The sequence below is a fragment of the Pungitius pungitius genome, chromosome 21 (genome assembly GCF_949316345.1).
Source record: "Pungitius pungitius chromosome 21, fPunPun2.1, whole genome shotgun sequence".
Taxonomy (NCBI): domain Eukaryota; kingdom Metazoa; phylum Chordata; class Actinopteri; order Perciformes; family Gasterosteidae; genus Pungitius; species Pungitius pungitius.
In genome coordinates, this window is record NC_084920.1 from 14,659,358 (window position 1) to 14,730,397 (window position 71,040).

Genomic DNA, 71,040 nt, shown 5'->3' on the forward strand with positions numbered 1-71,040 from the left:
ATATTCCACAACAATTTGGCGTCACGAACAGGATGCACTGACTGTCCGTCAGGCTCCGGGGGACCGTCCGGAGAAAAGGCCTTTTCCAGGATCACCAGCTGATGATCCTGCCTCATACCTCCTTAGACAAGAGAGAAAGGACGGGCGGAAACCGAAGGAGTCCTGATTGACGTCACGTGTATCCTGCGAAAAAGAATTAATTTCTACAGACTCGGGTAAGAAGTTGAAATTCCAATTATAAAGTAACAGTAAGAGTTGAACATAGCGGAAAAGGATGACTGATCAAGTGGTTGTTGTAGTCTGGGGAATATAGGCCTACATTTATTTTTTAACATTTGGGTGTTTTTATTATTTTCATTTTTATTTTTTATTTTATTTTGAGTACATGATTCCGGGATATTTCTGATGCATTATTTTATGCGAAGGTAGATAGGACTGTGTACGATGGCGATTTCACTCGGAACAAATTCTCCGAGATCGTAACACTCGCTAGACTACAAGTAGAAGAAGTAGGACTGTGCACGATAGAGATTTCACTCGGAACAAATTCTCCGAGATCGTAACACTCGCTATTGACTACCCGGGTAAAACAAGACCGTTGTTATAGACAACCAAACGTGAATTCTACCTGTAGAATAAGACCGTGGCTGTAGCACACGTGAGTTTTATGCTGAAGCAGGTAAAACGATATCACTGGTATTGACAACCATACGTGAGTTCTACTGAATTACCTTTAGAACAAGACCGTGGCAATATCGTAGCGTGAGTTTTACGCTGGAAACAGGCAGAACGATATCACTGGTATTGACAACCAAACGTGAGTTTTACTGAATTACCTTTAGAACAAGATCGTGGCAATATCGTAGCGTGAGTTTTGACTGGGGTTTTTGCAAAAGTTTTTCCTTGTATAAAGAAACTAAGCCTTACGGTGACGACTGTATTGTAATAAGTAAACCGGTAGGGTCCACACCAGTAAAAGATGGGTGGCCAGTCCGCAAAACACACGGAACCGTGGGGTCCGATTGTGGCAATGATGCAGCAGAAATACGGGAAAACATGTACAGAGTGTCTCCCATACTGGACAAAGGAGTTTGGGTTTCCAGAAAACGGCTCGTTGAGTGCCGCTAAACTTAAAATGTTAAGAGGGGATTTGGAAGCAAGGTTGAAAGAATTGAAAAGTGGTAAAAAAATCAAAGTGAAAGACTTAGAAATAATAGAGAAAAACCAGACATGTCTGGCACAATGGGAAATGGAATGTGAATGTAGGGAGAGAAAACAAATGATGAAGAAAATGACGTGTTTAAAAACTGAAAAACCTGACATAGAAACACAGAATAATCCATGTGTGTCTTCTCCATTGTATCCATCCCTGACAGGGGCAGGCGGTCTTCTCCTGAACACGTGTTATCAAATTCCTGCACCACCTCCAGTCCAACAACAATCATCACCACCACCGTACAACCCCAATCCAACGGTTGGCAGACCTGTAACACGCAGTCAAACCCGGCTGGGAGACCAGGGAGGTGCAGACGTCAAATCATGCTCACCCCTCAACCCATTCAAAGCTGACCCCACAGCCCAGTCCACCCCGGACTCTGCATGGTCAATCCACGACCCATCCTCCTGGAGGGGCACAGCCGGAAGAATTGTGGATTTTCTTAGTCCTAACACCACCATGGACAGTAAACTGGATGGGTCTTATATTCAAGCCCCCATGATTCAAGTTCTACGGCCACAGGATGGACTACCTGGGCTCGTATTCAGGCCCTGGACCTCCGCGGACATTCAACAAGCTGCCTCCCATCTGCCCAACATAAAAAATGGCGTGGCTTTTGGAAAAGAGTTCCTGACGTTTTGCAAAGAATTCATGCCCACCGGAGCTGAGGTCCACCGCCTGCTGGTCAAACATGTGGGCCCAAGTGACTTCAGCAAAATCAGAGCAGTGGTCACTGGTGCCGGCTGCGACTCCCACCAAGTGCACCGCGACTGGAGCAATGAGGCAAACCTCAACTACAGAACATTCATAACAGCCATCTGTGATGCTGTGGTTGCGGCCTTCCCAGCGGCTGTCAACATGGCACTCATCAACAGCACAAAACAAGGTAAAGCCGAAGATGTGACATTTTACTATCAGCGTCTTGTGGCTGCATTTCAGATTCACAGCGGCCTCGAGGAGCCCACGGACCTAACCAACATGACCGTGTGGGAAACACATCTCAAGAACGCCTTCATGAACGGGCTTCTGCCCGACGTCAAAACTGCCACAGAACACTCTGTCGTGGGTCTGGAAGATGCAAGGCTCACAGAAGTGGTAAAACATGCACGGCACAATTATAAAATGTATGTGGAAAATCAAATGTGTCAAGACAAACGCAGCAAGCAGACTGGGGAGAGAGCCCAACTCGCGATGCTCCAAGCCGTAAAACAGATGACACTGGGTGCAGAAGGAGGACGAGACACCCACCCATCCGGAAATTCTTATGGGAGGGGCCAACAGAGAGGACGAGGCTGGGGAATGGATCGTGGAAGAAGAGGGCGTTTCCAAGGAGGAGCACCACGAGATATGCAGCCTGACGAATGCTTCCTCTGTGGACAAACAGACCATTGGTACAAAGACTGCCCCTACCGTTCTAACCAGGCACGTCAGCCACGTGGGCGACAGCGCCACCCCGGGACTGACAGAGGTGGTCAACAATTCGGCACTTCAGACTGACGGTGTGTGTGTGAGGGAGATTGCACGTGTGAAGGGATGACGACTGCTGCCTCTCCAAAACAGGAAAGTAGAAGACAACACACACAAACACAATGCTGCAATGAAGATCTGCTTCCTCGCACGCACACCCACATAAACGCACACACACAATGCTGCAATGAAGATCTGCTTCCTCGCACGCACACTGCAGAACAACATGCTGTTTTGCTCAGCATCATTTCTCACTTAGAGCAACAGCAACGGAATACATCCACACCACCACCACTCACGTATGCTATGTTTTCATCAGATGCATACAAAGATATGCCAACTACAAGAGTAATTGTGGAAGGGAAAGAATTGACGTTTTTAGTAGACTCCGGGGCTACTCATTCAGTAATTAAAAAAAAAACATTTTCCAAATCAAAAAATGAGTGGGCGGTATGTATATTCTCAAGGGGCTTCAGGTTTGACTGTGACAGAAAAATTTACTACACCTATGACGAGTGTACACTCTGACGAGACTGACCTAAAACCTGACATAAAAGTAAAACATTCTTTTTTACTCTCTTCACTTTGTCCCGTAAATCTGATGGGCAGAGACTTGATGTGTACCTATGGTATTTGTTTGACGTCATCTCCAGACGGCCTTAAAGTGGTTAGGCGTAGAGCCGCACTCCAAATGATGCAAAAGGCTCCCTCTAATCCTCTTTTTGTGTATCAGTGGTGGATCCCGATCGATGACGCTCGGAGGCTAAGCCAGGCTGGTGAAGCACGGGTTTCTCCTCATGCAGACCGTATGAACCCTGAACACCTGCATTGCACAACATATGTGTCAGAGGGTCCAGACGACTCTTTTGAAGAGACATTTTTTGAGACCCTCAGTGATGCAATTGCCTGTTCTACTTTGTACTGGTCAACTTGTAAATCTGCTGTGTCTATTTCTCTGTCTTCCACGCAGAAAGAGCTGTTTCAAGTTCCCGGCTCCTATCCCCATGTCTCACTGTCTAAAGGACGCCTTGACCAATGGAGGGATTTGGGACCATTTGTGGCTCAGTGTGAATCTCTCACTGACTGGGAGGAGACAATCGATCCGCTTGTTCTGCGCTCCGCATCTACAGGGTTTCACAGAACTCACTGTGTACTTCTCACACCAGCTTGTCGATCTGTCTATGTGTTTTATGAGCACAACGATAAAGTTGAAACATTTTTAACAAATCCCACATCGATTTCTCCCGCTCTTGCTTCTGTTCCACAGACACTCTGGGCGGCACACAAATATGACGTAGGCTTGATCAACAACTGCCAACCGGTCGTCATCACTCCACGTTCTGACTTCCGCCCCCACAAACACCAGTACCCCCTGCGACAAGAGGCCATAGATGGTATCACGCCTGTATTCAATTCGCTCCTGGAGGCAGGAGTGATAGTTCCATGTCCAGACTCACCGGTCAGGACGCCAATATTTCCAGTAAAAAAAATCAGAGATGCTGGCAAGCCTACAGAATGGCGTTTCGTGCAGGACCTAAAAGCAGTAAATGCGGCTGTTCATGCACGGGCACCAAATGTTCCTAATCCTTACACAATCCTAGCTCAGATTCCTCCTGAAGCTAAATGGTTTTCTGTTGTTGACCTGTCAAATGCCTTTTTCAGCGTGCCAGTCGACAAAGACAGTCAATTTTGGTTTGCATTCAACTTCAACGGTAAGCCATACACCTTCACTCGTTTGTGTCAAGGCTATACCGAATCACCCACAATCTACAATGATGCGCTCAGAGAAAGCTTGGAGAGCTTAACGCTCTCTCCCGGCTCTGCACTTCTGCAGTATGTTGACGACTGTTTAATTGCAGCTCCTACTCAGACGCAGTGTCAGACAGACACGCTTAAACTACTCAAACATTTAGCAAAGGAAGGCCACAAGGCCAGCCTTTCTAAATTACAATTTGTGTCTCAAAATGTGCATTTCCTAGGTCATGACATATCTGGAGAAGGAAAAACCCTCTCCCCAAAAAGAATCGCCGCGATCGCATCAATACCGAAACCCAACACCAAAAAACAAATGATGTCCTTTTTGGGCATGTGCTCATACTGTCGATCATTTATTCCAAACTACTCACAAATGGAACAACCGTTATCAAACCTAATCCATGGAAAAAATCTTACAGCACACGACAAAATAATCTGGACTGAAGAGGGTCATGCGGCCTTCACACAAATGAAATATGCTTTGCAAACTCCTCCGACTCTTGGACTGCCGAATCCGAATAAGCCATTTACTCAGACAGTAGATGAAAGACAGGGCTGCATGACTTCTGTGCTGCTACAACCACATGGTGATAAACTCCGCCCGGTTGCGTATTTCTCCGCAAAACTCGACCCTGTCGCTGCAGGACTGCCACAATGTTTGCGCGCTGTGGCCGCGGCTGAAAGAGCGCTCACTGCCTCACGTGACATAGTGGGTTACGCACCACTCACTCTGCTCGTTCCGCACGCGGTTTCTTTGATTCTCCTCGAACAGAAATCCTCTCACCTTTCTGCGGCTCGCTATTTACGGTACCACACATGTCTCCTCGACATGCCGAATGTCACAATAAAACGTTGTACTAACCTTAACCCTGCATCCTTACTTCCTATTCCTGGGGATGGGGAGGACCACAACTGTTTGGCTGAGCTCCAAGCTCAGTGCACTCCTCGTCCTGACCTAGTGGACACTCCACTAACTAACAGCGACATGGTAATGTATGTGGATGGATCCGCCTCTCGCGATCCTCAGTCTGGTGAAAATTGTGTTGGTTTTGCTGTTGTTTCTGACTCTGGTGTGCTGTGTTCAGGTCCTCTGCCATGTCACCTCTCAGCCCAGGCAGCTGAGCTCATCGCTCTGACCGAAGCCTGTAAACTGGCTAAGGGTAAAACAGTCACAGTTCACACTGACTCTCGCTATGCGTTTGGTGTAGTACATGATTTTGGGGCACTGTGGAGACACAGGAATTTCCTTAAATCGGACGGTAAGCCCATCCTACATCACACTCTCATTGCTGAACTGTTGGAATCCATCTTGCTACCCACGGCAATTGCTGTCTGTAAATGTGCAGCCCACACGTCTAATACAGATGATGTATCACGGGGAAATGCTCGAGCAGACTCGGCTGCAAAAGCTGCTGCTCTGCGCTCGCTCCCAGCTTCCTCTGTTTTCATGTGCTCTCAGGTGTCAGTTCCCTCCTCTCTTACAGCGATGCAGTCCCTCTCCACCCCTGATGAAAGACGGCTTTGGTCCATATCTGGCTGTATTTACACCAACGGCCTCTGGACTGGACCCGAGGGCAAGCCGTGTTTACCTAAACATTATTTTGCCCATTATGCTAAGTTGACTCATGGGTTAGACCATGTGTCAAAAGGTGGAATGTTACGTGCACTTAATGAGACGTGGTTTACAAAAGGGTTCACAGCATATGCACAAAAATTTTGTTCTGCATGTGTCACCTGTTCTACTCACAATGTAGGCAGGCCCGTGGGCGTGTCCAGCCAGGCTGCACACCCACCACCAACCCGCCCTTTTGAGCACATTATGATGGATTTTGTGGAGTTATCTCCATCTGAAGGTAAGAAACACTGTCTGGTGATGGTAGACATGTTTTCCAAGTGGGTTGAGGTTTTTCCATCAAGCAAACAAACCGCTGCAACAGTGGCCAAGGCCCTGATTTCTGAAATCATTCCTCGATGGGGCATTCCGGCTAAAATATCAAGCGACAATGGTTCTCATTTTGTCAACGAGGCCATTACAGAATTAAGTGCATACCTAGGTATTGATTTAAAAACACACTGCGCATACCATCCAGCCAGTGGAGGGGCTGTGGAACGAGAAAATGGCACACTCAAAACCAAATTGGCAAAGTGCTGTGCAGACACAGGTCTGCCCTGGACAAAAGCCCTGCCTCTAGTGTTGATGTACATGCGTATGAGAAAACGAACACGAAGCAACCTGAGTCCCTTCGAGATATTGTTTGGTTTTCCTCCTCACGTAGGAACCGAGGCACCGACGGCACCACTCCCTTCAACCGCGCTATGTGAACATGAAATGTTAACATATTGTGCACAACTCTCTTCTGCTCTGTCTAACATACGACAACAGGTTGCAGCCGCCCTCCCGAAACCAGCTGAAGGACCACTCCACAAACTGAAACCTGGTGACTTTGTGGTGGTGAAAGACTTCAGAAGAAAGAACTGGAAAGCACGACGCTGGCAGGGACCGTTCCAGATTCTCCTTGTCACCCAAACAGCTGTCAAAGTAGCTGAAAGGGCAACTTGGATCCACGCATCCCATTGCAAGAAGGTTCCAGATCCAGTACCAGCAGTGGGCTCAAGCGACCCTACCCCCACAACAAGTGTCAATCAACCGACACCACCGTTGCAGTGACCACGGACGGGTTCACAACGGGCAGTTGACCGACAGACACACAGTGCATTGTGATCTGTGTTGACTGTCTACAACGCGGATGCCTCACAAGAAAGAAGGTTGGCAGACTCCACATACCAACGTGTACCTACGGACCAACACAAGAAGAAGAACACGACCAGGACCCCTCCACATAGACACAGTAGTCGTTTGTGTCATTACGGTTTCATTCATATTATTGCTTGCTTCAGTTTCATTGTATCTTAGCATCTTTTTGTGATTTGTAATCAGCTATCTAAAGAGTGGTTCTCCCTTATCATGGAACGGCAACGGCCATGGAGCCCCCTTAGACGACTGGGGGGAACTCGTGTAACCATGTGTTTATTTGCAAGTGTCACTTTGTTTGTGTTAATTCCATATTCTGGACATGACTCTGACAATGACCCCAACAGTGACTCTGACTCCCTGGTCGACCTCAACACTTACGACCTCGATACATACGCATAGTGACATTTTTATATTCTCATGTTTCTGTGTTCATTCCTTTTGTTTCATATTTGCTTGCTAAACGACCTGAGACTTGGTCTCACAAAAACATATTTTTGCAATATTATGTGTGATTAAAGAATAATCAAAAGAGTGGAATGTAATGGTAAAATATGTTATAACATAATCTTATGCCAAAAGATTAATTATTGTCTGTAATGAAGCAATGTGAGAAGAAAAGGGAGACCCAAAAGTTGCCTTTTGCAGCTATGTGAAGGAGGATAGTCAAACTGGCCTTCACCCGAATGCTCGAACAAAGGAACCCTGTTACTCCCATCTTTGCCTTGATTCTTTTCCTGCTTGATTTGTAACTTTTCATTTGTGTTATCTCACAGGTGGTTTAGAGTTTCAGGCTTCAGTAGCTCTCGTGTCTGCATACCACTAGAAATGACCTTCATGTGTGTGTATAAGAACTCAGCATTTTCACTGCTCGGAGACGCCATCTCCACAGAGCACCGTGATACGTGCCTGTGTAGTTGACCTCCTGCTTGCAAGCAATAAATGGACTTTCTGCAACTTTGATCATTCATCAAGACTCCGTTTTATTAGACAAATCATTCTCTTCTACCGAGCTTATTGAAATATTCCACAACACCTCGCAGCGTCGATAATCAACGAGCTAATAGAGAGATTGAAGGTTGATTTGTTTCACGAATGTTATTTGAGGGAAAACATTTCTTCACCGTTGGAGGGGTTTAAGGTGGGAATCCGTTTAGTGTTGTTACATGCAGCTGTAAATACATCCAGATGCGAAGCCACTTACAACGTAGATATGATACGATCTCCATTTCGAAGGCACAAACGCCGATAAATATCTGTGTGTCATACACAGCGATAACAGATTTTCCACCATGGTCTGCTTTGTAACTTCATCTGTGCTCTTAGTGTAGATTTGTCCCGACAGAAGAGATCTTGTTCTTTTGAAGGCTGATTTGTGCGTAGTAATTGGTCCGGATTGTTCTTATGTAAACAGTGTGAGACGGCTTTTCAAATGGAACAAACCACACTGAAGCATCAGGACATTGGTAACTGATCCACATCTGAGAACAACATACCAGCAAATATTCAAAATATGCATTTATTTAACAAGTTTTTACCCATTTTTCGACTTCAGAGTGGATAAATATACAATGCGTGGTTTTCATCCAGATTTTGCTGCCCTCAGCTTCGGGTAGATCCTGTAATGAGCAACACATGCTGCGGAGGAATTATCTTTTATGGACTTATATTGAGTCAAAATATTGCAAAAAAACCTCCGACGGTTTGCTGAGGTGGAAGCTGGTTAGTCGGTGAAAGTGAAATGTGACAAAGTGCGAAGAGAAAAGGACTTGAATAAATCATGATGCACACGAAGCAACTTAATAGTCCACCGGGGAGACCAAAAAAAATGAGGGCAGACAAAAAAGAGCCGCATTAGCAACGACGAGGCGTCACGCATCAGTGATTAACGTTCTAGAAGCATTTAGAAAAGCACAGAAACATTTCTCACAACGCCACGGAAAATGTTCCCAACTAAAAAAGTGATGCACACAGAAATGTTGCGGTCGGCCCTTTTTTTTTAACTTTATTTTTGACACTACTGTGATGGACAGGTCTCTGTGGCCAAAGAACCCCGGGGCAAAATGGACAAACTCAAGGCGTCACAACCGTCGGTCCACAAACCAACGGGTCCCGTCACCATGGCGACGCTCACGGCCTGATGTCACCGCGTTGACGTTTTCATCCGTCGTGAAGCTCTCTGCGCTGCAGCTGCTCTTTGTGAGAGATGCTGCATGCGGCATGCGGTGCGCATTTCACCGGGACGTACTGCTCTGTCTGTCAATGTTGCACCTTGAACTTTGACCCTCTATCTGTCCACGGTGCAAAGGCTTGTGGGTCACAAATGAACGTTGGCTTGAATATTTTAGCATGCAGCTGGGTGCACAACGTGGTGTGCACATCATGTCCAGTGTTCTGGCTCTCATGCGAAATGTGGATTCTTCACATTTCAGCTTTAACATTGTTTGCAATGTTTGAGCAATGCTTGCGCCTTGTCATAGTTTTGTTGATATAAAAAGAACTTTTAGGAATATGAATTAGTTTTTCAACAAAAGCTTTTTTTTTCATTTAATCAACAGCAGTAGCCAAAGGTTGAATTGGGATGTACCTGTATCTGTAAATGAGAGGAAACCAGACCATACTCTAATGAGTTAAGGACCCTATCAGTCTTTGTCACACTGTGTGGTGGTACCGAAAAAGTCTCAACTACTCAGTCTTCTACTCAGCCCTGCGTGAATGGAATGTGAATCGAACTTTTAAATACGAGGCGGGGTCACATTCGACATGTGGCCATTTGCTCCACTGCGTCCATGAAGCGGCCACTGTTCTCCCCCGTCCGCGGCTCCATGCGGGAGGGGGGGGGGGCGGGGGAGGGGCCTCCCCACTCTGCATGATTGCGGTGGACACACAATGAATAATTCACTCTCTCGAACCCTCGGGGTTCGAACACGGCACAGTTTCAAACAACAATATCTCCTTCATTAGGATCTTGCTAACCTGTGTGATCGAGCCCTTTCCCCAAAAAGCACACACACGCACACACGCACACACACACACACACACACACACACAGAGAGCCGAGGACAGTTTGTTTATGAACTGAAAACACGCTGCAGGCTCACTCGCAATCCGGGGAGCATCTGATTGTTATTTGGGCCTCGCTGTGCTGTTATCAAGATAAAAAAAAAAACACTGCGCTGGGGGGGGGGGGGGGGGGGCCCAGGGGCTCCACAAAGAAACCCGGAGAGAGAGAGAGAGAGAGGCCTAAATGGAGACCGGCGCTGACAACGGTCGGGACGCCGGCGAGGACGGGGGGGAGGGGGGCGGGGGGGGGGGGGGGGGGGGGGCTGCAATCAGAGGCGGCTTCGTGCAGACAGTCGGATCAGCCCAAAAACAAAGATGTTCTGGCTCCGGGCCTTGAACTCCGTAGGAGGACCTGACCGTCAGCCGCGGTTACCATGGGACACATCGGCCCGTGGGTTACCATGACGACGGCGTCGCACATCAACATGAAGAAACACTTCATGAGAGCCGGATGGGGTCGAGAGTTGAAGGTGTTTTAACATTCATGCAACGGGAATGTTAACCGTGGAAACGGTTGTGTTGTATTTTGGCTTTTTTACATAAACCCAGCCTTCTTCCCAGGGAAGAACCCAGTGAGGTTTAAGCAAAACAAAAACACGGCGTGACCAAAAAAAACACAAGCCTCCTATGCAACATGTGTTTGTGATTGAAAATGAATATGTTTGAACTCTCCCAATGAAGTGATATGACATGAAAATGTGTCAAAGCCGTGACGTCTCCACGTGACTTTGAAGCACACAGCTCACCTCTGACCTCCCTCGCTGCACAAGGCACGAGGTCCATTCTCCCTGCAGGGGGCAGTGTTTGAGTGAGAGTCACCCGGCACCGCGTCAGTGGTCCACGTTGAGCTGCTCCAACCCGAAATGTGTCAAATCATCACATGAACTCACACCTTATCGCCGGGGGGGGGGGGGGGGGGGGGGGGGAGGAGGGAAGGAGGTGATGGAGGTGTGAAGAGATGGATGAACTGAGACGGCAGCGTTGGATCACATGAGGCATTAATAACTCACATGACTCGGAGGAGCAGGATAAGGAGGCGCAGAAGGAGCGAGATTGTAGCCCAAAATAAATAAAGCGCCTTGACAAATGAAAGACTGGCTTTTCATACATGGAATGCTGCAGGAATTATTCATGGGGAGGTGGAGGAGGAGGTGGAGGAGGAGATGCAGTTGTACACCTAAGTCCAACCACTACACTGTGAGATGAGCAGACAGACGTTAGCTCCTTTTCTCTGTTTTCTCTGTTCCTCTCCTCATCCCCTATTGTTTCATCATTTCCTCTCACTTTCCTTCTTCCACTCTCTCCATTTCCTCATGTTTCCATCCTGCTTCTACCTTTCCGATAGTGACTCCACCTTTTCCTTATTTTTTGCATCTCCCCTCTCACCTTTCCTCCTCTCCTCACTTGCCCCACCCATCTCTACTTTCTCCCCTCTATTGTCTATTTCCTCCTCCTCCTCTCATTTATTTACATTTCTGCATCTCCTTTCATGTCCTTCTCCTCTCCATAACTTCCTCATACTGCTTTACCACTGTCCTTTCCTCCATCTCCCTCTTCTCTCACTTTCCATCCATCTACCCCCCCCCCCCCTCCTCCCTTCCCAGCTTCTCAATGAATCTCTCTCCGGGTTCGACCCCGCCCACTGCGCGTCATCGCTTTAATTGTCCGCTTTGAGGAGAGCGCGCTTAAATACGGGCAGCGCCTCTTTCTTGCACCGAGGGTGGATGTGACAACTCGTCTCTCTCTCTCTGTGTCTCTCTCTCTGTCTCTGTCTCTCTTTGTCTCTCTTTGTCTCTCTGTCCCTGTCCCGCTCCTCACTCGCTGGTGGCCTCGGAGCGAGCAGCATGCAGGTGTCTCTGGTCCTCGTCGTGCTGCTGCAGGGATGCTGCGCCGCCGCGAGAGGATGGAAGCTACTAAAGAACGACGCCACGGAGATTTTACCGGAGTACACGGGAAACACTCGGACTCCTCAGGAGGCCACGCTACAGGCATCCGACAGCAACAGCAACAACAACAACAACAACAACAACAACAACAACGGCAGTATAAATAACCGGGCGAAAGCCGGCGGAAGGGCAGCGAACACAGTCTCCTACAGTAAGTTATTTTTGAATAAATAAATAAATAATTATAGTATCCAGACTAACCGAAACACTTTGTTGATTAAAAAGTGAGGAAACTTAACCGATGAAAAGATATGTGTAAACGGATGCATTTACACGTGAGTGGGTGCGCGCTCACATGTATCGTCTCTATTATTATCTTGATGAAGGATTTCAAATGCATCATTATCAATGTAGAGTCAACAATGTTATACTTAAGTGGATGTTGATTTCGATGATTTGTTTTACACGTATAAATATATACATACGCGCGTGTGTGTGTGTGTGTGTGTGTGTGTACACAAATAATAATACTAATCATAATTAAATAATTATTTATTTTATGCCTGAAAAGTTCCTTTTGACAATTTATCTGCTAATTAAATGATTATTATTTGGTGTGTTTTTCTGAATGGACATAATCCACTTTTACTGAATTTTATCTCGAGACATAATCATCGGATAAGTGAGGTAAACTGTCTAAACACCCGTCACCTGCCTCTTTGACCTGGTGCCTCCCAGAGGAGCAGGACCTTGTGGGGAGGTTTTTTTTTTTTTTTTTTACTCTTGTTGTGCTTCTTCGATGTGGAACGTTCACAGATACATCGAGGCTTTTTTCACCTTGTCTTCCTGCTTATTTCCGTCTCTCTTTATACCATTAATCAAGCTGTACTTACATCACCATGATTGCAACAACATGTCTCCAAAGAAAAAAAACAAAAACCTACAGTCGGTTCCTCAGGGGGATGTCAGGAGGAGGAGAGGGAGAGGGAGGGAGGAGGCGGGGAGGAGGGGGGGGGGGGGGGAGGTTAAATGCAACACTGCCTCTGACAATGATTCCCACCTGTGGCAAGTAAAGGTTTCATGTTCTGATTCCAGAGGTGATTGTAGAGCGATCTGTAGAGCGATCTCTGGTGGACTCAAGATGGGTGGTGAGACGTTTTCACACATTTGTCTTTATTCAATCACTATGGGGGGAGAGGGGGGGGTTGGATACATGAGCAGCTCAGTAAGAGTGACTGATGAGGACATTCCAACAAGCCCAAATTATATTATTATATTTCTTATCAGCCTGTTCTTCAGGAAGAGCACCGTGTTGAGGCTCACACAGAGGGGGGGGGGTGTGGGATTCTCCTGGATTATATTCTTCAACCGACTGTGGGACGTCCTGCTTTTGGTTCCTGTGGGGTCACAGCGGAGCCCCCCCTCCCGCCCCTCCTGCTCACGCAAACTGTGCAGGCCGCCACCATTACGGTGAGGCCGAAGGGCACATATAGGTCAGGGAACGGGACAAACTGGGCCTCGGGGCGGTTACGGGTTCAAACCAAGTCAGGGAACGGGACCAACTGGGCCTCGGGGCGGTTACGGGTTCAAACCGAGTCAGGGAACGGGACCAACTGGGCCTCGGGGCGGTTACGGGTTCAAACCAAGTCAGGGAACGGGACCAACTGGGCCTCTGGACTCCTCCCCTGTCTGAACCAACAGTTTTTGTTAAAAAGAAGAAAAAGACAATAACTCTGGTTTAAAAAAAGGCTAAACATGTGAGTGTGTCGACTCTTGTGGCAGATGTGCAGTTCGTTCAGAATCTTTTCTTGTTTCTTTGAAATAACCGGACAGCTATTGGCTCCTTGGGGCCGGCGCCGTGTGCCAGCTTCTCCTTCCAGCCCCCGAAACCTCCATTACGTGTGATTGAGCTGTTTAATGGCCCCGTGGTCTGGGTTTGCTATCAGCTGATTGCTGCCAGCTGGATCTCTGTCAACCGCTAATGATCGGACCATCAATCAAACTCTGACGCTCTGATATGATCTTTGCTTCAATTCGCATTAAGTCGGACTTATGAAAAAAGTGCATTTTTCGGCTGCACATTCCGCGTGACGCGTTGAGTCGATCTATTCTTAATACAATTAACCGGTGTGTCCTTGTGGCTCTTTTCCTTCTCTTCTTTTCGACCCAGGCGCCGCGGAGCTGAGCTGCAGGGAGCTGCGCTCCACCCGCTTCATCGCCGACGGGTCGTGCCGCAGCGCCAAGCCGGTGAAGGAGCTGCTGTGCTCGGGCCAGTGCCTGCCGGCGCACCTCATGCCCAACTCCATCGCCCGCGGCAAGTGGTGGAGGGGCAGCGCTTCGGACTACCGCTGCATCCCGGCCCACTCTCGGACGAGGAGGGTCCAGCTGCACTGTCCCAGCGGCAGCACCCGGACTTACAAGATCCGCGTGGTCACCTCCTGCAAGTGCAAGCGCTTCAGGCCCCACCACAACCAATCGGAGGCCAAGGAGGTCCCGAAGACGCAGCGCAGCAAGAAGCGCGCCCGCTTGCCCCAGGACCGGAGCAAGAACAACACGCCGACGCTGACGGGCAACTCGTACTGATGCAACCCCTTCAGCACGCCGAGACACACGCACGCGCACACACACACGCACACACACATTACACACACAACTGATCTCCTTTGAATGGGAGGAGAGGCTAAAGAAAGAGGGAATCGATAAGCTAATTTCTGGCCTGGTATTTAAATCATTGGTCTCTATTTTCTTTCAGCGTATTTGTGAATCCTGCTGCTTATTTGCATGAGGAAAGGAGTCAGGGTGAGGAATCAGGGCCAGGAGTCAGGGCCAGGAGTCAGTGCTAGGAGTCAGGGCCAGGAGTCAGGGCTAGGAATCAGGGCTAGGAGTCAGGGTTAAGAGTCAGGGTTAGGAGTCAGGGCTAGGAGTCAGGGCTAGGAGTCAGGACTAGGAGTCAGGGCTAGGAGCCTTCGCCACGGCTGCGACCAGTCCAGAGACGTTGGATGGCTTCAGATAACCCCAACAGCCCCCCTTATTTTTTTTCTTTCCTCTTCGTCCTCATATCAAAACAGCTTTCTTTTTAATGCGGCGTCCTCCCACGAGGCCCGCGAGCCCATCTGTGCAAACATCCAGCGGATGCTGGAGCCACTCAGCTCGCCTTTTTTTTTTTAAAAGGCCCCCAAAAAAAAGGTGCATCCTCGCTCCAGAGTGGTTGTAACCCATCTCCGTTTGGCACGTGTGCACATGTCAGTGTCCGTATGTATGTGTGTGTGTGTTTGTGTGGAGGAGATGGTACCGGGTTGCGGGCCGGGGGGCGGGGGGCGGGGGGGGGGCTCAGCTACTAGCAGGCCAGCCGGCCTGTTCCGGTGGCGCCTTCGACGGCGACGACTAGACGCACGCAGTCGGGGGAGAAGTCCTGGGACTCCTCCTAATTGCTAAATGAGCTCATTCCTGTGCTATTTCGGTCATTAAAAATGAACAAATAGAAAAGCCATTTCCTCCAGACGAGGCCAGTTCCTGTTTGCTGGAATCACACGCGGACCCAAAATACACAGCAAAAACGTCAGTGTTAATTCAACTCCCATAGAGTCAAATTTAACACTTTCCCTGAGTTTATATAATCCTCACCAGTTCAGAGTTAAATTTACACTTTGGACGGTGTTAATATTTTAACTCCATAATAGTGTTAAAAATGTAACACTTAGAGTGTTGTTTCTTAACACATTTAAGAGTAATTTTTACACTAAACTGGGGTTATTCCTTTTCACTGAGGGTGTTAATTTCTAACATTCACAGTGTTATGTGATGACACTTTAAAGTGTATTTTTACATCTAAATCGTGTTACTCCCTTACTCTTAAAAGTGTTAATTTATATCATTCAGTGTTATTTTACACTAAAGTGTATTCATCACATTTGATGTTCTGAACATGCTTTTTCATTACCAGAAAAAACAAGCATTTGATGAATTAATCTTTTTTAATTACAAATATCCAAGCACCACACAACTGCACTCTATGCACACTTACAGAGAACATAATGGTACAATATAAAGGCACTGACTGGTAGCATGCACTGCTTGACATACAAAACATTTAAACATATTCATATGTCATTCAAAAGTTTTGCCCGCAACTCACAAACTCTTGGAGACTCATCTGTTGTGGTAGCATCAATGTTGTAGACCGTTGTCTGCAGAAAAGTGTAGAAATGGACCAGGGACTCATCATAAGACAAGTTGAACACGTAGTGGGATTTAAACAGTTCATCAAAAGCACCCAACGAGCTGGTGGCTTGGCAGAGGATGAGCTGTTTGTCAACGACGATGTAGAAGGTATCAATCGCCTTCTGGGTTCGGCCAACGGCAAGGATGTATGGTTGTTTAGTCTCCCTTTCCTGCAGATATTCATTGATGCTGCAGCATGACTAAAAAGAAAAAAACATATTATGTGTACACCTTCAGATGAATCTGGTACTTGCTGGTCTATGTAAATGTAATAGACATTTTGTAAACTGCCCCTGTGAATGAAATAATTTGCTTCACTGGAAAAACAGTCCTCAAATAATTGGGACATACTGGCCTGCAATACCATTTATTTGGAAGGAACACAATTTAAAGGCAACAAATGGCTAGCAGGTGCATATAACTAAAAAAACTGTCTCGTGGAATTTTAACAAATGAGGCATATAATGTACCTTATGAAAGTGCACCATTTTCTCCACTGCAGCACTTGGACTTATTTTGGTCCTCTTCCGTCCCGCTGTGGGTGGCAAGAGATAGAGAAGAAGCAGCATGGAAGCGATGTCACTGTCCCAGTCTATCAGGAGGAAAAACAAGGCATTAATGTCTAATAGGAAAAGATGAAAATAGCTAGAAAATTCATAATATGAACAATGCATGCTGTGTAGTTTACCCGTTTCATCGTTCTCTGCAAGTTTCTCAGCAGCTTTTAGAAGTCGGCACAGCTCAGTTGTCGGAGTCAGTTGTTTGGCCTCTTTGATGACCTTGAGCTTGAATGAGGTGTCCCACTTCTCAAGCATCTTGGAGGCTGTTTCAGCACCAAACAGCAGGAGGAAGTCTTGATTCACCTGTTGATCACACACACACAGAAGCGATTTGATATCAGTGTGTGGTATATTAAATGAGTGTAAATCAGAATAAAGATTTTGGAAAAAGACAATCAATAAGCGAGGAAGAAGAATGATTAGGTGTTTTCATGGCTAACATCCAGCAAAACACTGGATATTTTCAAGACTTCGGTTTAAATAAAAGAAATATCAACAACTCACAAGTCCTTTGACATCTAAAAAGCGTGGAAATGTTTTGAAGACATCTGTGCTTCTTTGTGGGTCATGCACTAGGTCCTGACGATGTTGAAACGTCATCTTCATCTTCTGAAATACACTTGCTTCATCAGGGGAGTGAACAAGAAATGAAATGGCCTCCCTGCAGGCATCTCCATCAAGCTGCTGAGGCAGTGTGGTTGCTGATCTTTGGCGCTTTGGTCCTTGTGCTTGATGCACTGAGACTTCTTTGACTGGCCGTTTTGCTGAAGTCCTGGAAATGGTTTTGAGGCGCCACGCTAAATATCCAGTTCCTCTTTCCCCATCATAGAAATGCTCCTGTTACATTTAAATGAATAAACACAAATAATCACAAAACAATCTTACATAAAGTGAAAATACAGCATTGTGAAACATAAGAACAATTACTTATTTAACAGATGTTGTTTTTAATATCCTTATTACCCAAGTAGTTTCAAGTCAGAGCACCATCATGATTGTTAAATTCTGAAATATTTCTGAAATATTTTCAATTTTATAAACAACAGTAGTTATTTTAGAATGAAAACTACAACGCCAAAGCCCTTTACTGTAAATCTGCTGCTGTGTTTTCTTAAGGTTGAATAACTTACATAGCCCTTTGGAGAAAAAGGATCCTTCAGTGAGGGAAAGAGAGTAATAATTCCCAGAGCATACTTCTCCTTCTGCTGACGGGAAGGAATCCTGCTATGGAGAGAAGTCCATCTTTAATCATTTCATTAGTACAAGAAACATTAGTTATATCATTACATTAATTATATCATTACAAGATTACAGTCTTATTACATTTCTTTGTAATTCCTTTTTAAATCTTACCCATGTCTCTCAGTCATATCACTCGCCAATATGTTGACAAGCTGTCTCCGAGTGCGGTGCATTAGTGAATTTTCTGACTTGTACTCCTCAAGAATATCCTCTCCTCCAGGCTTCTTAAGCAAGGCATTTTCTACAATCTACTCACATAACAGGAAAAGGGAAAATAAGGTTCAGTGTTCAATTCAGTCTATTAGAAAAAACATACCACAACATGTCTATATAGACTACGAGTGTTCAGAGGAATGACAAAAAACAGAAGTGTTGTGAAAGTTAAACATCTATGAAGGGAGCAAATAACATTTTCATTGATAAAAAGTGAGTTTGGAACCAAATGCTTAAACGTGACACCTTATAATTGATAGTAAATCAAAATAAGACGTTTCCAGCTCTCAATTACCTCCTTTGCCGCCTCTGACACGGAAGCCTTTGTTGCAGAACTGCTCATGTCTTCTTTGCTGGATCTATTTCTGCCTGTGGTCATACCCAGTTCTCTAAGGTCACTGTCACTTGAAGGAAGTGATATGGTGTCCGTGAGGGAAGATGATGTTGAATGATCTAGAGGAGAAAAGTCTTTAAAAAGAGAGAATTTTATTAACTTAATGTGGCTTTATCCATTTAAGTATAAACATTTTAAGTAACCTTAACGAATTCAGATTATATTTTTATTAATCTGTAACAAATTTCATCTAACCTTGACCACTGCCATGTTCCTTCCATAAAGAAAGGTCAATGTTAGGTGCACCAAATAGCCCTATCCATTAACATTGGTTTTCTTAATGACACCTACCTTCATTGGACATGCTGTCACATACTGTCAGGCACATGTCTGGATTGGCCTCCAACAGCTCTAGAAGAATGTCTTCCTCTACTGCTGTGTCAGTATCATCAAAAATGTCAAGTTGAGCTACATCAGGAAGCCCAAACTTGTTTTTGACTGTAAAAAGGAGGGAATGTAAGCAGATTAAGTCACCTGGAGCAAATTTGAAATCATCCTGCTTAACTCTGTTAAACTAAAAAGAATCATGTACAACCATGTTCTAACTAATGTTGATGATTCCACTGTCATTAATGTAATATAAACTGTTAAATACAAAAGTATTTAAATAGTTCTGCCACAGATCATATTGTGCTGTGATTTGTTGTTAAATTGGCTTCATATTTCATTTTGCCTTCAAATGATTTACCTTCCCTGATGAATTCTGAATAGGTGAAGCCTGAGGGCAATTTGATGTACTTCTTGATACCATTGCATTTCACCTTCAGCAACATCCTGAAACTGCAGCTAGTGAAAAAAGGAAAAAAACGGTTCAATCTCCTGCAAGGAGATGATAACATATGTTTCACCAACAACAGTGATGATTGTTCATCATATGCACAATGTTGCTGTTTCGGCTTACTTTAGACCCATTTCACAAGTAAATAACGGCGGAATTAGTTATGTTGGGTTCACACCACTTGGATAAATCCACTATTGCCCTAAACTCTATTTAAGGAACGAACATTTTAAAAAGTTGTTTGGTTGTTGTCTTGTGGAAGGACCTGATTTAGTATGAATACAAACGTTTAACAAATCTTCATCATAATGTTTGTATTTTAGCTTAGTTTTTATCAGTTTATTGCAATAACTAAACAGTTAAATCTGAACCGCACAGGTAAAGTTAGTAGGCTGGTTCGTTCCACCAGATGAGGTTACTAATCCAGACGTGACGCAGTTTAATTTTCCAACATATCTAGGACTTCCACAGCAGAAACATAGCTGCAGCAGTCGGTATATCTGCCATATTAATGGCGCAGGCCTTCATTACTGACGAAAAACAAACGCGGGCGTGCACAAATCATCTTGAAACTGTCGACAACGCAACAAAGAACTAGCTAGCTAACACCACGGTTTCCCGCAGCACTTTGCAGCCTGCCGCCTTAACTACGGCGTCCCAGTCGGACTCGGACGACCTAGCTAAACAGCGCCGGTAGCCGCCCCCCCCCGTCGGACGACCTAGCTAAACAGCGCCGGTAGCCCCCCCCCCGTCGGACGACCTAGCTAAACAGCGCCGGTAGCCCCCCCCCCCCCGTCGGACGACCTAGCTAAACAGCACCGGTAGCCCCCCCCCCCCCGTCGGACGACCAACCACCTTGACTAACAAGTTTTCTGCGGGAAACCCTGAACACCTTAAGCACATTTTATATTAAAACACACTAACGTAATTTTATGGTTTTACAGTTGCTGGACTAACTTAGTGTTAAAGAATACATTTATAAATTTGAAAATGTTTGAAAATGTTCTCTCATAGAACCATAGTAAATGCAATGTTAAGCACTTGTATCACATTTAAACACGCAACGTACATTTTTACAGTACAGTATAGTACAGTTGATAAATATAAGGAAAAAATGCTAAATCACTCGTTAGCTAGCTAGCAAGCAAATTCCATTAATCCACATGTAAGCACATCGACTGCATCACACCCACTTAACGTTAAAACATGGTTTTAAATAATGACAAACAGCCTTTATAAATTGATAAATGTGGTTCTTACCTTCTTAAACGAATATCCCAATCCCACACAGCTTTCTTCTGGGCGTTTAGCTTAGTTCACTGCCACGGTAAGTGAAGACAAATCCCGCTCGTCAATGAATGACCGCGAAAAAACCGGATGTGGAAAGTAACTCAAAATAAGTGTATGCTCCGAACTCCGTGAAATGAAGTCCCCCTCAGAGCTTTTTCTGCACTGTAAGTGTTAAAATAACACACAAATCAACACCCATTCACTCGGAATAATTTACACTGGGAATTTAACTCGAATCAACACTACAATTTTTGCTGTGTAAATAAGTAACAAAGTGCACATGTGTGTAGGAGGCATCGGAGTGTAGTTGCCTAAGGGCAGAGACCGGAACCGGTTTCTCTCACCCCCCCCCCCCCCCCCCTCTGTAAATAGCTAAATATTTGTATCACTGCATGGACGTCACTGCAGACAGCAGCAGCTCCTCCCTGAGCAGCGGGACAGCGCTTCATGAAGAACACTCACTAAGCCGCCTGCGTATTGTTGGACTAAACTGTACTGACAATGTTTCCCTGATTATGTGCGTGTGTGTGTGTGTGTTTTTTTTTATTAAATAACAACTGGAAGGGGTCTGAGAGCTGTGATTGTACATATCAAACCCGTTCAGGTGTGTTTCAAGAGGGAGGGACTGTTTTTCTACAGACAGAAAAGAAGGACTGCTATTAAAGAATGAACTGCATATTTATTTTTTATTTCCACATTTAAATTATTTATTCAACCTTTTTTGTAGTAAATGATATCCATTATTGTCATATAGTATGATAGAGACGTTGGAGATGAAATACTGTACAGAACATGAATAAAGTAAAGGCAGATATATTTGAAAGAGCCGTTGTACTTGCTGTCTCTTCATCTTTGAATGTGTTGAAGGTTACACTTTGATCTCCTCGTGTACCATCAGTGGGTGGAATATAAATGTGTTATTATTAATGTATTATAACTCGCCTTCAGATGATCATTTAAGTGCAATTTTGAGGGACTTCTCTTTACTGGAGTACTTTTTAGCAACTTTTGCTCAGCTACAAATTTGAGACAAATATAGTAATAATTCTATTAATAAATTACATTCTATAGTAGCTCTTCAGATTTTGATTATTTGTATAAAAATCGGCAAACAATTACTATGCATTTCTGTTGATTAGTCATTAAAGTACTGTATTTAAAATAATTACCTGCTGCAACATTAAAGTCGCAAACACATAAATGCATCAATAATGCATCAGATTTTTGGGGTTATATATATATAATTCAATAGTATTGACTAATACTATTGATGTGAATTTAAAAGATGCTCACAACTTTATCGTTGTCTGTTAAAAATACTATTAAATGTTTATATTTGGTAAATATGCGGTTAAAGTAAAATGCATTTGCACTTGCTCAGTGGGTGCTTTCTGGAGGCTCAGTGGGTGCTTTCTGGAGGCTGTGGGTGCTTTCTGGAGGGTGTGTGGGTGCTTTCTGGAGGCTCGAGGTCATGCAATCCAGGCACCGAAGGACGTACCGGACAAAAGAAAAAGAGGTGCTTGAGCCGAGTTTTATCAGCGAATGTTATTTTTAATTAGCGGGACAAGAGCTCCCTTCCAGGGCCAAATAAGCCTGGTGTTAACGCAAAACAGGAAAATCACTGTGGCAACTGCGGTCCGAGGGCTCGTCTTTTGTCGTGCCAGCGGGAGAACGGTAGATATTACATTTCCGACGTCACCCGTAATATGCAGTCATTACGTCATCTCCGAGCCCAGCTTTCCAAGGGAGAACAGACGCGCCATGCTTTCACTCAGGCGGCTCGGGCGGAGGACGCGCGTTCCCACGAAGGCCAGAACACGCACTCAGGAGCGGTGCCTTCTCACATCGGCGCCGACCAAAGCATCTGCCCCGCGTTACTGCGCGCACGCGCGCGCGCTCACAACCTGCAGGTGACCCGCTCGGATCCGGGGGGGCGCGCGAGGAGAGGGCCGGGGCCCGCGTCTGTTATTCCCTACGACACTTCGCCGTGGGGGGGGGGATTAGATGCACGACACGCTGACCACAGTAGATGATGAAGAATGGACACTGGGGGAAAGGAATTAGGCCTTCAATTTGAAAACATCCAAAATGCAATGTACTTGAATTGAAAATAACTGTTTCATTCAGAATTATATTTTTTACCATGCAACAAAAACGTTCTTCTTGAGCCTCTCGGATCAGCTGGAAAATGCATCGACAAAAAGATGAAAACCGGCTGTTTCTGTTTGTAGAGATAATCGGTTCTCTCTGGACAGCCCTGCGAACATATGATGATCTAACGGAATGTGATGAATCGCTGCACATTAAACTACCCGAGAGGATGTAATGGAGCTCGTACTTCTGCAGCAGTCGAAAGCTAAATATGCACATTCATGCAGTGGTGATATTAATAATAGTAAAACACGGACTAGGAACATTTTACTTCAATTAGTTGTATTCATGTTGGTGCTGTAAGTGCATTTTTATTGGAAAGCTTTTTGAAAGCAGACCTCTAACTGAAAGTGGAGTATTTTCAATGAGTGTTTTACTTATGTAAAGGTCCCTCTTAATGCATCGCAGCCATAAATCAAAAGGAAAACACTTGCAGAAATAAGTCCTAATTTTTAGCCTATACAAATTACCGCTGTTTCCTGATCAAAGTCCAGTGACAATCTCCTTCTCAACAGGTCAAAAAAGAGAGCTGTGTGGAATAATGCAGGTTTCCATTCTCCCTCGTCTCAGCTCCCGTATTGGAGCTTGTTGTTCAGGAGGAAGCCGCTTCGAGTGGCTTCAGCACTGTCGACACGAGGCTAACTGAAGCTCAGCCAGTTGCAGAGGAGACAGTTCGAGTAAAATTGACTGCGTACCGTCTCCAAACAAAGAGATGATGTGTGTTTTCTTCTGTTGACAAAACCCACCAGTGGAAACTGACTCGAGGTGACATTCATAGCATGTGAAGCACTTTTTCCCCTCACGTGCCAAAAAAAACGCTCCCAAAACAAAACACAAATCTGACAAGCGTTGTGTTTCTGGTTTGGTCAAATCCCTGCAACGATGTTGCAGGTTGTCCAAGACGATTACGGAGACGCAGGGTATTTACCGAAGGCACCGGGACACCTCGTGTTCAGACATAAATGCCTCTCTACGCACCGGTAGTTTGGGCTCCGGGGCCCCTCGAGTCGAACCTTTCCAGGAGCGGATATTATGGCTCGAGTCAAACACATGTGGACGGTGACGGATGTTTGCGCCGCTCCAACAACTCCCTTTATCAGGACTACAGAGCTAATAGCTTTCCAAACCAAATGGAAACCAGAGGAGGAACGCAGAATACTTCAACTGACATTCTGTTCCTCTTTTTTTTTTTTTTTTTTTTTTTTGGAAAGGTGGGCAGTGTTTCCTGCAGGCCGAGAGCGTAATTTATCAGGGAGGAAAAGAAGCTGGCCGGATATCTTCATATTAACTTCATCCAGACTGCGCCTTTTGGAAGCAATTCACGCCGGTATTTGTCCCCCCCCCCCCCCCTCTCGCTGCGTCCTTAAGGAAGCAAAAGGTGACGCTTCTACCAGAGATGGACAGTAGGCCCAGCGCGGGGTCGCGTAGGCCTCGACCTCTCGGGCCTCTCGGGTCCTCTCGGGCCGGGCGTGCGGAGGGGCGAGCCGGGCCACATGTGCTCAGGACAGCGGGGAGGTGTGGAGGACGCGAAGCAGGGCTGTCAACAAACAATCCTCTGAAGCAGCCGCTGCAAAAGCCCCGAGATTGTACAGGCAGAATTTATTCAGCGTAATCATCACCTCATGGACTGAAACATACCGCTAAGACATTTCAGTTCTGGAATAAATAAGAAAAATATGTGTTTTTCATGGGAATTATTTCTTTGGTGATGCCTTCTAGTGTCAACATTTCTAGAACATAGAAGTGATGGATTTGGTGTAGCTGCTGTTAAACTGTGTGTGTGTGTGTGTGTGAGAACAGGCTTATCCAACACGTGCCATATCAAGAGTGTGCACAACCTTTCATTCGGTAATTAGCCAGAGGTCAGTGGAATGGAAGACTCCAGGGAAACTGACACGAGCGAGGTCAGTTGTTCTGCACACAAAAGCAATTAAAACGTCCGTTTGCGTTTGATGTGTCGTAACCTGACAAAAGAAAGGACAGAAGTTTGCACAATATAGAGAGAGCCTTCTGGGGTCTGTTCCAGGTGTAAGAAAAACACATTCAAGGTCCCACTGACACTTAGTGTTCAGACCCCTTTACATTCTTCACTCTTTGGTTCATTGCAGCCATTTGCTAAAATCAAAAAAAGTTCATTTTGACAGAAAAAAACAGAAATGTAGACATTTTTGCAAATGTATTAAAAAAAGAAAAAAACTGAAGTATCACATGGTCACAAGTGTTCAGTGTGACACATATTCAACTCACGTGGCGTCCATTTCTTCTGATCCTCCTCGAGATGGTTCTACTCCTTCATTGGAGTCCTGCTGTGTGTAATTAAACTGATTGGACTTAATTAGGAATGGCCAACACACCTGTCTATATATATATATGAGACCTTACAGCTCACGGAGCACGTCAGAGCGAATCACGAGGTGGAAGGAACCGCCCGAGGAGCTCAGGGACGGACTGGTGGCGCGGTGCAGATCTGGCCGAGGTTACAAAAAGAATTTCTGCAGCACAGCGGCCTGTTCCTAACTATTCCTAGACCGGAGATGCAGTAGGGAGATGGGAGAAACTATTTTATTTTAGCAAATGACTGCAATCAAAGGGGTCGGAATACTTACCGTACTCCCTGTATAACCACAATTTCATGTTCTTCTACCTTTTGAACAGAAAGTGAATTTGCCATTTTTTTCAACCCGAGCAAACATTGTGTTACCATTTTCACAACAATGACACGTATCATTTCCTAAATGGGTGGGTAATTTACAGAATAATACACTCGCGGCAAATCACATGAAACAAACCTGCTATCAATTAATTCATTACAACATCTGCTAGTTTAAGTGGTTTCATTTCCTCCAATCACGCAAAGAGCAGTAGCCGAAAATTGCGAAAAGCTTGTGAGGACGAATCTCAGCCCAAGTCTCTGCCCAGGAAGACTTCTTTTAATCTTCACGTTAACCACAGCTGTTTGCTGCTAAACGTTTATTTTTAGAGGACGGACGGTGCAGGAAGACCACGAACTACAACACGTTCCAAAAGGTCCCGATCGGACTGATGAACTCCGCACGTAACAAGCGGACTCACTTCACTCCCCACTGGTGGTTTTCCAAAGGCAGCGACCCAGCACTCTCTCCCTGGGTCGAGCACCACATGGCTTTCACAGAACTGTGATTTTATTTTATTTTATTTATTTATTTTTGCTTGTCGTCAATTCGAAAATGTTTAGTTTTCCCTTTCTGTGGCATCCAGGGGTTCCCATCGGCAGCCATGTCACCTCCAGATGGTGTGTGAGCAAAGCCGGATCCATTTATTGAGCAACACACAGAGTTGTATTTCCATATTTTAGCGCCATATATTGTACACATTCATCCACACACACACACACAGATTTACAGCCGCATAAAACTGGTGTTTCACCCAAAAGCATTTCTAATAAATAAAACTGAGAAGAGGGAATCGTTAAAGCTCAACTTTCCTTTTAAGAGCGCACAGCAATCATTAAATGGCCTGCGGAGTGATTTTTAAACAGGAGCGAAGTATTTTGCGTGGGTGGCAAAGACACGGCAAGTTTAAGAGAAGATCAAACGGACCGTGAGAGAACAGATTTATGGCCGTAATCCCCCCCCCCCCGAAAAACCCGAAACCTTCCCGGGCATTTTGAATAAGAGTAAATCAAACCAATTTTCCCCACGTCAACATCGCTAACCACAACGCCGCCGATTTTGCATTGATGTGGCGTTGCCAACCGGACCCCCAGACGGGTTGATGGCTGCCCGTCCCTGCCAATCAATGGGTTTCTTGGCCCATTGCGGGCCGATTCCAGAACCTGACAAAGCCCTGTGGATCGGAGCGAGTCGGCGGCGGCGGCCTCTCCGTCTTGTTCGAATTAAAGCCGCTTTTGCGTTGCGTCACGACTTGGCGCGCCGGCTCATCGGCTGCCTTTTGGCTGACGGCTCCAATGCGCCCTCGAGGAGGTGCAGCTTTTGGAAAATGAAAAATACAAACTTGCGACCTGACTTGGACTTTAGCGCCAATGTCTTGTGACTACGCTTTGATACCTTCCTCTAGAGCCCGGAGATTCTAGTCCCCCCGTGACCTTGGGTAAAGGGGTAGAAGGGCGAAAACTCCCAGTTCCAGGACGGGCCATTCATTTTATGTATGAGTTGCACGTGGAAAACAATCCAGAAATTATGTTTGCACAGAAAAACATTGACTGAAAGACGCAAAACCAAAGTCAAGGGAGGCTTTTTATTAGCACTTTTGTAAGAAGTCGCTACTCAAAGTTTAGAAGTTGGGACTTAACGGTCAAGACCTCATTTGGGGAACTTATCATTTGGGGATTTGTTTTTTTAAGACTTGACTTGGGCCTAACCTGGAACATCTTGGGAGTCTTTTCTTCTTTAGTCTTGACAAGTTGTGACTCGGGGCGTCGTCTTGAGACGTGTCGGATTATTCTCGGGAATGATCTCGTTAGTCTTGATTTTGGGAATCGTCGGTCTGGTCTTGTTAGTCTTGTGTCTGGGGAGTCTTGACAGTCTTGACTTCCACCTCTGCGAGGAGCACATCATATCGGCTGTATCTTGAGAAACCATGGAGACTGTGTTCAAATCCCTGGCATTGCGAAATAGACTAAATGTCCAGGATTGAGAAGTAAACATTTCTCTTTCCTAGAACCACAAACCAAAGGTTCCTTTTTTGCCCCAGAGGGATTATGAGTACTTCCACAGACAGCCCGGTGCCTTTATGCTTGTTTGTGTGTTTATGTCGTAGTTCCACAGCTGAGGCGGTTATTTTAGGACAACGCTGTGTTCTTCCCCTGAACTTGATAATATCCGTGAATGTATTATTATCATATTGTTATAATATTAAGAGCCAGTAAATTCGGATTTCTCCCCACATGGAAGCTGTTTTATTCTGCTGATTAATCAAGCCTCGGTTTCTCTCCTCTTTCTTCTGACCCCCCCTTTGGACCAGCTCAGTGCAATCAGCTCCAAGTGCAGACGAAATTGCTTCCTATCCGTGTGGCCGTGGGTGCACAAACCCTGGAGAGGCAGATATCTCCACAATCTCCCCAGCTTAGGAGAGTTTAAGATCGGGATCAATTCAGCTTATCAGATGTCAAAGAGCCTCCGGAACTGAACGTGTCCCAGTCAGTAAAGTCCCTGAATCTGGTTTATTTTATGTGTTAAACAGATGATTCTGGGAGGAGACGTCACCCCTCACAGGCACTACAAAGGTAATATTTCCCTTTTTGAAAGAGTCTTCAAACATATATATAAATGTAACATGAGCTCGTCGGCCCTGACGATACTCGACGAGCGACATCATCGTCATCGGTGGCTCGGCGAGACTGTCCAACCTGCCGTTGTCATAGAGACGACATCATCATCGGAGAAATCCGTTTAACGTGCAGAGTAGCCCGATACTCTGCCGTGGGTTAGGTGGTCGGAATGTTATGACAGCTAAAGCTGATTGCTCGTGAAACACTTCCACGAGAGTCTCTTTTTACGTGACTCACTGTTTGCCGTCTGTCTACCTGCGGAGAACTAAAACATTAAGCATTTGCATGGTGTCTGAATTCTCACCGGGACTTAGAAAACGGTAGATGATGTGTAACTTTCAGCTTTTATCGCGCCAGCGGAACACAGAGACGACCATTTGCTTCCTGCACTTCCCCCCCCCCACCCCCCCGTTTTTGTTTTTTCGTTCGGCCAAATCCAAATGCCTCCGTTCCACCGTTGCCTGGAGAGGCCTCGGTTGGTTTCACGTCGCTATCGCTGCGCCTCAGTCAGCACATCTGACCCAGCGGGGAAGGAGCACAGTGTGCGAACCGTGTGTGTGTGTGTTTTTTTTTTCTGCCTCTGCCAAAGAGGAATCGACATGGAGGGAGTTGATTCACTCAGCAGATGCCTCTAGAATCTATAGATCATTTAAATGCATTACAAAAGCATCTCGGGCTTCTGTGCATGGTGCCTCAATCACCAAAATGTCGGGGAAAAAACAGCAAGCGCATCATTGACTTTGGAGGGGAACTTGCGACTCTCTGCACTTTTTTTTACTTTGCAGAAAATACAGCTTTTTAAATAACGCCGCTCAACGCCAAATGACATACAGCTGCCTCGACAGCGAGACCAAACACCTTCTTGAAAAAAGAAATGGCTACATCACTGTCGGTGAGGGTTTTATGGCATAATTGATCATAGTTTCGCAGCAACTCGGCGAGAAACAAAGCACATTCTGAGGTGTTGTGCAATAAATAGAAACCTAATTGCTGTTGTTTCAACAGTTACTCACACACCACAGACACCGTGTTTCCCGCCAATCTCTGCGATACAAATGACGTGTTATGTTTCTCAGTCTGGACGCTAATGAAACACTTATCAAACTGTACTGAGCTGAAATTAACAGATACTTTAAGGTTCCCTGCGACGAGAACAACGCAAACACTTGTGTTTGTGTGAGGAGTTCCTGCAGTGGAGAGCCACTTATTGTGAAGTCCATTTCAAAGATGCAGACTAGATGTAGACTAGCAGTCTAGACCCCCACCACGCTCCAGGTCTGAGAGTCCTTTTAGTTCCAATGAAGGGAAATGTTATAGCGTCGCAACAAATGTAAACCATTTCCCATGTAAGTCAGAGATAATGAGCTAACCATCGTTTAGGAGAGCTTTTCTTACTCCGTTTAAAACCGTCTTGTTGAAGAAAATGATGTATAATCACAACAATTAAGTGCCAGAGGGAGGTAGGCAAGTCAAGAAAATAAACTAAGTAGTCTACATTGGGTGATTCCGATCATCTACCAGCCATGTGAGTTGTCCCTAAATCACAAATGTTCTTATGTGGCCGTACCAGTGGAGGGGGAAGGGAAGCACGTAGATGTAGAATTTAATATCCACGGTGACCCGCTGCTATCGGCCCGCTGAGGTCAATGCCCCTCCCGGTGCTCCGGTGGATGGACGTGATGTGAACAGCAGACCAGCTCGGCATCCTTCTGTGGGTCCGCCTCGCTTCCACCTTCTGGAATGTCCATACTGCGCACCGCAATCGCTTCCCATCCGCGGGAGAAGCGTTACAAGCGTGTAGTTCACATCCATGTCAGATGTTGTCAGCGCGCCGTGTGCAGAGAAGAGAAGAGAAGAGAAGAGAGAACTTTTTTTTGGCCCCCATAAATGAGGCCTGAGGTGGGCTGCGGCCTGTTTCATCCATCACCGGCACCGAAGCTGTGTTTGCAGAGCAGAAGGGAGCGAGGAAGTGAAAGGGGGGAGGAGAGGGAGGGAGGATCAGAGTCACCCATGTTCCCAGCAGCGCCCCCCCACCTCCCCCCCCCCCCCCCCCCCCTGTGGGAACCTCACGCAGCCATCAAACACCTCGTGGCAGGCCGAGAGCTGCGGTGGACCAGCTGAGGCGAAGGGAGAGAGGGGGGGGGGGGGGGGCAGAAAGCTGCACTCCCACCAGGTCTCCTCCCGTCTCCGCGGACGCGTCAACAGGTTTTTCATTTTAAGCTTTAATGCAACAACTCGGCCACATAAGCCCTCTGATGTGGGAGGAATGACGGCACGTAGATCGTAAGACTTGCGGAGAGTCGAGAATTGTGGGACCCGGTTTTGATTTGTTTGCATGAGGCATTTATCACAGCTGAGAAAGTGAAATGATGCTACTTGGGCAGGATTACAGCACTGCTGGTATGACTTTGACAACGAGGGAAGACATTTTCTTCTTCTTCTTCTTTTAGCCGAATTTGGATTGAATCAAAACGTGCTTTTTTTCTGACGAAGCGCTGCACACTCAGCGCTTCTGTTTAATTGCTCTTGGGCCTTTTCCACTTGCACGGCCCCCCCCCCCCCCCCCCCGAAATCCATCAGGATCATGAGCTATCCCACAAATAACCTCTTTCTGGTGTGGGCGCGGGGGGGGGGGGGGGGGCAGTGCCCTCAAATCACCCTGAGGAGTGAAAACAAGGTGGTTTTTTTATGAGAGAGCAGGTGTTAAAACTGACGGAGCCGAGCTGTGGATTCCCAAGCTTTTTTGTTTTTAAATGGCCGCATCTGCACTAATAAATGCCTCCACCCCCCCTTCCCCCCCCCCCTTTTTTTTAGGAAGAAATGGCAGGACACAAATACGTGTGCGCTTGGTTGTCGTCACTTCTCACTACACAAAAAGAGCGGATTCATAGACAAACATTCCTCCGTATTTCCACCCCACCCTGCCGCGGGGAGTGGTGCCGGTTCTTTTGATCTCCCCTCGCCCCCCCCCCCCCCCACCCACTCGATTAAAGGAGAATGTCGTCTCCAGGGGTTTGGAGGAGTCGTCCGCATTGTGCTGGTGAGGGAGACTGAAGAGGTGGCCTCTCCTTCTTCAGACCACACTGCACATGCCGAGGATTCCTCGCTGGGAGGAGGCCGGCGCCCCCGTCGATGGAGAGACCTCATGTGTCACGTGTGTTTTCTCCATCAAACGCCCGCGGCGTCTTTGAACTTTTGCGACATTCTGTCTTTCCGGAGATCGCGTTTTTCCGAGAAGAGATAACTTCCCGTAAGGTGAATCTGTTCTGTGTAAAAATGTCCTGGTGAGGAGCCGAAAGTATTAGTAGTAGTTGCTCAACACCAATAATTTAAATGAATTTAAATATATTTTGAGCCGGCAGCAATGAATGTTTGTATCATTACAAAAGTTATTATCAATGATAATAAACATCACATCTAGTGATGTTACATTAAGTCACTAATGTAAGATAGAAATCATGACTTATGAATGTTAATAAAGAAAAGCAAAGATCAACTCTGTCGTAATTAATACAATACATTAAACAACATGTGTGCAGCTGTTTGATAGGCATCAGATCTTCACATTTTAGTATCAATCAATTGTTTATAGTTTAAAAAACAATAATAGAGCGATAAAAAAGGAAGTCTGCTTTTACAACAGTTCATTTCTATTATCACAATTTGAGATTTTATCAAATCATTCATTAACGGTCTATGTAACATGCAATTATGAATTTGTTCTTTGCAAAACTGTCCAGACGCTCTGCAACCCGCTGAAAGGTCAGAGGTCAAATAGTCCAATAGATGGGTCTCAATAGAGAGCAAACTAACACACTTCTTTTTTCTTTCCTACTTTTCAGTGTCTTAACATTTTCCTGCTATAGATTCATTGGTAGAAGAAAGAGGGGCCTGTGCCTGGTCTGTGTGTGTGTGTGTGTGGGGGGGGAGGGGGGGGGGGGGTCTGATTTATGTAGCATCTCTCTGGGTTCCATTACGCGGCGGCGTGGTCGTACGGACGGACGTGGCCCGGGGACAGAAACCCATAAGTCTCCGTCGGGGGGGGGCCCCCGTCTCATGACTCTGTGCAGGTGCCTCCTGCTCCTGCACAGAGTCGCCAGCCAGTCGACAGAGAGAGAGAGAGAGAGAGGAAAAAAAATTAAAAATCCCCTAATTGGCTCCTCTCCTCCTACGTCTCGTCGTCTTTAAGCCGAGGCTCCGTCACGTCACTCCGTGAGATGTTCCACAGTCGCGGAGGGGGCTTAGTGCACGACGCCATGTTTGGTCATTAGTGAGCCGCCGCGCTGGGTGCAGTATCGGATGTCACATCTGACAACTACAGTGTGTGTGTGCGTGTGTGTGTGTGTGTGTGTGTGGAGGATCAAAGTGAATCCATGTTTTTTTTTGAAGTCTCATTGATAGCACATCAACAGTATGCGACTGTCTCTCAGCCTGAGCATTGATTTCTGTGTTCCGCAAGAAAGCAAACGGCAATACTGCTTTTAATTATTCCTGACGCAAGAGACAAAGGCTCTCATCTCCCTCCATGTTGGGGGGGGGGGGGCCGCGTCCCTTTCGTCATCTCCTACTTCATGCTTGGATTGCTGTTTTATCACCTGGCACGGATCGACGGCTCTTTCACTCGGGTGTGATGGGGTCCGTAATCGGCATCACCCAAAGCCTCACCCAGCTGTAGTTACAGTTTGGCCTCAATGCTGCTGCTGCTGCAAAAAAAAAAAAAAACGCAGATCTTGTTGTTGTTTTTCAGCCAGAGCCACAAAATAATACATTTTACTGCAAGTTTTCAAATGAAAAACATTTGAGGGCGATGTGAATCGTAGACGTTGTGTCGAAAAACCACAGGCCTTCCTGTCAGGAACACTACGGCCCAGGTACCGCGATGAAAGCAGCAGCAGCAGCATCGGGCCTCCACAGCAGAGATCAGAGTGGACTCACACCAGTGTGAAGAATGTGCTGCTGATGTCCGTCAGGAGGAACGGTCCCGTGGACAAACAGAGCCGGGTGTCTCCGAGGCTCTGATTGAGCCGGCAGATGGGAGTATAAATTATGATAAAAAGGCATCAGCAAGGTGGACCCCCCCCCCCCCTCCCCTCCCCCCCTCGCCTCCATCCACGCTTAATCTGCAGCCAAGGAGAGATTTTTATTTTCCTTTGCAGGATGGGGGACGGCCGGGGAATCATTCCGCTAAAGCCTCGATTGGCAGCCTGCGTCTCCGAGTGGTTCAGCATCTGTTGCTTTATTTTCCGATGGACCTCTCAGGCCTGTGTGTTTTTTTTTCTTCTTCTTCTTCTTCTTCTTCTTCTTTTCCCCTAAATGATTTCTTGCACCATATGATATTGATTCATCTTTCATGATAGCGGAGCTCGCCCTTGATTCTGAAAAAGCCCAACATCTTGAGTCTTGAGGAATGTTTTTGGAAATTAATGAGTGAAAACCCGAGGCGCTATCAGCTAAAAAAGGTGGGATGGAACGTATTAAAAAGACCCACGTTTTGACTAAACAAACATGCACTGGTTTCTGGTCTGGTACCAAATGAACTCTTTTCAACATGTTTTGCTGCTAAAGTTTAAACACAAGATGATGTATAAACCAGTAAAGCCAGCTGAGATGAAATATTTACAGAGGGCATTAATACATGTACCCAGGCCGTGCAACAACATCACGGGTCGGCCTGTTCTCTATTTGCATTGCATTTGCAAAAATGAATGTGCTTTGATTTCTAGATAAGCCATTAAATTTGTTAGAATGTAAAGTCAATAAAAGGCAGCTGCATTTGAACCAAAACCCCCATTTTTAAGTTTCCCTTAGTAGTTTTGCTTCTTAAATCCAACCTTTTTCTAAACCTAACCTAATAGTTTTGTTGCCTGAAATCATTTTTATCCGGTTAATACGGAAGATAAATTTGAACATATGCATGTAACATGCACCTCAACTTTTGAACGATATTGCAGGACCTGGGGTGTAACAGTCGGTGCTCACAACTCGCAGGGGTCACGATTTCCTCCAGGAGGGGGGGAAAAAAAATGGAAAGAGGTGAAAAATCTCTCTTCAAATCCTGCACAGCCATTTGCAGTGAAGCCTGACCCCTTTCCCTGTGACTCCATCGTGCACCTGTGCAGCAAAAGGACCTCGGGGACGTGTCCCGTTCGAGCCGTGCACGGGGGGGGGGAGGGAGGGAGGGAGGGGGGGGGGGGTGGCCTCCCTGTCCCGGGGTCCTCTCCCTATCGCCGTGGGTCTCCCCTCCGGAGGGGCCTGCTCGGTCTGGTTTACGGGCGTCATTAGTGGAGGAGGTGGGTTACACACAGGGAGGGGGCTTTTTTTTACTGCCACTGGCCGTCTGTAAAGTCCAGAGATCTCGGCTCGCCCGACACTCCGTAGATCAGCCGACGCGGGAGAGGAAGTCGGGAGTTATCGCTTTCGGACTCGGATTGCTAATGCGAAACGCAATAATTGGGTCGTGAAGCGTGAATGAAACGTGGCTCGGGGGGTCAGACCCGACGTGTTGACACCTGTTCCAGGACGTTTGCGAATGCCTGACCGGGAGTTTTCACAAAAACAATTGTTTGTGCGTAACTCAGCGTAAATCATGCTTTTTAAAACTGAAATGATCTCGCGTTGGCTACAATGTCGACGATTTAGTGAAAAAACAAACTCCCCCCCTGGTTTTAAATGGGTAGGAGAGCTATGGAAGGACATTTAGATATTGGGCTCGTCCCAAGGTAATAAAAAAAACCCACCAAACTTCAAATCTCAGGGGACTAAAATGAAAAGCATAATTACATTTTCAATTCTAATATACAACAATAATAAATCACAAACTATATGCTAATTAGTTGTATTGAGGATACTCATTTGACAAAGTTCAAAATTCATGCTGCTTTATTCTTCCACTCCAACTGAGGAGATGTCATTCAAGATAATGCACTCAAAACATATACAGAGCTCAACAATATCTTACATTGTTTTAAATTGAACAATTGCTGCATTTTCAAAGCACTTAAGACTTTAACTTAAGTAAAGGATCGGAATATGTTGTAGATTTATAAATAGTAGAAAAGGCTATTGTGATGCCTCATTGTTGTCACAAGACCGGAATTTGATACAATGCCACAAATACGATATACGGTTATATTTATCATTAATGATAATAAAGGCAGCGGAGCGTTGAGCATGTTCTGATGGTACTAAAAATATGCAAAAGTTTTGTTTTTAAACGTACATGTACCTTTTGTAGAAGCTTTTTGATTTAAATGATTGGGCCGTCATCCTTGTGCTCTTTGGGTCCCGCTGCCACAAATCTAATCACTGCGCCTAAAGCTCGCATGGCAGCGAATTTGTTCCATCTCCGGGAGATTTAGTCGGTGGTAACTTTATACTTAGCATAAGCAGACTGAGCATGGTGGGGGAAGGGGGGGGGTGGGGGGGGGGGGGCACGACAGAAGGCCTTCGACTGTCCTCCTTAAATGCCGACTGACTGTCTCGGCTGCGTCTGGCATTTTTTTTTCTTCAAATTCTCACCCAATGCGCCCGCGGTGGCTCCGGACGTGCTGGAAAATGTGGAGACGCGCCCCGACGCTCCGAGGCCCGCGCCAGACGCAGCAGACGCGGCGCTCTGCGGTCGCAGGAGCAGATTTGTTTCCCCCGAGACGTATTTCAGTTTAATGATGCAAGGAAAACAAGGGCTTTCCCCCCCCCCCCCCCCCCCATTTTTCAGTCCACGGCTGACTTTGAGGTCGCGGAATGATGTCGCGTCGAAGTCGTGACTTTGCCTTTCAGGGCTTTTTTGTTGTGGAAAACAAATGACTTCAGTCTTTAACCGAGGCCGTTGAGTTACCTGCATGTGGGTGTGATGTCACTGCGGATCTGGCAGCTTCCGCACTTCTTTTGAGAGTTTTCGTCATCGTCGTCACCATCATCATCATCGTCGTCGTCGTCATGCACCTTCCTGGTGGTCTTCAAACCCACTGAGTCTCCCCCAATAACGCAGATGGGGGGGGGGGGTTGAATAATTCATGGCAGTGCAGGCGGAGTGTCCTCATGCAGCAGTTCTATAAAAAAAATAATCCCATAACATCATCATCACCCCACTGCTCCCCACATTTGGGGTTATTGTGTCGCATGTTTACGGGAACGCTTCCCCGTAACTTGAACTTCGAGACCAGATGTTAAGCAGGTTTCCATCTTGACCCTTTTGGTTTGGTGCGTTAGGAGGCAGCAGCTGAAGTCAGGGGGGTCGGCGGGTTCATTGAGAGTCACCGATTGTCGAGATACTGTCGTCTTTCGGACCGGAGGACGACGTTTCCAGATCCTCGCCTGCTAAAAAAAAAAAAAAAAACGTCTTGGAATGCAACTGTGAAAACGAGGAGACGGACGGAGTGTTTCCTGAAGTAAACGCGTCCCCACTCGGCTTCCAACTGGACCGAATGTTTGCTTTGGCCATTTTGGTCCGTCTTGGCGGAATGACCATTAACAGTTGTTGCCCCCCCCCCCCCCCCCCTTCCTTCTTCAAACCTTTTATTGCCCTTCCAAAGTCAAGTTGAACGGTTTCCTCAGAACAGCACTTTGCCGTCCTGGGAGACCGCCGGACCCATAAAGGATGAGAGAGAGCGGCCAAGAGGAGGAGGAGAGAAGAAAAGGAGGTGAAGACAGACTTGGTTTCCATATTTCACCCGACGTGACGGCGCTGTTGCCTCCGACGCGGTGAGAACACTTGGACTTGGCTCCGAAATGAGCCGAGGGGCTGAAACATGACAGACATGACGCCTCGTGGCTCCACGCCAACCCTTCCTCCCCCCCTTTGGAGTGACGTGACCCCCCCACCCCCCCAGCTGAGGGTATTAACGGTGACCCTCTTCGTGTTCACAACGTGACCCGCGGACGACCTCTGTTCCAGCCCTGGTCCCACATTTCTCAATGTGCTCATGAAAACACGAGGCACCAAAAATACACTCAGGTCGCGATGATGTTACGGAGATCTGTGTTTAATCCCCTTTTTGTTATTGTTTCCAAGCACCATGGAGATATAGATGTAATCCTGGTGATTCTGCGTGGAGCAAAAGTATCATGTGAGAGTTTTTTTTTTCTTCTTCTTTTGTATTAAGTGTTTCATGCATCAGTCGTCTGTAAAAACATTCTTGGAGGAAAGCGGCGATTATTCCTCCACACAACTGTGTGTGATCATCAAAAGCTTTTCCCTCCACCGAGGTGGTGTGAAGAAGTGGCTTCACAAGCTCATAAAAGTGCACATTATTACAGCAGAGCTGGCTTGTGGTCAAGATCTCGCTCTTTCTCCTCACTTTGGTAAAAACAACAGTCGGGGTTTTTGTGGCTGTTTCTCTCTCGCTTGAACTCGGGGGTCAAGAGGAAAACCGCGTCGCACCCCAGTCCCGCTGTTGGAGACGTTGTTCCCCCCCCCAACCCCCCCGGAGCGCCGCAGTCGGTGCAAAGCGCTTGTGGTTGAACACGAGCGTCTTCGTTTCATTGCAGCAGTTCAGTAACGCGAAGCCGGACCCGTGACCGCGACATTTAGTCCTACTCCAAGCGGAACAAAGACCACATTTATCCCCAGAAGTGTAATCATTGTTGGGATTAATCGTGGAGGGGGGGCGGGGGGTCCACGGCCACGGCGAGTCTCCCTTTGTTGTTGCCTGATTAGAACCATCGAGCATCATTTCCTAATTGGGCCGCCCCGTTGACCGCTTTCACCCGGAGGAACACCACCAACGTGCACCCCGCCGTAAATTTAGAGGATGTCCCCCCCCCCCCCCCAGGGCCCGACTGCACATCCATGCGTGGTAACTGCCAGAGCCCCCCCCGGTCTTTGGAGAGGAAGGTTTTATTTGCTGAACATCGACCCCAGTAAAGGTCAGATAACTGAATGAGGTATTGCAGCTTTAGTGTCGGGATAATCCCTCAGTCCCACAGCGGGGGTTACAGCGGCAAAGGGGTAAAGTGCGCCGAGAGAACAAAAAAAAGCGATATCAAAATGAGTAACTTTGTTCATTTTGAAAGAAAATGTCCTCGGAACCCGAAGTCTCTGAGGAACCGGCCAATCAGCAGCAGCCTCTGGGGACGCTCTGGATTCATCTCGCTCGACCATCTGATGAAGGAACGCGAGTCAGAGGGGCGAGAGGGAGCCTCGTCGCCCCGGCAACCTGGGCGCCGACTTCACAACCTGTCACCCCTCCTCTGGGGGGGGGGGGGGGGCCCACCGCCTCATGTGTGGCACACATGTTGAACGGTTACGGAGGGGCCTCAGAGACATCCATCAAAACATCAAGATGTGTGTGTGTGTGTGTGTGACGTAAGCAAGACACACACATGAGAGGGGGGGCTCTATTGGTGGCAATGGATGAAGATAGCAGGGGAAAGGGTGGAGTCTTTGTGGAGTTATCACAGGGCCACATGCCCCCCCCCCCCCCCCCCCCCCCACACGGGACAGTTTTACATCTGGGAGGATCCCAGGGGGTCAAGATCCAACCAATAAACCTTCACTATCCAAACCTCTCAAAGGGCATGTTGAGCTACATATCAGCAGGGAGAGAGGAGATCTTTGTTTGATCTTCACCTGATGGGATGTTGTTGTTTTTACATTTTAAATTCTCTCATCTGGCTCGCTCCTCATAATCTGATTTTCATTTTTATGATCTCTTAATCATTAAGCGAATAAATCGAGAGAGGAAGGTACCTCGAGTCCAAGGTGACATCTTCACATGCGTCACAACCCAAACAAATTCACATTACAATTGGAACTGTGAGAAAGCATTCGAGGCTGCACCCAAAATAACTTTGGATGTTTCCTGAGGTCGAACATGCTTCTTTGTCTGCAGGCAGCAGGAGGAGAGCTGTGTTTTTTTTTAATGATTGCACTTCGGACCGTTGATTGAAGGTTGAAGAAATGGATGAGTGAGGCAAGTTTAAGACATTGAGCCCAAACGTGTGGGTTATGGGGTTATTTTTCCGCTTTAAAGGGCAAATTCAAACTGCACTCCGGAAGTGTCCGAGCGTGTTGGTGCTGGACCTTCGCAGGGCGCCGGCGAACTGCCCAAAGACCCGGCCCCAATCCTTCGGGTAAAGCTGCTGAGCCATCGCGGGTCAGCCCCCCCCTACTGCCCCCCCCCCCCCCCCCCACACACACACACACCCCGCCCCGCCATGCCATCAATTACATTCTCGTCAGTCGCCGGCACCGGAGCCACATTTATTTAAGGGTGGAGGTTTGAGATGCTCTCACGGGCTTTGAGGAGGGCTTTCTAAAAGATCTCAAGGTACAAAGGGGGTGCTTTGAACTACCCCCCCCCCACCCCCCACCCCCTTTTATCATTAACATCCATTAGGATGCCGCGGACATCAATTGTGATAGATACTCTGCCCAGAAAGAGTATAGTAGTTTTTTTTGACATCTTTAAATGATTACCAGGGCTAAAGAGGCCCTTTATCTTGGGGGGGTGGGCGGGGGGGGCATATGGGGGAGCTGTAGAAGGAAAAACAGCACTGGGCTAGGTCCAGCAGGTCAGTGGATGCGGCTCACGCTTCGCAGTACTTTCCAGGCCTCTGTGACGTCAGGACGACCTCGCACACAAACAGCGTCACTTCACCCGCCCCCCCCTCCCCCCTGAAGCCACCTCTATTGGTGGCTTCAAGATCCCAATCATGTGTTCACAACCTGAAGACCAGAGGAGTGTCCTGTGACGCATTCGGATGCTCTGCTGTGATCAAACACATACATGAGTGACAATTGGGCCCGATGACTCCTACTTGTTTTTCCAAAGTCTTGGTCTGGACCGTCCTCCTGACCCCGGGGGGGGGGGGGGGGGGGGGGTGCGCGTGGTCCGTGGCGGAGGAGCTGCCAGTGTTGACGTTGGCAGCTCCTCCAGCCTCTAAATGATGCCCTCGTTTTTTTTCCTCTCGCAGCTTTCGAGGGGTCGGAGCCGTCCAACGGACCCCCCCCCCCCCCCGGGCGAGGCTTCGCCTCATTTCAACAGCGTATGTGAGCATTAATAAATCTGTGTCCTCTTGCAGGGAGAAAAAGGAAATTGTCCACACCTGCAGTTCTACCTTTTTCTAAAAAAAAAAAAAAAAAAAAACCTCTCGAATGATTTCACATGAAGGCAGATGCCAAGTGTCTTAATTTGAATGCAAATCATCATAAATCATGGCTGGTTGTCTTTTTTTCTTTCGCAAGAAGAAATAATTGAGCATTACGTTTTTAAAACGCACTCGAACAAAAACATCACTGCAAAATGACCTTTTTATTCTTCTCATTGCATCCCAGGGACGGTGTCACGTCTTCTACTGACACATACACGGCCGTATTAATGATCCAACAACACGGCGACCCCCCCTCGCCCCCCCCCTCCTTATAATGCTCTCGCCTCGAAAGACTTGTAAATATAGACGAAGATGGAATCACCTTTGTCGATCTCAAAAGGGATGGATGTGGTTCCCCTGAAATGTTCCCCTTATCCCAGCTGGAGGAATGTGATCCCGTTTAATTAGGGGCCGCGCGAGGGGGGCTCATGGGAAGCCCGCCCCCCCCCCAGTTTTTTTTAATTACCGGTCCCCATGGCTCCCTGGGCTGTCTCTAGCTGGTTGGGGGTCACTGCTACAAGGCCCGAGTCATAGTGCCATGCTGCCAGAGGTTACCAGGGCCAGCTGGTTCTCAGACAGGGTGTGTGTGTGTGTTTGCATATTTGTGCGTGTTTGTGTGCCTGGTCCAATATTAAAAAAAAAACCGCTTTCAAAATATTTGTAAATCAAAATGGCTTCAAACATTTTAACAACCAGACAAGAACTAAAGATTAAAAGATTAGTTTTATGGGCGATTCCGAGATGTATTGTTCTAACATGGTCCAGCTCTGGTTTGTTTACGCCTCAGCAGAGCAAACAGCAGAAACTATTTAGCCGTGTCGCAGATTAGATGTCATTCAAATGACTGACTTTGATCTAATGGAAGAGGGGGGGGGGGGGGGGCTACATGGCTTATTTTACAAGATGGACAGAACCTCAAACACATGGTAAGGAGCTGCCCATCATGCAGGGAAACGTCTCCTTGGCTCACGGACTCCACCGGCTGACTGGAACGATGCTGACGTGGTAAAAACGAGAACAAATTGAGCATCACGCACAACGCTGGTGCAGTCGTGAAAAGCTTTTGTTTGACTTTCAAATGATGGAACTGGTAGATTTTTTTAAATGAACAGAGAAAGCCTGAAACACCATACGTGTTTTGTTTCATGAAGGCTGCAGGTAAAAACAAGTAAATTTCCATTCAACCACTTGTAGATGCACGTCTAATCGCAACACTCTGCATTAACCGAGCAAGTCCAAATCAACCGGGACGGAAACCCCAAACCCGATGGTCAGGTTCTGCACGCCATGTCCTGCGAAACTGCACGATCTGACAATGAGGCGACACCATGTCACGTTCATCTAGTTGGTCTTTCCCTCAATATGTATTATTTCTGATAGTTTTTATATAAATATATTTATCATTTGTTTTCTCCTCATTACACAATTAACATATCTAAAAGTACACAGTATGGAGAGTATAAATATCAGTCGCATGATTTGTTGGGTGTTACTGTCACAAAAAATAAATATACTGATATATATTTATCCTTTTAATATAATATATTTATGATCTTTATATGCTATTTTTGAAAAAGATGTCCTTATGTCATTATGTTAAATACCCTTTTTTTGCATTGAATCACACTGGGATGTTTACTGAAACTGGTTGCCCCCCTCCTCCCCCCCCACTGGTGCCAGTGTACTTTTTAGATTTGTGGGCATTCTTAAGAACACGGCACTTTGAGGCCAATTAAGTACACCTTAGCATGAGTGACACCAGTAGCAGTAGGTTGGTGGGAACAGATGATCAAAGGTCAAAGGGTCACAGGGTCTCCGTGTCCCAGCGTATTGACAATGCAGCTCATTTGACCCGACCATCCCGCCATCCATCACCCCCCCCCGAACCGGCACTTAATGAACCTTCTCCAAATAAGAGTTTACGCTTGATGGATTTCAAAGTAATGAGGTAGTTCAAACAGCAATGTGTGTGATATTTAGGTTAATCATGGAGATGTTTGCTTTTGCCCCCCCCCCAACCCCCCCGCCAAAGTAAAATCTTGTCTTCAAACTTAGAGCTGAAACAAGCTCCCAAAGCTTCCGCGTTCTAAACAAATAGGCCCTCTTAGTTTTTTCTATCTGCCTGAGGGACGAAGAGAAATGAGCCAAAGGGATGAAGGTGACTGTTTTGGAAAAAAAACACACACACACACACACAGGACAACCTGTTCCAAAAGAACTATTGACCCTGTGTGCATAGAAAGCCTCAGATTAACAAAACAAGACGTCAATAAGCTGAAAAGGGGACACGTTTCCAGCGGAAGTCTCCTCGGGCCTCCGAAACGGGCCGTTTGGAGCACAATGCCGCGTAAAGGGAAGGGATGTGGGATTCTGCTTTGTGTCGGGCCAACAACAGGCGACGGTGAAACCCGCAGCCGCACCGCCCTGTGGACTTTGTTGGCGGAGGGCTAATGTGTGTCAGGTGACAGGTGGCGAAGATCAGTGGAGATACAAAGGCTTTCCTTTTTTAAACCAAAAAAAAAGATGCATTTTGATTGCGCCACACGTTTGGGCGCAGCAGCGTTCGACGAGTCCCGATCTTTTTCTCCGGAGTTGGTTGAAGGTGAAGGAAAAAAAAACCGGGGAGCATGATAACGGACACGTGTTTGTTGTGAGGCCAGTGAAATGCTCGTGAGGCTCCACGCCGTCTGCTTGGGGGAATGTCAGCTGACGTCCTCGCCGACGCGACTTTACGGCGAGGCGCTGACGTTCCTAGCTGCCCAACACACACACACGTTCGACAGCTACGCTTCAGTTGACTCACAACGACGGGCCTTCATGCTTCAAAAATCATATACGAGTTCTGCTCATTTGTGAAGACTACGTTTCCTGAGCAAAACACGTGAATAGTCTTCTCAGAAAAGCTCCAGACACTGTTGATATTTTGCAATTTCTTTTTAAACTTTAAATCCATTGTAGATATTGTATCAAATTTGATCACAGGGGGTCAAATAGACGGACTCAGCGACGTCGGTAATTGTTAGTCGTGGTGCACAATAGCATTAAACCACCTAAATGAATTGACTCAGTTGGAGAGGACATTATGAAGCAGCCCAGTGTTTAGAGGCTCATTTACATCAATGCTTTTGGTGGAGAAACCAAGCGCTGAAGTGAAATGGCAACAGATTTATCAACTATCAGTGGTGTCGTGCACTTCTCTTCATTTATTGCGTACGTTAACTCGGCCGAATGTTACACTGAAACAGCCGCCCTGGCGTCGTGATGATGTAATCGTCCGATTGAGGGGGGGGGACCTGCCTGGTTTTACGTGCTTCGTTAGGAAAGAGTCGACTGTTTCGTTCTCTGTGGGTTTTGGCGGAAAATAACGAGGGGCTCGCATTGCAGGATACGATTTGAATTACGAAATGTGTAGTTTGAAATGATACAGAACCCTAACGTTCAGCTAAGCTATCCGGTATCCTGCATAGAGAACAAGAGCCCAGCACAACCAATGATTTACTTTGTTACTCGGCCTATAGTTCCATATTTGGAAGTTGTTTGAGGCCAAAAAACTGTAAAATAATCTGCCATGGGAGGTTTTTCATTTTAACTAGATTTGGATAGAAAATGAATTCAAACTGCAAAGACTAATTTAATAAAAAGACTCTTTTTTTTTTTTTCATTGAAATGTCATAAAATGATGGATGAAGATGTAACGCAGACGCCCTGGATGATGTAGATGGATCTCTTGAAGCGCCTGTGGTTAAAAAGTATTGCAAGCTGTGCATCACACGTGTTCCTCAGAGTCCCCTCGTTGGCTTTCGAGGAGAAACCAAGCCAAATTGCTCCTGACATGGACAGGGCCCGCTTTTTGGAGCTGGCTTCAGGACATGCTATGCGCAACAAATCCGTAACGCCTGCAGCGTATGTGAGGAGTGTGGAAACAATTGCCCTGAGAGGACGAGAACAAGCAACGTGCCTCCTGTCACGGGAGGCGAGCTACGTTGAGATAACGAAAAGCCTCAAAAATGACTGTGACTCCAGTTTTTTTTTTTTTTTTTTCCGGAAACAAATGACAAGCCAAAGTAGTATGATAATAGAGAGATCTGTTTAGACACAGTACACATATATATATATATTTAGAGTTTCTTTTAAAGGGATCCGTGTCCGCAGGAAAGAGAGGACTTTAGCTCCCTTTTATACGCACGGGCACAAAAGGAGAGCCGTCGCTTTTCGACGGAACGTGTCACGTAACGGAAGGTCCCACCCAAGCTTTTTACCTGCCTGGGGTTGCATTGAAAGAAAGCGTTGCAGAGCGTGCATATCGTGGCTGTCGGAGAGGAAACGCGGGCTTAGCCGGTGCCAACAACCTGCTATTAAATGTGTGAATGCCTCATTGTGCTGGTGGTCTGAGGCTAAACCCTAAAATAACAGTGTTTTTACATGGCGCTCGCTTCCTTCACTTTTGTCCCGTAAGCGACGCCCTCCTTCAGAAACACCTAAAAAAAAGCAGAAAGAAAGAGAGGGTCTTACTCCACGATTTGTATTATGAGAGGCAGACAAAAAGGAAGAATAAATAGCTTTGGACGTTTTTAACTTCCTTTCCAGAATCCAGTTTGATTGGGGGGGGGGGGGGGGGGGGGCTGTGTGGTTGACGATAAGAGCGCCGGGAGGCAGCAGGCTGACCTGAGAAGTCCCCAGACAACTGAGTTCATTAGTAATGTCTGGAGAGATGTGTCTAAGCCCCGAGTCCCCCTTACTTTCCTCTCTGGGGCAGAAGAGTTTATATATATATATATATAATTTTTTTTTCCTTTTTGAGGAATTGAGCACTTCTGCGTCAGGTTGGCTGTCTCCAGCCACGAAAGCGATCCGCTCCCGGGCGGCGCTCGGCTCTGCGAAGCGGCGACCGAGGCTGATCAGCGGCGACGTGCGAGAGGGACGCGCGCGGCGAGACGACTCGTTGGACTTCCAGTCTGCTGATGAATAACAGCTGCTACGCGTCTGCGACGTTTGTGTTAAATTGATGACTGTGTACGCTGTAGCGAGTATTATTTTTAACTACTTTTAGGCCAACGAAAGCAGCTAAGCAGGGATTTAACAATGCGGACGTCTTCTATTCGGTCTTCCCTCCCGTCCCCGTTGACGTGAAAGCGTTGAACAGTTGACCTCCTCATCCCTACTTTTAACGGTTTCTTTGACCCCCCCCCCCCCCCCCCGGGGAAGAACCAAAAGCCAACAACCTCCATCATGAGCAACATCTGACTGGAAACCGTTTGTCCGGCTCGGGTGGCGCCCGACCTGCTCGCCGACCTTTCTTCCCCCCCCTCCCAGCGCGCTCCACGGAAGAAGTCGCACCGCGCCCCGTCCGACCTTTGCCCCCCACCCACCCCACTTCCCGTATAAACAGGAAAGTCAGAGAATGGGCCTGAGCTGAGTTTCTCGTGCCAACCAGCCCTTGAGATGCGTGTGATGTGTGTAGTGGTGCACTAACATGTCCTGGCTCTCTTCTTCGTCTTCGTCTTCTTCTTCTTCTCCTCGCTGCACGGCGGTGGGAGAGCATAACAGTTCTTGACAGAGGAGTATCTGCCACGAGGGAATAGCAGCGCCGTGGTCAGATTCACTCAGTGGAAAGTTCTAGGCTGCATTAGATGGAAGTTTCCACTGTAGATGCCGACTTTGAGGGGCACAGTTTGATTTCACTCCAGGCATCGCTTTCAGATTTGTCATTTTTGATCAGATTTTCCGAACTTCTATTACCGAAGACGCAACAAGAAAGGTGGAGACCATCTTCTTCAGGATTTTAAACAGCGCTGGTATCGCGTGAGGGGCGGATCCCCCGAATGCTTGACGTAAACGTGAGGTAATGTTCAGCATGACGGGGCGCACCGACAAATCCTCATCACGTCCACACAATTCAGCTGCTCCACGTCCAGTTTGCTTATTTCAAATTTCCGTGTAATCAGTCATATTTTTTTTCTTTTTCGCGGTGGCAAGGAAATGGATTGTTTATTATCTGGGCCAAATATTTAATGTCCCCATTATTTGAGTGAGTGCATAAACAAATGCGTCATCGGCAATTCATTGCCCGTACAATAACATGGAGGCAGTTTCCCACAGCGGGGGCCGCGCCGGGCAGCGCCCCCCCCCCCTCCCCCCCCCGGCTGCTGGGACGGAGCCAGCTCGGGGTTCAGACCACCGAGACACACACACAGACCTCCACTGCAGAGTCCCACTCCGGCCTCCGATGCTCTACATCTGTGGTCACTGCAGGGCCGCCGCTTTGCATCATGGGCCGCCGGATGGTGTCACTACCGGAGCATCTGTTTCAACCTTCTTTGGTAGTGAAACAGTAAATCATTGGTTTCTCTCGGTTCACTGTGTTATTGATGCTGTGAAACCTACAGAACCTACAATGTTGTAGAGGTTTTACTCAAAAAGGTTCACATTTGATTCAGTTTTGAACGTTCAAATGTAGATGTGCTTCTACACTCACATCAGTGTGAAGTAATACTTCAACCACCTCCTGGTGTGAAAGCTTTCCTCCACCGAGAAGACGCTTTCTCGCTCCCCTGCAGACTCCCTTCCGTAGGAATTTGATTGACAGCTGGTTCATCCAATCCCAAAGGCCTTTATGAACATTTTTGCATTGACCACCGCCTCTCAGCTGGCGGCGTCAGGTTAGCGGGTCGCTGCCGATACCTCAAGCTAATTGTATTATTCCGTTTCGGGGGGGGGGGGTCCCACAGAGGATGGCCGTGTCACCTGGAGGGGCCTCCCACACCATGAAAAAAAAAAAAACCACCATGACATACGTCTCGCACTGTGTCCGAACTCACATCTGTCACGTCTCAACAGCGCCATTTTCACGCGGGTTCCCCTTTATTTCTGTGTTTCACCCGCCTGGAAAGGGACATTTCCTTCTCTGTGTGTCACTGAGTTAAGTCTCTGAAATGTTTGACTTTTTGCAAAGAACCCCCCCCCCCCCCCCCGCCCCCGTTGGGACAACAAATAAAAAATCAGATGCGTGTCACTTAAATGGAGGAGAGAGCGAGATTTAAGTCAGCGGTGCAGCCACAGCGGAGCCATTGTTTCCCGCGTAATGAAGATTAACAGCTCTGCTGCAGTCTGCATGTGGCCTCTGGGACCAGGCCGGGGGGGCGGAGGAGGGGGGGGGGCATGATGTAAAGTTATTGTAGCATCTCAATTCAAGTTTGGCTCATCAAAGGCGTGGTTGAGTCACCGCGTCGGCATCCGACAACTAGGAAAAGCGCGCGTGTGGCCACCCCCCCCCCTGTGCTCATGGGACTGCATGCGTGCATGCATGGGGGGGGGAAGTGGTTAGAGGGGGCATTCTGAGTGGATGGGAGGTATTTCCTTAAGGTGGGTTGCTCTTTACAGGCCCATCGCCCGGGGGCCCCCCCCGGCACGCCGCCGCCGCGTCTGAGCCCTCCACCGGCGTGCAGCGCCACCTCCAAGCGGCGGCGTTCCTGTAGGCCGAGGGAGGGGTGTGCTTGTGCCGAGAAGTTAACTTAACTTAACTCAGCGTAAAAGACTGGAATCAGGAGGAGACATCTTGCTGGTCCCTTTCCAAAAGTTGTAAAACTTTCCGAGTAACGCATTATAACTTTGTTTGTTTGGTCCCATTTAATCCCATTCCAGAAATCCTAATCTTGGTGTTATGCCGGTCTAGTACACCAAGTCAAAACAAAGATAAAGTGACCACCTCGCAGCGCCTTTTACGCTTGAGTTTTCGGCTGATCTTTGGTGCGACAACCTCTCCGTGCTAAGCTTAGCCGCGCTAAGCTAACCTGTTGCTTGCAGGATGTAGAGTGTCAGCGTGCACTTTGAGACGTGAGCAGTGGCCTGCAAATATAACTCGAATACACCACAAACGGATTTAGTTCAGCGCTTTCAGATCAATTCTTTCCAACCTGCTCCTCGAAATTTGCATCACACACACACACACACACACGCACATCTTACGTCACGCTCATCAATCATCCTTTTCTCCACCGGAGTGTCCTCCAGGATCGAGGCTTGATGTCCGTTATGAAATCTGGACCATGTGTTGTAAACCAATATTAGTTTACAGTCCCCGGGCCTGCCGGCCTAGTTTGGTCCCGTGCCTAAGTACTTCTCAAAATCAAATCCATTTATAATGCGGTGGTGCGTGAACATTTGCTTTCCCTCAACAGGCCCAAGCCGGAATCGAATCTGCATCATTAAAAATCCCCCTGCCAGCTTTGTTAGGACATACGTCATCGCGCTGAAGACATCCCGGGACCGACTGACCTGCACTCTGCTTTTAAATGCGAACGTGTTTTACCAGGGGGGGGAGAGCCGAAAGTTTACCGCTGTGAAAATCATCCGTCATAAAAATGTTTTGTACGTTCCTTTGACACGCCGGGCCACGGAAGAGGCGATCCCGAAGCCTGCGGTCCAGGTGGATTTACTGTCCTCATTTTGAGTGAAAACAGGAGAAGTGCTTTGAGTTTCAGCAGCCTGGAGGCTTCGGGCTGCGTCAGAAAAATCACACGTTAAAAAGGCTACCTCACCAAACTGTGTGCACAGTTTTGTTTTAGTTTGTTTCCAATTACGATGGCCTCCCATGGCCTCTTTTTTTTTTTCTTTCGAGAAGAGAATGTGCTGCACCTGTTGGGGCTTTAAGTTGAAAATCTCGACGCCTTTAAAGTAGAAGCCCTGGTGACATCACAGGTGGAGGAAGATTGTTTGTCCCTCCTGAGCTTAATATTTCAGCCAAATCGCCGATTGATGGCAGTTGTCGGAAGCCCAAGTAAAAGAATTAGAGGAGGCTGCCCCCCCACCCCCCTCACGTTATCTAGCTGCGTGGTGGAGACACGCTGCTGCAGCTGTAAACGAAGCAAAGGGGAAGAAGGGCCACAGGGAGACAGAGTTCGGGTTTCTCATTTTGCATTCAGGTACGTTCGTGCCCCCCCCCCTTTCCCGGACCCCTCCCGAGAGAGAAGAAGAAAGAGCAGAAAGGAGGGTCCCTGCCTGACGGCACCATCGAATGACTCCCACCCAAAGCTATGCAGGGGGACATCTGCAAACCATAACAACCCCCTTTTAAAACTCCCCCCCCACCCCCCCCACAAAATGCAACAGGGCCACGGCCTTTTTGCTGCTCGCATGGTTCACGCATCTTCACCGAGGGAGGAGAGAAGCTCCGTCAAGTTCAGCCCAAGTGAATCATTAAGACGTCACATGCACCAGTGGAGCAGCATGTGGGTCCTGAAGCGATTTGTCACCTCAGTGTTTTTTTCTTCTTCATCAAAATTAAAGCTGCTGCTCCTCTTTGACCTCTGCTCCACTTTGACAAATACAGGCTACTATTTCCCTCTTTGATACAATTTATCGGAGTGCGCATTCGTTCACATTGGGATGGGGGGGGGCCCTTAAATGCAGGCTGGCTCCTTCAAGGATCAACTCCATCCGACGCCAAAGCAGCCCGAGGACCCGCCGGTTCACGGAGACCAGTTCGACCCAGTTATTCCTTCAAGGGTGAAGCAGCTGGTCGGCTCAGTCTGCTCTGACAGTTCGGTTCTGGGGAAGTTCTTGAGTAGACCCGTTGTTTGTTACGCATTATGTGCCCACGCTCCGACCCTCAATGAAGAATCCTTGGAAAGAGTGGGGTTGTCCGCTGGTGCAGGTGTGCTACATTGAACCGGAGCCACGTGGTCCGTATGGGCCGTGATAGGAGGCCCCCGAGGAGGACGTCCTCCTCCTGTCGGACCCGTGTAATTGCGCTGTACTCCCCCCCCCCTTCTCCCTCTGTGGATTCACAGGCATTGAACCCTAAGTGGTCTAATGGCGGCGGTGTAGCTAAATTACCTCCCTCCATCCGTGAGGGTAGCAGTGTTTATGTCTGGTGCCTAAAGTTAACCCCCCCCCCCCTCTCCCCTCTCCCGCTCCTGCCATTTATCGGGCCACTTGTTTGTTGCAGAATGCAGCTCCACTAGCGATGTTTATCTGCGTGGCCCACTGACCCGTCTGGCCCACGCAGACAGTAAAACAGAGCACTTCCTCTTTCTAATGTTGCCATTTTGTAACCGCTGTGTATCCGGAGGCTTCCGCTTCGAGTGGTCATTTGACTGTGTTTGGACTGTGGATGTCAAACATGGTTGTTGCTATTTCGAAAAAAGAAGAAAAAAAACACAACCATAGCCTTCAACTAGGTAAAAATACACCAACTTTCAAACATTAGAGCGTAGAAACGAAGAAACGACTGGTCTTAATCGAATAGTCGATGGCGGAACGATGCCGTGGGAAACTTCTTCCTTCACATGAGCCTCCTTCGGTTCGAGCTGCGCTCGCTGTTATTTTTAGACACCGAAACAACTGCCAGAGGCAACAACATAGGAGCCAAATTGTCATTAACTTACGTGGTTCTTTGTCTCGAGGTCGGACCTCCGAAAAATATTTGGCAATCACGCCTGCCATTCACCGTGACGTGCTGCTTTTCTTTTTTACGCGGAGCTGCTCTTTCCCAGATGTGATCAGGTCACGTGATCAGATCACATCTGTCAAAGACGCAGCACTCGACGCCTCCCGACATGTTATTGTTCCTCCTCAGCAACGATTTTGGGAAGAAGGGCATAAATACGTCTCGACGCACTCGCGGTTCCCACCGAAACAGAAGTCGTGTTTGGGAACCGGGACGTTAGGTTCTAACCCAAACAACCCGGAGAGAGAGAGAATGAAAACAACCCCCCCCCCCCGGAGAAGGATCCTCAGCGAGGGAACAGTTGCATTGACAGATGGGCTGAGAAGACCTGCACCAGCAGGCTCCCGTTGAGCTCCGCACTCACATCCTCCTGCATTCGGGCTGTGTGCCGGTGACCTGAGGTGAACCCCCCCCCGACCCCCCCTTCGTGATGAGGCACGTGTTCCAGCCCACTGAGAGGAGAATAAAGGCACCTTGGATTAGCTTTGTTTCAGTTGCATTCAGTGATTTTTTTTTATTTGCCTGCTTTCGCTTTTAGCTTCTACGAGTCGCTTTTTCGCTCCTTTTCCAGGATTTCTGGGGATTTTTTTTCGAAATGTCGGCCATCGACGATGCACATTCAAAGTAGCAGAGAGAGAGAGAGCGTAGTAACCCAATAAAGTGGAGAGGAGATGACACGAGAGGAGAGCATAGGAGACGAAACGGAGAGAAAGGTCGGGAGAAGTCAGGAGAGGAGACGAGGAGACGAGGTCGACCCCGAGGGATTGATGGGATGGGACTTAAGGAGGACGAGGAGAAACGATGCAAAAGGAAAACTGAGAACAAAACCACACGAGGGCCAAGAAAGGAGAAGAGACAAGATGAGAGCAGAGGAGGCGAGATAGACAAATGGACGAGACAGGAATGGGTACGAGACGAGACAAAAGGAGACAAGTGGAGATGTTGTGGGAGGAGACCAAACAAGTGGAAACAAAAGAAGACAAATGAGCAAACGAGGTGTGAGTTTCCTTCCCTTCGCTCCTTCCTTGCTGCCTCTTTTTTTCCGTCGTTCCTCCTCATCTCCTTGGTCCCCAGTGCCCGGGCCTGGGCCCAGGTCAAGAATTCCCGTACATCTGAAAAGGTTCTGCCTCAGAAAACCTGCGAGGGGGGAAAAAAAAAACAAAAACAAAAAAAAGGCGATTGAAACCATGTGAGATGAAGCAAGCTCTGGAATCAGCTTTCCACATGAGCTAAGCCCCCGAAACCGTAGCTGACAAAAATCTGGGGGAGATGAAGAGGTCCCGGCGCCCCGCCCGAGCACACAAACAGACGCAAACAAAAAAAAGCCCACCCGACTCACACTGCTGGAGGGACTCGGCTGCTGTACCGCACGCAGGTGGCGATGCACAAACTGTACACACACACACACACACACACACAATGTCTGATCAAAGTGACAAACACTCACACAAGTGCAAGTGAAATGGCCAGGCCTTAAGATCTTAAGATCCATCCATTATATACGCGTGTGTGTGTGTGTGTGTGTGAGAAACATGGAGGTTGAAAAATAGCTCAGCTTTTGTCTATTTGTTTTGGGTGTGACTGTGAAACCATGGTGCCGCTTCAGCTTCAGACTCACCAGTCCTCCTCTCTGGTCCTATTGTTTGTGAGTCTGCTGCTCGTTTCCTCACACACACACACACACACCTTTGCTTGTGTGCGATCCCACTTGAGGCCCGCTCTCTGTGAATAAGCTGCCTCTCCTTTCTTCTTCTTGGAAAGAACCAGTCCTGGAAAGTCACCCGAAACGAAATGAATTACTCCTTCATTAGTGAAGCAATAAGGTACGAGAGGCTGCACTTTATCGTCCAATCAGGTAACAGTTGGAGGTGCTGCCTCAAGTACCTTATTGCTTTTATGACACGGTTACCAGCGAAATTATAACTATAAAGTATACTATAAAGTTTAATTGGTTTTACATACACTTTTCAAACCATTCAGCGGCACAGAACTCCAATATCCATTCTCATTGTCTCAACTTTTTTTTTTTTTTTTACTGTTGTGAAATTTGCTTCTAAATGCTCCATCATGTGTAACTCTGTCGACCGCGAGGTGCTGAGTGCAACTTTGGAGCTTCTTCTGCTTTAAATATTCAGAAAATCAAAACCATGAGCTCCAGAAGCTCCTAAAAAAGGGTCACGTGATCATTCTTCAGGGCTCATCCTTGTGTCGACACGCATCGTTGTATCCGTTGCTATGTGTACAAGATCCGTGGGGTGTGTAGAAGGGGCCCCTTCCCCACCCACTGCCCCCTCAGTTACGCACCTGCAAGGTGTGGGTGGGGGGGGGCATTTTCCACATGGACAACACACACACACACAAAAACCTTTGTGTGTGGGCGCTAAGTGGCTACCCACAGCTAGCTTAGCCTACAGGCGCCTGGCGAAGATTCACGAGTCCCTCAGTTCCTCGCCGCCCGTCTCCAGCCGCCATGTGTGGCGAGATGCCGCCAACTAGTTGGACCCAAATCAGGCCGCGTGGCGTTGGAAAACTGACGCATTGCTCGAATGCCGCAGGAAACCGAAAGATGCTGGAGCGCCGTTGGATCGCTGCGGTGTGCCGCCGCCGCGTGACCAGTCCGGGTCGCACGGATCGTGGCTGTGTGGAAGCGGTTGATCCATCAGGCCCCCTCCCCCCCCCTCCCCTACACCGCCCTCCTCACACCGCCCTTCTCCCTAAACGGGAGGATCGGTTCAAGATGGTTTGCGATCATTTAGGCCCTTTTGAAGCGGTCGGCACTCGGTTAACCGCGACACAACATGTGGTGCACCACCCACCCCCGCACCCCCCCCCTCTGACGAGCTGGGGGCCGCGGTGCTGGGGCCGTGTGTTTTCCTGGGGGAAAGGGATGTTTGACAGGAGGGCGTGTACGTGGTGATGTCTGCATGGAGGTCAGGGCGAGCGTGTTGGAGGCCGACTCACAGATGCTCGCCGCGCGTCTTTCTGTTACGCCACCCCCCCCTTTCATGCAGGAACACGAGGAACTCAAGCCCTCTGCTGATTTTAAGAAGAATAAACAATGAAGGATCTATATTGTCAGCGCTGCGATTTATGGGCGACTCCCAACGAGCCCACAACATTCTATCTGGGCTTTAACTGTAATGAATACAATAAGTTACCTTTTTTTATCTTTGCTTGAACTTAATTACTCAATTAGTCATTATCATTGTGTTGGATAACATCGTGTTATATGACCCCCCCCCCACAATGAACCGTAGTGGGTCAGAGTATCGTCTGTAATTGTGTTTGCTGTGTAAATAGGGTGTTGATGGGTGTTTCTATGGCCGACTCCACCACTGGGAACTGTGCTTGCTCCAAATCTCCCCTCAATTGTTTCAATGTTATTTTGGATATTAATCTCCTCGTAACAAAACATTGTTGAGCGCGGTGGAAGCGCCTCGGCTATTGTGCAACGGCTGTTTGGAGAAGGTTCCGTATTGATTTCTCCAAATATTTAGGCTGGTGCATTAGAACATTTGTGTTACGTGGCCTATTATTTAATAAGGCATCGCTATGAACAAACACTTAAACAATCGGAAAGCATGTGTGTGTGTGTGTGTGTGCCTGGTGTTTACCTCTGGAAATAATATTTAGTGTGTTTGTGTGACAATAACGGAGTTTCTCTCTGCCAGAACAACCACACACTTAATCTCTCACTCTTCTTCTGCTTCTTGAAAGCATCACTGTGTTTAAAAGAAGCAGCACACAAACAAACAGGGGGGCGCGGTTCACGATTTTCTCTTTCGTAGTCACAAAAAAGGGCTTTTTATCTATGTTTTTATTCTTCCTCGCCATGATTAACTCTTTCCCGAGGTTGAGCTCGGGCCTCTGAGCAATGACACAGCCAAAAGCATCATTCAAAACACAATAAATCAATAGGGATTTCAGTGACTGCGATAAGAGGAAGAAGGAAAAAAAAAAGAAACCTCCTGCAATCCGGATTCTCAGGCCCAGTGAGTTATGAACTTCCCGGGTTTTTACCGAGGTCCCGGATCTGTATAAATAATCACCTGGCGGGATCAGGACTACTCGGGGCATGTAAGGTACCGCTCAAGGCCGCGAGCGCCACATGCTGAACAGCGGCCGGTGTTACGGAGCGTGAAGAAGTGTCCTTTTGACATGGCGCAGCTGCACAGACACACACCTGCTAACGTCCCCCCCCCCCGCTCAGCCGGCGCACACAAACGCCAATAAAAGGGATTTTCACGGCCTCGCCGGAGTCAGCCTCTGACAGCGGAGCGCCCTGAAGCAGGATTTCTTTACAGCCGACGGAGGCTGGCGCCGTGATCCGATAGTGACTTATCGGACCGGATCGTACGAGTGGCCCTGCAACGACAAACGTGCTATGAGGACTGACTCTGTGCGGAAATGTCAATAAACAGCAACTGAGATTCCACTTGAATCCCGAATAAAATCCCTGCATCATTGACACTGTATGCAACAATGCAAACACCCAAACCCCAACACACAGGAAGTGCAGGGCCCGCGTCTGACATCCCCTAATGGGTGCTAACAGTGAAAGCGATGCATGGGGGGAGGGGGGAGGGAGACGAGGGGGGGGCAGCAAATAAACAATGGCAATAGGAAGGGGAAAGGGGCAATTTCAACCCAAACTATATTAATGTAATCAAGGCAAATTAGTGGGTTTGGGATAACATTCCTGTGGCTCGCTGTGTTTATTTAGCAAGTGAAAGGAAAGTAGGTAAAGGGCGGAGGCACATGCAGAGCCGACTGCGTTAATGCTTCACTGTAGACGCCACCATTTTCTGAACTTCACCCCATTTATTGGAGCCGAGCTGTAGATTATGTGTAAGATAATATGACATGAACATCAGCCCAATTCTGCCGTCCCCCTTTATTTTATTTTTTAATCTTGATTTTATTCATTGGACTGAAACTGCTTGATCAGGGAATACACTTTGTCATTAATTGACATCCATGCGTGGATGGATGAGCTGGATTTCAGCTGAAAAATAAGGGTAAAGGTGGTTCAGGTTGGACGGAATGGACACCAGGATGAGAGCGAGGTCACACAGCTCCCCCGTGTGGTCAGACAGCGACACTGTGCCTGGACTCCCAGTCCGGCCACTGGAGAGATGTGGCCCGTGACACCGCCTCACCACCACCAAACTCCGCCGAGGAACACCACGCTCGTCGTTATGGCCTCAGGAGAAATGGATCTCCGTAAAACGTTTCCCAATGTGACCTTTCGCGTCGACGTGCAGGGCTCCTTGTCAAACGCCATGAACAAATATGACGTAACTGGCTCATGAATAATGAGTGGTCCCGGTCTCAGTTGGTTTGCCGCGGAGTGGAGACAGATGTGGGAGCAAGAGCGACGCACGGGTGGCGTAATCGGGGGGGGGGGGGGGGGGGGGTCGACCTCTGAAAAGGGAGGGGAGGCAAACAGAGGGCTCTGTTTAGAGCATCGCATGGCGATGAGTCATCATTCTTCACACACGGGGTCAGGTGCAAGGTACTATATTTAGACACATGTCTTTCTGCTGGATGTAGAATTGGCAGGACGCACCACACAGGAAGTGTCACTAGTGCCACATCATTCACGTCTGTGTTCAGGACGACGAGACCTACACAGAAGTCCCAGTCGGATTCCTCACTAGTTCTTAAGTCGTGGTCAAAATGGCCGACGTTTAGTGTGAACAAAAAAGGTCAAATACACCCAAGTGGTGTAAACAAATCTTTGACGCAGGTAAAAACCAAAATGTTGGTGCGTCTAATTTCCAAAAGTTGGGGTTAACACACCTCGATGCCGCAGGCCGCCTGGGACGGACGAATCGGCTGCTTCTCCGATGTCCAGGATACACTTTTAATCCCCGGAACGTCACTCAAACTAACAAATTCAACCACGTGTCAAATGTATGAAGATCTCATTATGGGGATGTCTGAGAGACCGAGTCACACAGCAGGACCGTAGCTATATACCAAGTTGTGTCTTGCTAGCCAAACGGCTAACGTAGCACTGCGGCTAAATGGCTTATCTCCAGATGGAGATTACACTCAGCTTCACTTTCAGGAAGTAGAGACGTTGTCCATCTGTTAATGCTGTCTTTGCCCCTTACTATAGACATGTTTTACACACAAGTCCTCTGCACTTTGTCTTTTATGGTATAACATTTTTCTGAGGGAAAAATATTGTGATGAAAATCCTTCATAAATATTTTAAGAAACCGAGCGGTTACTAATAATAGCTCCTAGCGTGCCAACACCTGCCGAGCAGATGTGAGTGTAAACAGATGGAACGATAATAATAATAATAGTAATAATAGGTGATAAATGATATCCATGTACGCATGTGTACCTTCGTGCATTATATCACCTCACTGCCTCTCATGACCTCATGTGTACCGGTCTTCACCACCAGAGGTAACCAGAGCTCACCTGGTCCCCATCGGATCACGTGTCGGGTTTGAAATGGAGACCAAAATGGAGGGTGAAGATTGGACTAAAGCTCGGGGAACAAACTTCATGAGGCAGAGATCCAAAATCTAAAACCTTCTCTTCTAAACCTGGTGTGAGGCCAAAGCTGCAGCAATATGAAGTAGTGGCTACAGTTCTAAAGGTTTATAGAATCTGTTTTGATGAGCTCTTACAGTCCAGGTTCTCACAAAGAAAGCTTTTCTCTCCCCAAAAGTAAACCAGAATCTTTTTTGAGGAGATAAATCAAGCACAGTTCATTCGGCCTTCCTTGTAATACATCATTCCCTTTTCTCCCCAAAAGCCTCAAGCTCCATTCACACTGAAGGCTCTCTCAAAAAGTGATGCGTGATTACGACTGTCGGGTCCAATCACAATCAGAACCCGGCTCCAGCCTCCAGCTGTGGGGCGAGACAATGCTTTTTTCCCCCCCAAATCTTTCCTCTCCCTTAGCACGCTGATTTTTTCTTTGCGGGGAGGGGGGGGGGGGGGGGGGGGGGTGGAGTCTCTGCGGAACGAGGCGTAGCCGTCAAGGCGAAGCTTTCACGCTGCCTCGGGGGCGTAGCCAAAACTACTGGCCTCCAGGAGAACTCCCGTTTCTCCTCTGGCACACGTTCTCCAAGCTCTCCATCATCTCTTCTTGTTCCCCCCCCCCCCCCCCCCCCCCCTCCCGCCACATCTGTCTTCACAGGGGCTTGTAAAAATGACCTGGCAGGAACGGCTCAACGCACTGGACGGGACCGACGTCCCCGACGTCTCACAAACCTCTTCACAAACCTTCTTTTTTCTTTCATTGAAATGAGGAGGTCACTGAGGTCCACTCCATGTGCCAGCGGGGGTCAGGTATTACGGAGTTTGCGGCTTTAAACTGCGAGGTGACGCAATATAGATTTCTTCCAACTTTTCTAAAATAATGGCCGTTGAAGCCACTGTGGTCACTTGGTGGAGAGAAAGCCAAGGTTTGCACCGTGTTTCATCATCAGGAGAAGCTTCAAGAGAACACCAAGTGTAGTTTGAAGATATATAGCCACCGTAACTTACTGTATATAAGAAGTGGGCCGTGATGGAATGATTTTGGGGGGTTTTGCCACTAAAAGGCATTCTTTAGGCCCATGAATGTCCTTTCCCATCATAGTATGCATTAGTTTGATCTTATAGCCAAATTGGATTTATGTAAAATATGCTTCTAAAAGTATAAAAAGAAGTACTACAAATGTGCACAGGTCTGATCCGAAAGGCCATTGTGCCGAGTGAGAGCAAAAAGAAGCGCTCCCCGAAGCTTCGGAGCTAGAGGGCAGTGTTGTACCGAGGCTTTGGTCCCGGTCCTGGTGCTGTCCTCGGGTTTCAGGGCGGCCTCACACAGGATTGGTATGAAACCGTAACGTCGGCCTCGCACGCCGTTGTTCTCAAACAAATCCTCCTGAAATGTAGATTTATGTGCATATTTAGGTGCGGCTTTGAGAGAAAAGGAAGAAAAGCTAGTTCAGGCATTTCAACCAGAAATAATCATCTTTGAAGTCGGCTAAAAAACAATCTGATGCATTTCCATCCATTTTTTTCTTCACTGTTTGTTTTGTACCAAAAGTTGAGGCCTGAACTCTCTGCTTTCCCCTGAATAACTAACAGTAAAACTATACTTTATCACTTTAAAGTCTCTCATTCATTCTTCTGTTCCACACATACATTAAAATGAATGCACTTATAAAGAAATGTGACGTTTTCTTTAAGAGGCCTCATTAAAATGTCCTGATTGGTTTTAACATTTACATTTTGCATATTTCTGCTGTAAAAAAAACAAAAACATGATGAAGAAACAGACCTCAATGACTTTGAGTGCCTGGCTCGAGGGCGAGTAAATAAAAAAAACAACGCAAACGGTGTTGTGACGAGCCGTGGATATATGCGCATTATGGAGTCTAAGAGAGAAGGACGGAGGGAGGGGGGGGGTGAGCCCCCACAGTCAGGTTAGATACAGCATCACGTTACACAACACTCAGCGAGCAGCGTCTGGTTCGCCTCAAGTCACAGTGAAAGTGATGGAGACCAGGAGGGATGCTTTCTAGAGAGGTCGGGGTGGTGGTGGTGGTGGTAGAAGGAGGCGAGGGGGGGTGGGGGGGGTGGTTGTGGTTAAAGCGCGGCCATGGGAAAACGAACAGGGAAGCGTTTTTCTGAAAGATGAAGCATGTCCGCCCACAGAGGTGAGCAGAGACTGAGCAGCGGAGGACAAGATGGTGAAATGTCTTCTATAAAGACACTGTCAACCCCGATTGAGGAGCAATATGTATATATTATATATATATATATATATTGTATATAGTAGTATCCGTTTTTTTTAAAAACCCTTTTCGAGTTTAACAGTGAATCCACATAATACGCCTTGGCAAAGCTGCAAAAATCCGTGTTTAATTATACATCATGAATGAGTTATTCAAGTTCTTCATTCATAGTGATTTCTATTTGGTGTGCAGTTCAATACGAACATTTTCCATAAACTCTGTGCCTGATGCCAAGATCTCCCGGTCCTTAGCAACACGATGGAATATATATATATATATTATATATATAATGCAGGTAAAGCGATGCAAAACTTGGCTTTGCGTTTGGTGTGAACGTACCATGAGAGAAATGATGCGTAAACTGCACCCGAAGCCCACAGAGTTATTACACTTCACATCATGAGGGTGCCAAAAAATCAGGGGCACACGCCTCCATTTCCTCCATCCTCCTCCTCCTCCTCACCTCCGCGCCGCCCGAGGAGCGTGGGGTCGTGCCCGCTGGAGGGGCTTGATTGAGGGGCTTCCCGAGAATTCTGCTGGCTTTGTTGTGCAGCAGCCGGAGCTAATGGCTTCAGCAGCAGCAGGTCCACCGAGCTCCAGTGGCCTCAGACCGGATTCTGGACAAACTTTACTGTTGACATCTGGAAAGTTCTTTCCTCCCTTTAATTTTTTTTTATTATTTTCTTCCTCCTCTTCTTCTTCTTTCCCCTCCCTATTTTTTTTGGTGTGATTGAGGGCTGACTCACTCGGATCAGGATCCATCAGCCTGAAAGCCCTCCGCTTGCTAAATATAGACTCTTTCCCCCCCCCCGGCTCTTCTGGCGCTGCATATTTTAACGGCTCATGATATCACGCCCTCCTCCAATGTTCCACACACACACACGTGGTGGTAATTATCGGGATGGACCCCCCCCCCCCCCCCGAAGCTGGCGATTCCTCTCACATCACACACGCTCATCATTGACCCCCCCGAACATCACTCCGACCAAAACACACATAAGATGTGGTGCTCTCACATCACCGAGGGGTTCATTCCAGGGGCCACACATACACACTCGTGACAGTAAATGTCTGTCTCAGCTAAATACGCCGCTCTGATTATTGCACTGCGTTGATCTTTTAGAATAAGGCCATTTTTTTTGGTTTTGTAGAGCGATGTCTCTGGCGTTTTTGATGCTTTTTTTTCTTGTGTTTCTGGGCAGCCGTTTAAAAAAAGTCGCACTTGAGGAGCTGAATTGCTGTTAAGTGCAGCGTAATTGTGCTTAATTGATTTGGGTGAAAGTTCTGTATAAATTGAGTGTGTCCCGTTGTCAATTAAGTATTTGGTAACTTCTGGATTACTTTACTATTAGGAAGGTTTTTCCGATGGGAAACTGAAGCAACCACCATGTTACCTAGTATGGATTGTTTTCTACCTTTAGTGTCAGGACTTTGGTAGGCAGAGTTTAACGAAAATTACTTTTTAAATGAATCCAAAATCACCAGGAGGGGAAGAAGACGAGGACGCGATGACACTGACGACATGCAGACGAGAACACAGGCAATGACGGGACAAAGGACAAGAGACAAGAGACTGACGGGGCTTAGATACACAGGGGGGGGGGGTGCAGGTGATTGGACACAGGTGGAAACAATCATGGACACCGCAGACAGGACAAGGGCAGGACGTGAAGTTATCCCAGGGACACGAGAGAGACGTGACACTGCAAAATGAACCAGGACCCAAGGACAAAAGCCTACAAACACTGTCCTTTCAGGAAATAAAAGAAAATATTTTAAACACCCAAAATGTTTGATGGAAAGCTACCAGCCGCCAAAACGAGTCCTGCGGGAGAATGAGCAGAAGGGTACACCCCCAAAATCCCAAATCTGGGTTAATCAACGTGCAATCTAAAGAGAGCAATTAGTTATGTATGTACATTTATTTTTTTACTGCATGATTTAGCTAGTTAACTACCAGCAGGGAGAGCTAAACCCTTTAAGATAATGTTGATTTAAGCATTTCACTTAGTCAAATAGTTGTTGTGTGTGTGTAGTGTGTATATATATATAAAATGTACTTAATTGAAGTGTCTTGGCTCTTTTTAAATAAAAAAAAATGATTTGCATGTGCTCATGTGTGTGGCCTCCTGCGTGTGAGCAGCTCCGCGTGCCGCTTCGGGGGAGTCGGTGCTTCTGGGCCCCCGGAGGCGCCGACCCTAAAGAGTCCCGTTCAGCCACTGAGGAAATGCTTCGGGCCGGTCGAGCCCGCTCCCTTCGGAGGGCTTTTGTCGGGCCGAAAGGCCCGGTCCCGACAGCGCGCTCAGGAGGCCTCTTCAAAGGGGCCCGGCTCCCACGGCAGGAAGTGCAGCCGCTGCTGCTCTCCTTGGAAACGAGACGGGGCGAAACAGGAAGGAAGGTGAGCCATGAACAAGCAATGGTGCTGCCTTCCACAGAGCAACACACACACACACACACACAACAGGAACACGATCAGGGCCTCCTGACACCCACAAAAAACATGGGTATTCCACTGAGCCCACAGACATTCAGCTTGATTTATCTCGTGTGTGGTGCCGCTGAGGAGTCGAGGTGATCACCAGCAGCTCGCGGTAGATGATCCTGGTTTCCTGTTGTGCAGCTTTTTTCTTCTTGCGTGCGTGCAAATGCTCTTCAGCATCAAAGCTTCAAAGCAGCAAACACACACACACACACACACACACACACACACACACAGAGCTCTGCGGCCAGATTCTTATTTTCTAAAATAACCTGAAATTCGAATAGACTTTGGTCGGCGCCATCAAACATGATGGATGTGAGGTTCGCGGTTGGAGCCGGATTCATTTATTTGTCTCTCGCCAAAGCAGAGAAACCCGCCCGGTTGCACGTGGCTGGAAACGCAGTGAATGCGTCTTGTTGATTGTTACGGTAAAGCATTAACATCCCGCCCGATGGGACTCAGAAACGGGCTCCTGTGCGCGGAAAACCTACGGAAAACTGAGGAAGCTGAGGGGTTTGGTCCTTTTGAGGAGGCTCTTCTGGGAGCCGCAGGGGTTTTCGTTTTTTTTTTTTTTCGGCTCTTCCAGCTGAAAACCACCAGGGAGCAGCGTCCAGTTGAGCGTGAGCGCGTTCCCGCGGCCCTCAGCGGAGCGAGGACGTGGCCTGGCTCCCCCGGTCCGGTGAGATTGTGGCAGCGGGTTGTCGGTGAGGTAGAGAGTGTTTTCTTGGTTGTAACGTGACTCTGCGACATGTAACCCATGAACTTACTTTAACTTGTGAAAGTGCAGCACGAGAAGAGCAGTTTATTCCTAAAAAAAAAACCGCCACGTTTCGACGTGGTTCAGAACATTTTTTTTTTTAAGTGAATACCTTCCCAGCTGTTGTAAAAACATCTGATTCAAAAAAAAAATATATCATCTTCCTTTTTGTCTCTCGTAAAAAAACGTTTTTTATGTGGAAACTATTCTTTACCGTTTGGTGCCTCAGTTAGAGACGACTTTGACGAGTCAATCGTTGAGTTTGTTTCTACCACCTACCAAACGTTAGCAGTCCAAATTGCAGAGAATTTCTTTAAATTAGTGAAAAATGACTAAATATTGATCATGGACACATTAACAACGGATCAGATGACTGCAACTGCAGATTCTCTATTTATTTGTCTCTCTATGCAGCATTTTTGGTTTCATTCATTCACACAAACTATAACTGAACGCTAACGTTGTGCCGTTAGCTAACCGGTCGCTAGCATGTTTGTGTTATCGCAGGTTTAAAGTGAATCTCGTCACTGAAAAGTCTCTCTCTCTCAAGCCTCCGTCTTCTAGCTATCGTTTACTTTTAGCAACGATCCAAAGGTCCTTCAGCCAGCGACGTGGTGGTGGAATCTGGCTTCAACCTTTTGCAGGATCTGACTGTGGAAAAACGGTAAACAAGTTCACGATGGGGAGATGATGAGAGGCCGAAGCCTCAGAGAGCTGTAATATTCCCTCCCAATACCGAGGAACTGTGGCCAACATCTGATTCCAATCACATGTGATCATATGTGATTATTAGCACCTGTGTATCCCCCCCTTCTCCCCCTCCAATTCAGCCTCCCACACAAACACACACACACACACTCACAGATTTAAATGCAGTAATCCGAGCAGAAGATATACTTTCAAGCCCAATCAACGGATATTTTGCAGATTATTCCTGGTCCTGGTGTTCCGATGGGACCACTATAGTTCCCGCGATGGGGGTCAGACATCCAGATCTTGTATTTAGACCTCCGAGCCAAGTCTTTGCAACGGAACCGTTAGGGGGCCAAGCATCACATTGCTTTCCACAATCCTCACTGTTTGCTGCTCTTTAGTGTGTCGGTGTGTGTGTGTGCGCACCATTTGTCTATCAGTCAGCAGTCATGTCATCCGCTGGCTTGGCTGACTCTCATTTATTCAGGCCTCAAACACTCTCATAACGCTTTTTTAAAGTTTTCCGGTAGAACCTCGTCTCTTTTGGCCTCGCAGCCTCAGGACCGGGTCCATTTATCAAAGCAGCAGTTTATCACTTCGCCAACGCGGCTAACGACTTTGGGTCATTCTGGTGGCAGAGGGGAGAATGCAGCACACACCGTCCGTTTTAACAGGTTATAAATGTTGTAATTTTTTATTAAGGATCCCTGTGACTAATGATAATATTGTGATACCGTGATATATTAGGTTATCGCACCGTGAAAAAACAAACAAATCATAATACCGATACCATTCTTTGGCTGAAATGCAGATATTCTCTAAAGATTGACCTATTAAAATATGATGCAATGAGTGTGAATCAGCAAACATCTAATTACATACTGATGGTTGAGACATTATATACTCATAAAACTATTAAAGCAACCGTTCTTACGCTCAAATCAATGGGACCCAACTTCCCCAATAATACCAGGTCATCTCTTTGCTCCTGTATTGTCCCATCTTCCCCTTCTCTTATCTTCCCCTCCCCCCCAGGACAGTAGCAGAGATAAGGGGGCTCCCACAGTCCAGTAGGACCCGGGTTAACGTGAGGTCACGGGGGGTCACGCTGTCAAACGAAAGAGACGGATGGAGCTCCCTATTCCTGCCACAGTCACGAAGATGGATCAGATGAAAGCACACGCATTCAGAGGCTTAAAGACGTGCTTGTGTATGTACACAGTGTAACAAACGTACATAAGCATGTGCAAATATAGGCTATATGCGCTATATTTCATACTCATTATTGTCTACTGTCTCCTACTCTGACTTTAACTCTCTCTCTTACAAACACACACGGTGCAAGACTGACACTAACAGGTTGCCTACAGGGTGAGCGGAGGTGTGACTCATGGCCAGCTCATTCTGACCGAAGGACATTTCACACACTGCCTGGGTCTCTCGTAGTCTTTTTGGTGCCAAGTATTCAGAGCATTTCACGCCGTTTCACATTCATTTTGCGTGTCCACGGTGTGTAACGGTCTCTATTGTTACCAAAACAAAATACACCTTATTATAAAACAACATTGGGGACTTTATTTTCCGTCACTTTGTCACCTGTGGCTCTTTACAGGATGCTGATCGGTGCGGAAAGGATCGATATCTTTGTGTTCTCTCCAGAGATGGAGAAAATCCAGCTTTCGTGAGGAGTAGACCTTCTGGTGTCGAGAGGCTTTTAACCTTTTAATAAAATCCACAAGCTCCCTTTCAACTTATGCTGTTCTGTACACGCACAGTGTCTGACACACAAATGTCAAAAATCAGAACTCGGTAAACACGTTCACATCCCGATGCATCCAAGTATTTCACATTTTCTTTGGCTCTGAACTGACAGCTCTTCAGACTTTTTGTGTAAATGTCTGACATGACTCTCACAGGTCGAGTGTGAAGCGACGGATACTCTTTCACTTCAACACCGTTACCTTCGTATGGTGACACACACACACACACACACACTGAGGTATATTTTTACAGCACACCCACTCTCTAATTTATACTGACACACAGATGGCCCCTGCTCTGACCACAAATGCAGTGTAACCTCTGCTCCCTGCGGTGCGGCCAGTAAAGTGAGGGGATGCTTCATGGCTCAACAATTCGCTGGGTAAATGGAAAGGTTTTGGTGTGCGACCTCAAACACTCTCTGACTCTCTCTATCGGACTTTTTCTCTTTTCCTTTCGTCCCCTTCTATTTTTTCTCGCCTTTCGCTCAATCTAGATGATCTTTAAATGGCCTCGTTTTTTTTTACTTTATGCAAGAGAAGGTTCAGATTTGCTTCTATTTGTTAAATGTCTTTGTTTTTTTTCCTTCTGGTCTTTTTCTTAAATGACTCCTCAGTGTTTTTCCTTCTTCTTTCCTTCTCCCTCCTCTCGTTGGAGGTCTGACCCCCCCCCCTCGTCCTATTTGAGAGTTTAGGAGCAAAGTGAGGACACACAAGGAAGGCGAACCTCAGCTCACAAGTATGAGCAGCATGAAGAGAAGCTGCATTTGTGTAAAGCGTGGTTCAGTGGGTTTACTGGGTAATAGATACGCCGAAATTGAGTCCAAATTCTGGTTTAGCCCAAAGAAGGTTTTAATGGTATTAGAGACATGACTTCATGGGGGAAGTGGCTTCTGTCGCGAGGAGCCCTGCGCAGATTAAAAATCACCGATCAGAAAGTCCCGTCTCCGTCGAGGCGAATGCGGTGAATTCACATGCGATCGCCGCCGCCCGAGAAAAGAAGGAAGAAAAAAAAGAAAAAGAAAAGGGGGCAGCAAAGAAAATATTAGCTTGTGTCTTTGAAATGTGGCTCTGAAATGTCATATTGTGTTTCACTAGTGTGAGAAAACCTCAGGAGGTGCGAGCAGCCGACATCAAACCCAGTCCCTCCATCACCTCCCAGTTAAAGAAAGCACGGCCAGGTGGATCTGAGCACTCACACGGTCATAAAAACAAGAAGGGAAAAATACTTTTCAGATTGGGGGGGACAGGTGGGGGGCGAGGGGGGGGTGCACGGGGGAAAGGGTCGGGCGGGGGGGGGGGGGGTTAACTTTCCTCCAAAGGGTGTCGGAAAAGGAACCAAATTGGGTGTCAGAAAGCGCTAAGGAGCTGAAAGAAGCTCCTCAGCTCTCGTGTGGGGGGGGAGCTTGCTTTATATTTACAGACAAATGTCCCTTTAAAAAGACCCGCGTCTGGAAAGACCATTAGATGTGCGTATAAAATTTCCCCCCGGCGTGATTAATAGTTGATGAGGCCGGGTTGGTCGGAGGGTACTACCAACATGTGGCCCCCGGGGCTCCTCCTCCTCCTCCTCCTCCTCCTCCTCGATCTCGGGTTACACTCCGTAAACTTGCCACTCTTTCCCACCTCCACGTTTGAAAAGGAGGAGGGCTCAGCCTGTCAAGAATCGGCCTCAGAAGAGCTGTGAAAACAGCCAGCCCAGAGGAGGGGAGCCACGCAGTTTTCACGGGACGCAGCGCTGCCCGACGAGCCACTGGAGCCGGGTCAGGGGGCGGAGAAGAAGAAGAAGCAGCGCCGCCGCGTGAGAGCAGGACGGCGAGGGAGAGCGTGAGGACCGCAGGCTCCAGAGGACGTCTCACACACACTAGAGCGAGAGGGGGGGGAGAGAGAGAGAGAGAGAGAGGGAGAGGGAGAGGGAGGGAGACGCGCCGCCTGTGGAAGAGTCAGCAGCGGACGGAGGTGGATGCAGCTGAGGCGGTGATGTGCATTTAGTCGGGGGCCGAAGTCGACGTTTCACCGAGAGCGGTACAGATTCCTGGGTCCTCACTCTCTATCAGAGGGGGGGGGGGGGGGGGGAGAGGAGAGGCGGGTGCTGGGGGGCAGCGGAGGAGGTGGAGGGGGAGTGTGTTCCGACTCCTCTGCAAGTTAAAGACTGGTAGCGAGACGCTGATTAAGGTCGCGGGGGTTCATTTTTTCTTTTTTTCCCGCCTCGCCATGGATCAGCCAGCCAGCAGCTGCATGCGCAGCGCCCACCCCAGCAGCCCCATCTGGGGCTGCATGAGGAACCCCCACTCGGGGGCCAGCCTGCAGTCGCCGTACCAGCAGGCCCCTTTCGCCCTCCACCAGAAGCCCGACTTCCTGGCCTACACGGACTTCTCCAGCTCCTGCCTGGTGCCGGCGGCGGCGCCGCACGCCGCCTACCCGCGCGACGACAGGCAGTACCAGGAGAGCCCGGGCGCCTACCAGAGGGCCGAGTGGCAGTTCAACCCTTGCGAGGCGCGGGCCAGGGCGCCCGAGGCCTGCCCGGCCATCGTGGCGCCCGCCGGCGGCGGCGGCGCGGGGTCCGAGCTGGACGGCGCGGTGGGGGACAGGCCCCCGGGGGCCGGGCCGGGCGGCCTGGATGGAGACTACTCGCCTCGGAGCGCGGCGTCGGCCGACTCCGACAAGAAGGGCTCCAGCAAGAGGAAGAGGGACGTCGCAGGTGAGTGGCCCGGGACGGAGGGGGGGGGATGGGGGGGGTTGAGAGACTAATCACAGGAGGCTGAGAAAGTAACGAAATGCACATGTGGGAGTATTCAGAAAAAACACCTTCTTTTTCATACGGCCGAAACATAAAGAAAAGAGTAGAAGCTGAGAATAAAAAAGTAAAAATGGTTATCCCGTGACGCCTCCACACACAGGTGTAGAAAAGGTACGTTGAGGTTAGGAATCTCTTCCCTGCACTGTATCACAGCTGGCAGAGGCATAAATTCTCCCCCCCCCCCCCTATTTCCTCCTGAACTGAACCTTCCGAGCGGCGCTCTCAGCAGAACGCCACGTGAAAGGTGAGTAGGTGACGAGGCTTCTGTGTCGAAGGACGCGCACTTTGAGCCGCGGTCGCATCCTCTCATTGTTTCCAACGGCTGGAATGATTAACGCTGCGTCGCGCTCCGGTATCCGCTGGAAAAAGGCCCTTGGAGGGGGGGCGGGGGGGGGCCACATTCGGGAATAAAATGATGCTACTTTTTAAAAATGTATCATATATAGAAATCACAATGTTCAAATACTTCTCAGCTGCTTCACCAAATACCATTAATCTAAATCATGAAATTGTTTTTTTTTTGCTTGCTACATCCTATTTCCTGATTTCTGGAGTTTTAAAATAATTGGAATGCTTTAATGCTTTTGGGTTTCACGCAAAATGTATTCCCCTCGACCACATGTCACACCTGCTAAAAGGAAGCAAAGGTAATCTATATCCATGACCAACTAATTCCTAAAAGGTTTCACACACAAGGTGACACATTAACGAGCAGCGCGACGGACTAAAGCAAATGTTTATATACCGAAGGTGCAAAAGTTTTAATGTGCAGAGTAAAAGATGAATCCACTTCCTACACATCTGGAACGTTCACTTCTTCATCTGCGAAAAAGCTTTTGCTAACAGCACTGTACAGGATTTCCCTCTCCAAAATTATGATTTATAAAGTAAGAAGGACTTTTGCACTTCTGCTCCTGATAAGAAAGAATATGTTGCAATACTTATTGGCAATGTGTACTGGAGAAATGCATGTGTTCTCTGGAACAACTTTAAGTTCAAAGAAAGTTTAAAAGGAGCTGTGGCTCTTGTGTGAGTTACAAATATTAATGATTACTTCGGCCTCGTGTCATTCTGGGCCTCATTGGGATTATCTCCTCTAGTCCACACCTAACAAACCATACCTGACTTTAAAAAGCACCAATGAAAAAAAAAAAAAAAACCCCGACGTGACCCTTCTCTGCAACAGACTAATTGAAAGGGATGGTTGGGGGAAGCAAAGAACCCCCCCCCCCCCCCTTTCTTACCTTATTGTAACCTCCACTCACTACGCTGAAAACATGCCAGACCACGTCTGGTAAAACCACTTTTTGCATTCTTATCCATTGACATTTTCCTGTCGTTAAGCCGTAACACAATCCGAGTCCACGCAACACGTCTGACCGGCACACCAGAAGAGGGCCGGTGGAGGAGGAAAGTACGCAGAAGAGCTTCCAAAGCCCAAAACTCCCGCCTGGTATCGAAAAACAGGCCGATAGTTTATTTTATAATGGAGCATCGCATGAAACTGTCGTTTGAATATTTTTTGTTATTTTCATTAAACCGAATAGTTTGTAATTCCTGAACAATCGAGGCGTTGTCCACTGTCCATTTAAAAAGTTGGAAAAAGCCATTTTTACCAACTAAATATTTACACACTTAATAGTTTATAATAAAGACCAATCAGATGTGGATAATTCAATATTCATGTATTTGTCACAGAACTGATACATAGTAGCATGCTGCATTATTACACACCAGAGCCACTTCTAACAGTACGTTATACACCATGTACTTTGTTTTTTGTAGCTTTCTACAAATCATTAGAAGCGTAAGAAATGTGATTAAAAAGACAATTCATCAAATATCATTTATGCTGCCCTTCTATCTACGTTAATGAGCACTTAAAAATGTGCTTATACGTTTATTAATACACATTTATTAATTGACTTCAACTTACAAATGATGAAAGCGGTTTTTAATAAACTTTTACCAATAAAGCATCCCGACGCCCACTTTTACAGCCACAAATTAGGCAGAAAATTTTCACCTGCGCTTTTGTGATTTAACAACAATCAGCAACTGAACAAATTCCTCTTTAAAGAGAGCGGCACCAAATGCTGTTGGTCTGCGGCACCCTGCTGGGGGCAGAAGCCTTCTCCCTGCAGGTTTACGGTCTCCGGCTGTGCGGGGTATTTATGGGGGGGTGGGGGCGGGGGTGGAACCAGTTTGTGCCCCCTGCGCCAGGTGTTCAGTCCAAGGAGACCTGCTCCACACCAGACCCGACGCACTGAAGGCATGCGCGACGCGTTAACAACAATGAGAAACCTTCCCCCCCCCCCCCTTTTTTTGGCACGACGCACTGGTATTCCAACACACACACACACACACACAGATGTCTCCCGGTCACATCTGGCGCCGGGTAAAGCGGTGCGTTTCACCTCCTGCCCCGCTGCTCTGGCGAGCACCAAGCACAACTTCTCACTTTGACAAATTAGAGTCACTTTCTAAGAGGTTACGTCAGCCGCTATTGCACCGAAAAAACCTTTCCCTTTTAAAAACACAAAGGGCTTTTTTTACTACCAGCGTTCATTGATAGTTATCCTGCTAAATGAGGTTTAACATCATAACACTTCCTAGGAAATATTAAGGCAGCGCTCCTATAAATCTCCTGCAATGAACTGGGACTTTTTGTCCTACGAGAGCTCGGGTCACCGGCGGCGGCGCGTTAGCAGCCCGGGGCGCCGCCTCCATGGAGACGTCTTGGTCGTGGTGCGTTCGCTGTCACGTCGAGATGAGTTAATCTCCCCTGTCACACACACACACACACACACACACGTAGTCGGACCTGGACACATCCGCACCTTTTGTTCTTCAGTTTGGAGGCTTTAACGATGTTCCGCCGCATTCCTCTCTTAACTCGGTCTCTCTGTGGCCGGTGTGGAAGGCCCCGCCCTGCGCCCGACAACGCTCTCTCTCTCTCTCTCTCTCTCTCTCACACGCCACGGGGTCCGTGCTCGGGGTGCCT

At 47.5% G+C, this 71,040-nt stretch overlaps 4 protein-coding genes across 6 annotated transcripts in view; 3 read left to right on the forward strand and 1 right to left on the reverse strand.

The window, feature by feature from the left end:
- Nucleotides 1–3,122: 3,122 nt before the first annotated feature.
- LOC119224434 (protein NYNRIN-like) lies at nucleotides 3,123–8,153 on the forward strand. 3 transcript variants are annotated; one of them, XM_062559887.1, is made up of 3 exons: nucleotides 3,123–6,291; nucleotides 6,822–6,861; nucleotides 6,892–8,153. In XM_062559887.1, the coding sequence occupies exons 1-2, from the start codon at nucleotides 3,123–3,125 to the stop codon at nucleotides 6,848–6,850; spliced, it is 3,198 nt and encodes a 1,065-aa protein (XP_062415871.1). In that variant the 3' UTR covers nucleotides 6,851–6,861; nucleotides 6,892–8,153. The 3 variants fall into 3 exon arrangements, with proteins under 3 accessions (XP_062415871.1, XP_062415870.1, XP_062415872.1); XM_062559886.1 differs by having other exon boundaries at nucleotides 3,123–6,861; XM_062559888.1 differs by having other exon boundaries at nucleotides 3,123–5,426; nucleotides 6,822–8,153.
- A 3,745-nt stretch (nucleotides 8,154–11,898) lies between these two features.
- On the forward strand, nucleotides 11,899–16,273 carry sost (sclerostin). The gene is made up of 2 exons (XM_037463800.2): nucleotides 11,899–12,350; nucleotides 14,310–16,273. The coding sequence occupies exons 1-2, from the start codon at nucleotides 12,098–12,100 to the stop codon at nucleotides 14,720–14,722; spliced, it is 666 nt and encodes a 221-aa protein (XP_037319697.2). The 5' UTR covers nucleotides 11,899–12,097; the 3' UTR covers nucleotides 14,723–16,273.
- On the reverse strand, nucleotides 16,240–20,887 carry LOC119195700 (uncharacterized). The gene is made up of 10 exons (XM_062560254.1): nucleotides 20,808–20,887; nucleotides 19,458–19,555; nucleotides 19,061–19,207; nucleotides 18,671–18,843; nucleotides 18,274–18,410; nucleotides 18,051–18,144; nucleotides 17,425–17,757; nucleotides 17,049–17,223; nucleotides 16,831–16,952; nucleotides 16,240–16,560 (listed from the first exon to the last, which is right to left on the reverse strand). The coding sequence occupies exons 2-10, from the start codon at nucleotides 19,540–19,542 to the stop codon at nucleotides 16,240–16,242; spliced, it is 1,587 nt and encodes a 528-aa protein (XP_062416238.1). The 5' UTR covers nucleotides 19,543–19,555; nucleotides 20,808–20,887.
- A 46,465-nt stretch (nucleotides 20,888–67,352) lies between these two features.
- meox1 (mesenchyme homeobox 1) overlaps nucleotides 67,353–71,040 on the forward strand; it is a 7,218-nt gene continuing 3,530 nt past the window's right edge. Inside the window, exon 1 of the mRNA XM_037463793.2 lies at nucleotides 67,353–67,937. Within this exon, the coding sequence (XP_037319690.2) occupies nucleotides 67,451–67,937 (487 nt within the window). The 5' untranslated portion in view covers nucleotides 67,353–67,450. The remainder of the gene's footprint in view (nucleotides 67,938–71,040) is intronic.

Coding starts and splice junctions, on each gene's coding strand:
- LOC119224434 (XM_062559886.1), top strand. CDS start 3,123: ATGAGTGGGCGGTATGTATATTCTCAAGGGGCTTCAGGTTTGACTGTG. Junction 6,862..6,891: donor ACCAGCTGAAGGACCACTCC/ACAAACTGAAAC, acceptor ACTTTGTGGTGG/TGAAAGACTTCAGAAGAAAG.
- sost (XM_037463800.2), top strand. CDS start 12,098: ATGCAGGTGTCTCTGGTCCTCGTCGTGCTGCTGCAGGGATGCTGCGCC. Junction 12,351..14,309: donor AGCGAACACAGTCTCCTACA/GTAAGTTATTTT, acceptor TTTTCGACCCAG/GCGCCGCGGAGCTGAGCTGC.
- LOC119195700 (XM_062560254.1), bottom strand. CDS start 19,542: ATGTTGCTGAAGGTGAAATGCAATGGTATCAAGAAGTACATCAAATTG. Junction 18,844..19,060: donor TGACAGCATGTCCAATGAAG/GTAGGTGTCATT, acceptor CTCTTTTTAAAG/ACTTTTCTCCTCTAGATCAT. Junction 17,224..17,424: donor TTTTAGATGTCAAAGGACTT/GTGAGTTGTTGA, acceptor TGTGATCAACAG/GTGAATCAAGACTTCCTCCT.